This window comes from Thunnus albacares, chromosome 11 (assembly GCF_914725855.1).
Source record: "Thunnus albacares chromosome 11, fThuAlb1.1, whole genome shotgun sequence".
Lineage (NCBI taxonomy): Eukaryota > Metazoa > Chordata > Actinopteri > Scombriformes > Scombridae > Thunnus > Thunnus albacares.
The window spans coordinates 28,954,145-29,025,748 of NC_058116.1; the positions used below are offsets into that span (position 1 = coordinate 28,954,145).

The window sequence follows — 71,604 nt, forward strand, 5'->3', positions numbered from 1 at the left end:
TGTTGCCTTTCATGCTCTGGAAACACTCCCCGCTACCTTGGACTGAAGCAAACGCTAGCTTACTGGGAACACCGAATGGTGCGCACTTTGGCTAACGTTAGCTACTTTAGCTAAATTGTGGGAAGTATCGTAATCAAATTAAATTAAACTTACCAAAATCTTGTCTGTCAATAGTCTCAATGCCCAGACAACAAATATCAAAGCCTACTTCAAATCTTATTAACGGCGCAATAATTTCTGAAATGACGACCAGCACACTTATTATAGGGTCCGATTTAGTGATTGAGATGGTAATGACTCGTTGAAAAAAATTATTTAACACTTGGTATTTCTAAAGAGATGTTGATGCTTTTTGAATGGGAGTCAGTTGGAGACAGGAATTTTTTGCACTTTTAAGGTACTTCCTCATTGGCTTGAGCCTCAAGTCATGGTAGTCGCTGCTTTGACTTTTTAAAAAAACATTTACGTGATTGCACCGCCTGTATAAACCTCTCCAAACTTATATAAGGTCTTCAAGATAAGGCCCAAAGGAGCATATTCCTATTAAAATAGAATGTTGACTCTGATCCACTTTACCCCTCGTACCACCTGACTCTAGACACCCAATCTAATCAGGTCACTACAGCCGGCTTGGTGCTGCAGGACCAGGCCACTCCATCCTTACCTCAGCTGATATGCATGTGGTCAAGAGAAGGAAGTGGCTGAGATAACTGAGGCGTTTCTCAGTCAGACAGGCATGAGGTAAGGCAGCAGGAATCTCTCACAGGGCATTACCTCAGTGTGCAGGCCTACAAATGGCTATTGCGGTGACTGTCTAAAAAAAAAAAAAAAAAAAGAAAAGAAAAAAAGAAAAACAAAACACACACCCCGGAGGTGGTACCTATTTTAGGCACTGGGCCTGGATTCATCATCATGATGATTGTCTACTGTAGTGGGAGAAAACACTATGACTCATAATTCCACATTATTATCTTTGCATATATTTAAAGGCCATGCCTGCTCTTGTTTAAACACAGCAGGTGCCAATTTGTTATGTGATTTTACACATAGTTTTCCTAGAAGCTGAAATAAGTAGCAGATTTGTTTGAGGAGATGTGTTGCAGACTGAGATTTTACATTTTAAGTTCCTTTTTTTTCAGTCCCTGTCTTGTCCTCTTATATCCTCAAAAGCAATAATCTTTTTTTTCTTCATAGGCAGTAACCTGTGTGGCTTCCTGGCACGGCAACAAGGAATGTTCAGAATGCACCTGAAAAAGTCAACAATAAAAGTATTTAGTAGACGTTAAATTGCACACAATGACTAGCTAGTACAACAGATGCCTTTGTTGTGTGTACTCTCTCACTGCAGAGGTACAGCACGGATAGGGATCCTATTCCACCGTTGTAATCTGAGATAAAAGAGGGAGAGAGAAAAAAAAAGAAGAAGTGTAGGGAGGGAGGAAAAAAAAGTTTTTAGAGGGTGGGTAACTTCTGATGCTATCTTCTCTTCTGCACCATCTGAGCCATCAAAGACAATCAAAGACTGTGTGTGGCATACTCACTCACCCTGATCCTGAGCCAAGGCGCCGCAAAATTAATTTCGATCCGAGTGATATCCATAAACCCCTGGCCATGTGTCCATGCCCAGAGAGAAACCCCCCCACCCCCCACCCACTCCAAACCATTGACTTCGCTTTGCCTCTTATGCTTTTTGACTCTGTGCCCTCTTGCAGTGGCTCACTCACAAGGCGACTAAATGAATAGGAATGTTGATAAATCTATCTCTCTAATGCGCTCTGCCTGCAAAGCTATTTGAACTTGTCCCATCTGATAGCAGGAAAAAGTAAACGTTTCTCTGTCACTGTTCATCGCCCAGAGATATGAGGGATTTGTTGTTTTCGTTTTTGTTTCTTCCTCACCTCTCGTTTTTATCTCCCTTGGCAGCTGGCGCCAGGCATGTGTTTGGAAGAGTGGAGCATTGTTTTCCCTTCGCACTGTCAGGGAAGCTGTTTAAACCTGAAGTCTTTCAGCGTTACGTATGTCGGTGGTGCGTTAACAAACACAAGCACTCACGTGCACACGCGTGAGAGAGCACATACTCACACACACATGTTGAGAAAAGTGTTTTTTCTTTTTTATCTTCATGTTCTTCTTTGGAATTATGACTTTATACTCATAACATTTTTCTCAGACAATACAACTTTCCTCCCAAAATATGACCACTTGTTTCACAAAATTATGTCTTAATTCTCACAGTATTATTATTATTAGTAATAGTAGTTTTATTTCTCAAAATTAGGACTTAGCATGACAACTTTATATAACTTTTTTCTCAAAATATTACACCTTTTTATTCTCAAAATGACGTCTTAATTCTCATGCAAAACAAACTCTTCCTGATAAATTGCCAGTTTATTCTCATGTAATATAACATTCCTCTCAAAATATTACTGTGATTTCTCAAAATGACCTTTATTTTCATAACATAACAACTTTTTTCTCAAAACTTAAAGAATTTATTCTCAAAATTCTACTGCTTTACTCATGAAATCTCAGATTTTCTTTTCTTACCAGTGTCCCTACGAGTCTATTGTGCTGCTTTGATGAAACCAAAGTAGGAACACCTATTCTGTTCAATCAACAAGTGCATATCTCAACATTTGTTCCCATATGTGCTACACACACACACACACACTATGTGTATATATCTTTAAGATGCTGGCTAGACATAAGTAAGACTCACAAACACTCATACATTGCCAGATTAAAACAGAGTATCAGTTGTTTTTCTATTATTGAAACATCTGTCAACAGCTCCTTTGTTGTATTTATTCCAGACCAAAAGGACTTTCCCATGAGGTCATACAAAGACATGCACAGTCTCTCACACAGCAGGGGATTTGGTACCCTGACAACATAGTAATTTCTGTGACCACTGCTCACTGACAATACAAGGTGAAATACACCAGAGATGACAAGAAAATAATTCAAATAAAGGCCAATTCGGGGGCTACATGCGGCAACGCAGATTGTCCCATCATGTTTTCATTCACAAAAAAAAAAAAACCTTTTATAGTGGTCACTACCACCACATCCCAGCTCTCTAACCGCCAAACATCTAAACAGCTCCCATTCTTCTTCTTCAGATATGCTGTCTCTCGAAACAAAGGTTCTTCTCTTCTTTTGATGCCAGAGTTTTTCTGAGTCTTCTTCACTTTGACTCAGGCCACCATCACTCCCCCCCCCCTCCCTCCTCCTCCTCCACCACCTCCTCCACCACCTCCTCCTCCTCCTCCTCCCTGCATATTTTGGTGTTGTGTTTTTGGTATGCTCATGAAAAGGCCCGCAAAGACGGGACAATAGGGCACCTGCCAGAATAATGAGCCCTCAGAGAGAAATGCAGCTGGGGCCGAGAGTCATACAGGAACGCTGATGATGGCCCCGCTTTAAAGTGGTCAGAGATGATCCTCAGCCACACCTTATATCCCCCTGGCTGGAATTTCCCCTCTGACACACACACACACACACACACACAAAGCATGCTCACATATAAGCACACACACACACACATTCACAAAGTGCACACACCGGCCTTGCACAAGGAAGCTTAAGGCAACTATTTAGGGTTTTATAATTATTTCCCTTGTGTCATGTTTGCTTCAAAGGAGTATCAGTATTTGACTTTCTGTCTAAGTATGTGAGTCGGTTCATTCACACCCGCTGCCAATATTACTGTCAGGCTATCAGTTAGCTGACTATCACATGCACTAAGTCACTTGTATGTAGACAGAAACTATGCTCGTAGGAAACAAAAGCCAGACTGTTTACATACTGGTTCTACATTTAACTGCCATGAGCACACAGGGCATTAGTCACCAGGATTCCTTTCCCTTTTAAAGGTTGTAAAAAAAAAAAAATTCCCTCATCAGTCCTCCAAAATACCAACAGAGAGCTAAATTTAGCTGGTCATTAGGTCCAGGGGGGGGCAAAACAACAGCAAGATGTTCAAAGGCATGAATAATGTGGAGAAGGGGGTGGAGGACACGGGTGCACGGAGACTGAGGAGGGCGCTGATTATAGAACCACATGGCGAGTTCACGCCACGCATGTTAGGTGGTGCAGTTTCTTGGAGTGTTCGGTTAAGTTCACTCTGGTTTATACACGCCAAATAACTATGGGGGAACTGATGTGATTTTGATAAACAATCACTTAAGTAATTTATCAAGAAAAAAACACTTTCTGGTTGTCAAATGTCAAGATTTGCTGCTTTTTTTCTCTGTGTATATCATTTTTATTTTCATATGTCTGTGTTTGAATTGGCGTCATTCAGACCAAACAAACTCTCTGAAAATGTCACCTTGACCTCTTGGAAATTATAATTTAATTTTTCACTATTTTCTGGCGTCTTGTAGACTAAATTATTCATCAATAAATAACTCAACAGATTAGAAGATGATAAGATTTATAAATACTATGCTTGTTGTAGTTGTTGTAGCTAAACCTCATCTAAGCTAACTATCTAGACCCTGCAGTACAAGGTGTTCTAGAGATGAATTAACTCAAAGCCCACTTACTAGCTTTTTCCAGAGCTTTCAACCACATCTTGCAGTGACCCTCAGCCGAGGGCGTTACAAGATGCAGTTGAAAACCACGGAAGAAGCTAGTAGGTGAATCTTGAGTCAATTGTTTCTAATTTCTAATGAGTCAAGCTCAAAATCAAAGTCAAGGTGCTTGTTTCTTATGTTAATGCTGTCAACCAGAGGTCTTCATGGGTCCAAATAGTTCCCAGTAACAGAGACTCAGGACCTGAATCATATTCACTCTAAAAGGGTCAGGTAGGGTCAGAGTAAAATAAAAAAAATCAAATGAAGATGATTCTTCCAATTATTCCAGTTAGTGTTGCCAAGTTGTTTTTTAACAAGGTACAATTGAATTGCCGTGATCTCAGGTCAGTGTGTCAATATGTTTCACCGAGTGGATCCGAGCTGTGATCACATGGTGAACGGTGATTATCTCAAAAGTAAAATGTTTCTGAGACAACAGGGAGAGTCTGAACTGTGAAGTGCAGTGTCAGCTCTTGAATTGGTGGCTAGCGTTACTGTTCCCTTTCTGTTTGGGTCAAACTAGGTCGACTGCATTTTTGGACAAATTATTCTCAGGTTTATTCAAACCAGTTCTTGGGTCCCTTTTAGATCTGGTCTTCTTTTTTTTCTTGCTAAATAATTAATACACATTGGGTGCTGGCAGGTTTTCTATTAATCTGTTTTAAGATTATGGACCTGTGAGTTCCTTTAGTGTGAACACCTGAGAAGATGAAGTGTGTAGACATTTCAATTAAACTAAAAAAGTACAATTTTGTTTTGACTGACCTGGTGGGATGACACAGTTGTCACAAGAAGTAACACCATGTGACTTTTGTGTGCAAGCTCCGATTTAATCCAAGTACAAACAGGCCAAAATGCACTTTTTAGATTATGGGTTAGAGCAAATAGAAAAAAAACTGTTGGAGACATTGCACCCTTACTCTCCAACACCCCCACCTCCACCCCTCAGCTCTCTCACAGCTTGCGTTGCATTGCTCCACTCATGAACTGGAGGTGAACGGAGGTGATAGCCACTGTAGACAACACAAATGAGGGCTTTGTGGCCCCCTGTGTGTGCCTTCAGTACTCTGGTGGGAGTCAGGAGGTCAGGATGCTGGAAGGTGGGGTGAGGAGGTGAGGTTTAGGGGCTGACAGCGAGACGTAGTTTGAGGTGGGGGGGGGGTGAGTTGGGTGACAAGGCTTCAGTTGTTTTGCTAAACCGGGGAGGAACAACCCTGACATTATGACATTGTGGACTCACAAAAATACACACACACATCATGCGCTGTGCCGTGTTGACCCCCGCCACCTCCTTCGCTACAGCATTCAGAGGGGGAGAGAAAGTCAGAAAGAAAATAGAATTACTGATCTGGTAACAACATTTAGAGGCAGTGTTAGAGTTATTTTCTCAGTGCTGGCCATTTGTAAAACCAAAAGTCAGTGTTGGTGCTGATGTCAATCAACTTGAATGCGCCCCCAGTAATAATAAGTCAAACATGCACACTGCTTCCCAGTTCCTTTGAGTGAATTTGTACATACTGACAAGGATTCTTATGTTGAGAAGTCAGTAACAAAGCCACTGGTACAGCTTGGTAAACTGATTAGAGAAGTTGAAGTGCTGCAGGAAGTGAAATCCAACTAAAATTGATTGTTTTTTTTTCTTTACAACCACACAGAAAAAAGAGAGAGAGAGAGAGAGAGAAAAAAATCATCCATACAAAATGCAGCCATTAAGAATGATTGGATTAATGAAGTTTTTTGCTCGTTAGTACTCACAAATATGCTTTCAAGTTGCAAAGCCTTTTTACTCCTCCAGTAATCCGCCTGTGAGAGAGAGCTTGCAGGGAACACAGTCCACGTTGCTCCAAAGGTCAAAATGTCACTTTGGGTTGTAGGGAGAAGTAAACAGGGGTGGAATAAGCCTCCTGTCTTAAGGGGCCCACACCATAAATCCTTAGAATAAGAGGGCCTCTACATGATCTCCAGAGGCTGAAACAAAGGGTCAGGCTTTAATCGCGGGTAATAGAAATCCTGTTGTGTTAGCTCAGTGAACTCAGTTGTTAGCAAAGCGCTGGGATCATAGGTTGAGGAAAAAAAGGTCTTTGATGTGGTCAGATACTATTAAGAAAATGAAAAATAAATCTCTGTGGGTGGAGGTTGAAAGAAAGGGAGAGCTGATGATCGGAAAACACATCATCAATAAGTGCAGCGCATTCCTCCAGGCCACAGATCCGAACGCAAGCGATGTGAAGCAAAGGAATGCTTGGCCCCGGGCAATGAATAGTCATAAATTCATTAGTTGAACACGGACCGGGCTGATTTGAAAGAATGAATGCTATTGCGGTGATAAACCAGTTGACCCTGTCAACTTGGCAGCTGTCATGACCTCAACCTGTGGCGGTATTAGATGAGGGAGGGCAGAGGGACAATATTTGTTTAAGCTGATAACTAGGGGTTGCAGAGGTTGTGTGTGTGCGCGCGTGCGTGTGTGTGCGTGCGTGCATGCATATTTGTGTTTAGCGTCTTGTTTATAGTGCATATGTGTGTGAGCATGACTTTGTGGAAAGAGCACATGTGAAAGAGCGTGATTATGTACACAAGTCTGCACTGGAGCACGCTAAGTGACGGATCCGTAGGTACGCTCGAGTGATTATTGATACAGCGGTGAAGAGTATGGATGCACATGCGAATACACACATCTGTAATGGAATTTAGTGAGAGCGAGTGTGTGGCCCCCCGAGTGCAGCCGTGAACAGCAGCCTGCTTAATGGCCTACAGCTCTCGCTCAGTGTCATTAACATTCCAGCTGTGGAGATTTTGGCATGCGTTGGGAAGCATGACAGCTACACATCTCTCCCCGCTCCCAGCACAGACTATCATTTGTCTAAAAAAAAAAAAAAAAAAAAAGAAAAAGTGGAGGCTCCACCAAGGACATTAAGGAAAACCACAGTCGCTTCAGATGATCTCTGACGGATAATTTCTCTCCTTGTCTGCCTGCTTGTCAGTCACATGCTCGGTAATATTGATTTGTTTTCTCACTTTTTCTTCTCAGAGAGAGAGAGAGAGACGCTCTGCTGCTGCTGCTGCTGCTGCTGCTTCTGCTGACTCATCCATCCAGCTACAGGTAAAGAGTTATTCACACCGATCCCTCCCTTACATGCTATTTGCCCAGCAGGCAAACAAATCTCATTGCGCTTTCGTCGGCAGAACCTAATAGATACATTTACAGCAATTATCCGGCTGATATTTTACAGGGACACGTGATATGTTTTGATGGAGCCTTGCACAAACATTAAATCTAGCCGTTGGTAGGTGTTGGCACAGGCAGACACTCAGGCGGGCAAGCCTTGTGCTGTTGCACAAAGTGTTGACGCACTGCTCTTCATATTATGGCAACTGTAAACCTACCTTGAGAAACAGAAACATTATGAGAGGTGTTGCAGGGGGAGGGGGGGGGGAGAAGGGGGCGGCTCTGATGTAACAGACTGCGTGGCTTCACAGACACACACGCGCCACAGGAACGCTACCTTGCCTAATACGCAAACACGCACATGCTAATACGCAGTTATCTGTACTCACATACAAACAGCATTTAACAGACAGCGCTGCCAAAAAGGAATCAAGTAGGTATGTGAGGATCTGCATGCTGGCAGCCACTATGGATGCCATTGAGGCTGTTAATCATAGTTGTAATTACTGTTCTACAGCTCCAGCTTATGAGAGACGCTGAGTCCCGACAGACAACCGGAGAGAGAGACAGAGAGATGTTTTATGTTTCAACCAGTATGGACGCAGACTGAAATGTGCGTGTTTTTCTTGTAGTACCCAGCTATTTCAGCCCCACCTTTATGTTTATGGAGGTATCATCCCAAAGCACCTTTTGTCCAAAAAAAGGAAACTTCATATATAATCCCATTTTTCATCAAGAAAAAAAAGGGGGCTGCAACAACATGACGCAGAAAAGAATTTTTTACAGTTACAAAATATTTAAGAAAACATTTTATTTTACATAAACTGTACAGATGACATTTATTTGACTAAATGATTCTTAGACAGGAACTAAAAATAACTCTTATTAAATAGAAAACTGGAACAAAAATAGAATTAAAAGATGAAAAATGAAGTGTTGCGTATTGTACAAAACAGAGAATGAAAATAGAGCTAAGAAATGAAATCATACAGTATATCGTACCCTGATACAGTGGTAGGCCTTTTGCAAATGATCAAAAAACAGTATTGTACACAATAACTCAATGGCCTTGCCATCTTAGTACAATAGCTAAAAATCTTGGCCTCTTTGGTTCCATTAATTAGGTAAAATACATTTGAAACAAAATTCAATTTACTTCTATAAAAATAACTTTTCAATGGCAGTTTTTTGTTTCACTAATCCCGCAACTTTTCAGTGCAAACATCACAACAATCATTCGCTTTGGAAAGGAAGCGAAAGATTACATTTCAAGTATTGATAAAGAGTCGAGGACTGAAGAGAGAAAGAGGGAGAGAGAGAGAGAGAGAGAGAGAGAGAGAGAGAGAAAAAAAGAGAGAGAGAGAGAGAAAGAGAAAGATCGAAAGAGAATTCAGTCTAATAGAGCATGTCGAGTATGGGTATAGGTTACTATACATTGCATAGCTCATGTGGCACTTAATTAGCGATAGGACAGGACACTCAGTACCCCTTGGAAGGCATTTCTTTATACAAGTGCTATTCAGGGTGTGCATTTCAGTTTCTGCAAGTGCTGCACCGCACTGTGGCGACCCGCCGGGCCGAAACTAGAGTCTCCCGAGTCCGCAGGCCCACTTCTGCTGAGCCTTAGGGGGGGGGAAGAGGAAGAGGGGGTGGGGGGGGGGGGGGGGGGGCAGGAGGAAGCAGTTCTCTCTCTCTGTCACTCCCAGCGCACGAGTGAAGTGCACTTATGAGATCTATCTTCACCTGGTTGTCGTGGTAACGGGGCCTGCAGCACTCTTGACAGGCAGGGAGTCGAGGTCGAGGCCCGTAGTCAACAGCGAGAATGACGACAACGTTAACAGCAGCTCTGTCGGAGGACTTTCTTTTGCCACTGCAGTGCCGAGTGTATAATCCTGCAAGGCATTAAGCGCTGCCGGTCTAATTCCACCAGAGAGGAGAGTCAGACTGTGTCTGTCGGCGTACTAGGGAAGTGCTGGTGTTCTGAATTGTATAAGCTGATGAATTGTCAGTGCTTTATAAAAACAAAAGTCTGTCATGTGCTTAAAGTACTTAAGAGGGTTGGAGGAGCGGGGTTGGGAGTGTGGGGGTGAAGCCAATAATATCATCGGCTGATCCTGTCACTTTCCTTAAGCGCTTTTTATCTTCATTCAAGAGGAGATTCGGGGCCATTATTTTTGACTAGAAATGGCAAACTAGAGCAAAGTATCATTTGGTGATAATCATTTCCCTTCTCGTCCCAATCGCTGACCGGTTGTCCAGAATGGACAAAACTCGGACAGCGAGCATGTCACTCAGTCTGATAAATAAACACGCTCGCACAAACAAATGTGCAAACACACACATGCACACATGGACACAGCACTGATACTTGCGTTTGCTAGATTGTACCAGTGTGTGTGTTGCTTGCACATACAGTAGGTATAGATATATCGTATATGTGTACCGTACAATAACGTCCTGTTTGTACAAAAGGCCTTTCTGACTGTTTCAAGTTCATAGATAAAGTAAAGGTCAGCGTGGACTCAAGCACAGCCGCACTCCTCCACGATCATGTTGGGCACATCCCTCTTGACGATGTTGTACTCATCATCAAAGTAGAGCATGGACATAGTACTGAGCTTGGTGGGGATGCAGCAGGAGTTGACCGACCCCGGGCTCATCCCTCTCATGCGGTACTGGTTAACTACTGCCGTGTGGAAGGATGAAGCCGAGCCTGGCACACCTGCCATGTAGGCTGGGCAGCTGCCTTCACAGTAGTTGCCGTAATAGCCAGCCGGCGCAATGATCCAGTCGTTCCAGCCGATAAGGCGGAAGTCAATGTAAAACTGCTGCCGGCAGCACAGGCCCCCGCTGGTACCGTCGCACTCCAGCCCTCGCTTGCGAATGCGGTGCTTTCCGTCCACCTGCCGCGCACGCACCACCAGGAAGGGCCGGTGGGACGGGTCGCCTGGGTCCACCAGCACCGGCGCCACACCTGCTGTCTCGCAGCCCTCACAATGGACCTCCAGGTCCTGCCGCCGGCTCCCTTTCCCGAACACGGCCCGGATCGCCTCAGAGAGGGGGAAAGTATGCCAGCCGCTGCGTTTCAGGTCCACCCGCTTCTCCACCAGGGCCCAGCGGCCTGTGCCCCCTCCACCACCACCTCCCGGGCCTCCTTCTGCACCGCCGGCAGCCCCGGCCTCCTGGTAGTGGATCTTGACCGTCACCTTCCTGCGGAGGCCTTTCTCAGGACCAGCTGGCAGCACACGGAAGTAGAGCCACAGGTTCGCCTGGGAGACGAACAGGTTCTGGTTTCCCTCGTTGGAGATGAGGAAGTACAGACCGGACTTGGAGGATGTGTGCTCATCTGTTGGAGACACAGCAAAAACAGACGAATGGCATTACCCGATCAACGTACATATAGAAAAACATGTCATATAGCTCATTTGAATATGTAGCATGTTTCAAATATTAAAAAAAAGGTTCATTATTGATCTTGGAAATGGTAGTTTGACAAAAAGCTCTTTGCACAAGGAAAGTTTCTTGCAACTTTCAGTCACATTTCATTGTCTTCTTCAGCAGACGGACTTCGCACAGTTGTCATGGAGATGGTTCACTTATTACATGCCTGAAGTACGATATATAACATCTGATGCCAGAGATCATCCTCGAGCAGCGACGGGGGGGTTACCACCTGACCACCTGTTATCATGTGACCAAATCCCATACTCACATTCACGTGATAACAGAACCATCACCATGACAACTGAGCAAACTGCATCGGCTGTTGAAGGCAACGAGATGTAGCTAAAAGCTCATGCTAAGGTCTGATTTTTTTTTTACATACAAGGTCAAAGGGATACAAACACATACATGTAGAGAAATATAATAACAGCAGCACCAACAACAACAGATTAGATGAGAAAGAAAAGAAATAAGAAGTGCTTTCTGTTGTAACAGTGCAGTATGTTAATGTTATTTTATTTATCTATTTTTTCTCCTTTCTTAACTCCAGCAAGAACCCACTCATACTTCGAAAATATTTTGAAACATTCAGTGTTTAATTGCTGTCTTTTTGTAGCTCTAAATATATATATGCTTCCCCCATCAAAATGATGATGTTGAATCTGATTATTATCTCAAGAGAACGGGCTAAAGACTGCTTGCCTCACACACACACACACACACAGCATGTGCCCACAAACGGAAGCCTCCCAATAAGGGCGCAGCTCTCTGTCTTTAAGGAACTGTTTTCCCTTGTTTTCTCTGTGTACCCTCAATCACTGTGTCAGGTGACCTCTGTGGCTGCTCCTGATAGGCCAGCTGTGACAGGCCAGTTCTTGGATCAGGCCCCATTTGGCCTCATGTCCAGTTTTGCAGGTGACAGGGCCAAAAGAGAAAGAGAGAAAGAGGGAGGAGAACAGAGAGGAAGATGAAGGAAAAGGAGGAAGGATGCAAGTGGAAAAGGTGGGAGGGTGGTGTGGTGGACATGGCCAAGGCTCCCAGGGGGTTCATTGAGTTCGCTGTTAGTACCCCTCCACCCCCCACCCCCCCCCCCACTGAACCCCACCCCTTCCCTCCTCCTTCCAGTACGAGCACCCTGAGAGTGACAGCACAAAGCCCCCTGTGAGGCACTGGGAGACAGCCGCGCTGCAGCCCGGCATTGAAACGCGTGGCTTTCCAGCAAAAAGCATGATGAGGCAAAAATAAAAGCCATTTACATGACACTGGCCACTTTCTAAAACAGCACAATGAAGAGATCCCGGGTGTCTGAAGGTGGCGATGGGCTCTCCCTGGCAGTATTTTTTTTTTTTTTTCCTTTTTTTTTTCCTCTAAGCCTAATGATGTCTTCCAAATTACCCTGAGGTAACTTGAAAGGTTTCTATTTCAGGAGATTTGGTACAATGTGCTCAAGCAGAGCAGCGGCCTTTGAAAGCGGCTAAATTACTTTGTTTGCCGACTGATTAGTGTGTGTCAGTGTCAACAGGTGGCCACCAAAGACGGGCTCCCCCCCCCCACCCCCTCTTTAAGGCGCCTCACGCCTCTTCCTCCTGTAAAACCGCGGCTTTACATTCACACACAGACCTGTTCAGACCAGCTCTCCCCTCCGTGGCACTTCACACACACACACACACATTTACATCCATCAATGCTCACACAGCAATACATCAAATTATCAGCCTTCTCAATACTGAGGCCTGTGGGTAAAGCATCAAGTACACAATGAGTACATATGGAAATCTTAAGTGAACAACATAAAGTAATCTGCTGAACAGCGGTTTTTGCCTGCGACTGCTGTAAAAGGGCCCTCGGGGCTACAAGTAACTAACCTCACCTCATTCAGCGCCGAGTGCTCTTACTTGCCTCGACAGCTCCGAGCTTTAAAAAAAAAAAAAAAAAAAAAAAAAAAAAAAGGGGGGGATCGCAGAGAGGACTGATACACAGATAGGAAGTAGAGCTGATTGTGAATATGAGTGTTCCGCTGTGTTCGCACGGCTTGTTTACGACTCGGTTGACCGGTTACTATTCCAGATTTCCGTATTCTCCTTCAGGGTAGCCCGATCATGTGCAATGTTAAAGCCTTTTCCTGCAGAGAGCTCGGGGGATATGACTCAGGCCGGGCAGTTTAAGACATCGGTTAAATGTCACAGTAACACCAGTAAATCTATGATGGAATTGCAGGAATCATTTTCACAAGAGAAATACAGTGAAAGGCCTCACAAGTAGAGCTGCAACTAACGGTTAATTTCATCAAATCGCTCGGTTTTATCCAACCGACATTCCAGAAGATATTTAGTCTACTATCATGTAAGATAAAGAAAATTCTCACAATTGAGAAGCTGGAACTATAAGGAATATCTGGCATTTCTGATTAATCGGTCACTTCCGATTGATAGCTTTGTATGAACTTCACAGTAATGAACAGTAATCAGCACAAAAAGAAGTGATAAGGGTTTGATAACTGATGTATAAAACTATGACTAAATGTATGAAAGATTTGCAGCCACTGCACTAATCAGTGCAAACAGATTGCAAAAGTATTTGTCTATGTTTCAAAACCAGGTTTGCAAAGACCTTCAGAGTTACAAACAGTCAGTCGATACAATGATAAAAAGAACATGAATACATATTTCAGTAAAAAGTATGAGATCGTGTCATATGAGTTTGTTCAAACTCACATTTTTCTGACTTCTCGTCCATGTCGGCGTAAATTTTTTAAGTCCTAGATGATGACGATCATGTGATGTGACCTAAAGCTGTCTATTGACCTCATCTGTAAACTACAGTTTTAATAAGTAAAAAAAGTATTTTGAAGGGTGAAATAAATCTTCAACACTCTGCCCGGCTGCTACCTGGACACATTAATCATTCAGAGAGCAGAGCACTAAGCCTCGCTCCATATAGTTTATACAGTATGTGCTTTTCATGGTGCATACAAGTTTGATGCTATAGCTTCTTTAGTATTCAGAGCATATACCAACATGCCGAATGACATATTTCCACTGAGGTCCTTTTGAGTAACAAATTGTTCTTTTCATCCAGTGTTACAATTTGAAGCTGGCCCCGACACGCCTCGCCTGACCCCGGAGAGTAAAAAAAAAGTTGCTCGAAAGTATCAGCAGCTAGGGACACCTGGGTGGGCTTGTGTGGATAAAGAGCTGCTTCAGCGTGTCCTCACCTGCGCCACCAAGTCAGGGAAGAGGCCATGGAAGCAAAGACAGGCAGGCAAGCAGGCAGGCAGGCAGACAGGCAGGCAGGAAGGCAGCTCCAGAGCTCATTACTCAAAGCCACTGTCGACAAGACCACACGCTGTGGGAAGCATAAGGGTGCGGCACGGAGCGCTTCGTGGCTCTGAGATGAGCAGAGGCATGTGAGCGAGTATAGCAGCCGTAACCCTCAGGCCTGCAGTCTCAGCACTCCAGGAATTCCACATAGGGTGAAAGGAGGAGGTGAGGGAGGTGAGGGAGGGAGATGGAGAGGATGGAGGGGTTGAGGTGCTGGACTTTTTGGCCAGAGGTTAAAGCCGCTGCAGCTCTACATTCTCTGTTGTTGTTAAAGCTTTACTACAGGCGCATTTTTAATAACGTCGCATGAATCATTTATCGGATCACAAGCTATACAGAGACAGCCAGGCCCATTGAGGACTGAAACACACACTTGTGAGTGAATGTGGAAAATGTCTGGACGGGATCCAGGAGCGCCATGACTGACAGCTCCTCATGAAAGACTTGTGTCCTGAAGTAAACCTGCCAACCTGATCCTCCGGAGGAACGGGACCGGAGTTAATGACCTCCCATAATGAAGTCTTAATTCTGTGTCTTGGACCACTCGCCGCGGGTTCACTGGGTCCGAACAGCTATAGCGAGCAATCAAGAAGCGCCAATCTAAACTTCTCCATCAACCCCCTCTCTCTCTCTCTCCTCCTCCTCACCCCCTCCTCCCCTCTTTCGATGCCTGTGTTCCTCGCTCCGCTCCCGTGGATACGGGACACCGAATCCCTCAGCGGAGGACCCACGGGACCATGTCAGGGGAGATTGGCATCATCTCCCTCACCTGCCCGGGGCCGCTTGGCAGACCTCTTACCTCTGCACCGCAACCGGAGATAAGAAGCCAGCTCACAAGCACACAGTTAACCCTGTGTGGAGGGGAAGGCAAACTGACCCCAAAAACTCCACACACACACACACACACACACACACACCAGGGACATAAACACCTATCCACATCCTTTTTCTGGCTCACTGTTGGCTAAACATATGCCAACCTCAGCCCCCCAACCCGCCTTGTCCTAAACTGTGACAACAACAATTCAGGCTCCCTCATGCTTGGGGGACAAGCTCCCCTGGCTTCAGAGCTTTCTGGAGACCTTGCCTCTGAGCCATGCCCCGGCTGGCAGCATCCGATCTGGGGGTCGTGAGCCAGCTGGCCAGGAGGCAGACAGGGTCTAGGGAGCAGGGACCCAAGCCAGCTCCATGGTACAATGCCACACAAAGGCTCAAAGGTGTGAGGAAGAATAGAAGCAAAAAAAAAAAAAAAAACAGAAGTAGAAGAAGAAGAAGAAGCAAAGGAGCCCAGCGAACCTTTAGAATGACAAAAGCATTCTTTACAACACTGCAATATGGGCACACACACACACACACACACACAATATCACCCCCCCCCACCACCACCACCCCTCCAGCACCATACCCCTCCACCCACACTCCCCCCAATCCAAGCCTGCACGGACTCAAATGTCTCATGCATTATTCTGAGCAATTTCTTTTGTTTTCTCCGCTTTTTTTTTCTCTCTCTTGGTAATGTTGACATGTCGGGTTCAGCAGGAACACATAGTGCTCTTATAATAATTGCCTGGCTTTTGTTGCCTTGTCATGAGGGCGCTCAGATCATTCCCATTGGAAGGCAGAAGCTAGCAGCCCATTCGGGGCTAATTGTACCATCAGGGCCAATAGGAAAAGGCAGAATCATGTGTGCGTGTGTTTAAAACACCCTATTTCGGTGTCTTTAATTGTATGTTTTCTTTTTGTTAAACTAACAGTTTGTGTCAAAGACGTGGTTCTCACAGTGCTAACTGACAATTATTGGATTCTGTCAAGCGCAGATGATTTTAGGTGTGTGTGTGTATGTGTGTGTGGAGGGGAGGGGGTGTGTGTGTGTGTGTGAGAGAGAGAAGGAGAGAGAGAGGAAATGGTGTTCTCTTTGGACTTCTGAGAATTAGTTAGATACACATTCTTAGAGGAAGGGATAAATGGCCAATTGAGGGACTTTGTTCGTATTTAAAAGAGGGCTTTATACATTGGAGTATTGAGTGTGAGCACAGCTTTAGTGATAAATTGGATTCAGAGGTTCTTTTTGTCCCCTAGACAACACACGGGGGTAATTTAAGGACTCTTTCTTTAGTTTCATTTCTTTTTGATTTTCACTGGGAGTAAAACAGGGGGGATTTAACACCAACCCTCTGGCTTCAGGCTGGAGTGAAATGTGATGTAATAAGATGATGAAAATGATGACACTGAATCCAATGACTTTATCTTTTTTTTTTTTTTAAATAAATAAAAAACAACTGTTGTGTCTGTTCTATTTTATCCCTGCTTGTTAGTCACATCAACAGGATAAGCTTTTAAAAAAATAAAGACATTTCATACATGAGTGAGATTATCGACCGGTTACACGAAGTCAAAAGGTGGATGAGTTCATTCAGGGGTCGATTTAGATGCGTGCAATGAATTATTGATTATTACCTGATTCGGCGAAGCTGATAATCTCTGAGGTCTCTGCTTGAACCTCGTTGTTGAAGGCAGCCTGTCCGTCAAAGTTGGGGATCTCCACCCGGCCGTCCTCTCGCACTTTCCCGGCGTGCAGCCTCCTCAGCGCTGTCACCATCGCAGCCTTCGGGATGGGATGAGTGATGTTGGGTCTGTCTCTCATCTGCAGCCGGTTCAGTATGTGCCTCTTCACCGCCTCTAAGAAGTCTATGTTCACCCTCTCCGACTGATCCGGCGCCCTGAGGCCGCAAGACGCGCACGACTCCTGGGGCGAACTCTGAGTCTCTGTGCCGGTCACTGAGCTGCAGCGCACGGAGAGAACGCACGCAACTAAACAGGACAACGCCACGCTGTATAAGCTCATTTTTTCTAAATTTAAGATTACAGTCCGAACACTACGGAAGAGAAGACTGAATATATTAAACACACACACTGAGGTTAATGCTACTTTTCATTTACAAATTTGCGAGTTCCGGGAGAACATCCAATTTGGCTCCAAAAGTGAGACGCCTCAAGATATCCAAAGAAATCTTTGTATTCCCCAAACATACAATAGTGCTGCTGCAATTGTGAGGCTAATTAACTCCAGTCATTATGCATTCAGCTTGTTATCCAGCAACGCGTCTCTTCTCTGCACAAAATAAAAGTTCATCTCTCTTCTTGATTGCGAGACGCGCTCGAGGGGGTTTGATGGTTGACGCGCTTCTTCTGTCATACCACGTTCACTTCAGACGTGTAATCTACCCAAAACAAACGAGGACAAAAACACACACTGCCTCGCCCATTAGTCTAAGAAAAAAAAGCCCAATCGGTGTCCAAATGCGTTCAGTCCACTCTTTTCCATTCAAAACATGCAGAAAAAAACTCCACTTCTTCTACACAGCTGCAGTCCCAAAGGAAGAGTAAACAGCGCTCGGTTATCTCCGGGGGTCTTTTGTGTATGCGCCTGGGTACCGTGTCCGGTGCGCGCGGCTGTAGATGGCCAGCTCCGGTGCGTCCTGCAAGATGCTGCTCACTGAGACCCTTTTCTCCCTTTGCATTCACGACAACAGGGGCTCCCGCACACCCAAAGTTTTTATACAGGAGTCGAAACCACGTGGGGATTTCCACCAACTGGCGCAAGGGATTAGTGGAGTACTACATCTTCAGAACCACGACTCCACTATAGCTGATGGAACAGGGTTTTTTTTATTATGATAACACCCCGGGTACCCGCAGGTTGCATCATTTTTTTCCTCCCCTAAAGCTTGCGTTATTCGGTTTATACTGTGAAACGTCACTCGTTCAATATTGAATTTCTCACGACTTGGAAGTTTAGTGTGGATACTGAGTGCAGGTCAGACTGTTAAAGGTGGTTTATGTCGCTGTGATTCATGTTTAAAGTTAATAACTTCCAGTCAGATATTAAACATCACATTTATATTCCCATGTAAGTTATTATCTAGACTATTAAAACCCATACTGGACCCTTTCAGTGTCGTTCATTCAAAGTGTGATTTAAATTATAAAGAGAATATTTCGAATGAAGTCTATAAACATATAACATGAATTAAAAATATATAAATAGAGCGTTTAAAAAAATCTGCATGAACTCATAAAGAAAAGCTGGAACTTCAGTCAAGTTAATTCATAGTCGGTTATGATGCAGATTACAAGACAAACAGCGCCATCTACCAGCAGAAACAAGTCATTACACTCTGCAGCTGCACCCAGAGATAGATAGATAGATAGATAGATAGATAGATAGATAGATAGATAGATAGATAGATAGATAGATAGATATCCTATTATCCTAATATGTAATAAGTAAAATAGCCACACATAGAATAATTAAAAGTATGACTATAATCCTTAATTTCATTAGCATTCAATATACACTGTATAATGATAGTGCCCAGTAATATACTGTAAATTATTAATAGTGCAAGTCGATAATGCTACAGTATGCTGTAGGACAAGGTGTATTACTGTATTTAGATATTATTATTAACTATATGTACAGTGTATGGGTTGAGGTATGTTATGTAATAATCTAGAATTACTAGGTAGCATAAAGAATATAAAGGTCAAGTAGTGTTGGCCTCAGGGAGACACTAGAAGACTACAAAAACTACTAGATTACTGTGATTAAGAGAAGGGGAGTATGTAGGGGAGAAGGGGAGAATGTAGTTATAAGCAGATATTAATAGATAGTTTATTAATAGACAGTATTTGCAGGCAGTTATGTAACTTATAACTTCTCCTTTAAAGACATAATTCATATTATTACAATTGTATTTGACTGTATTGTCATTCATTATCTGTCTATACAGCAACCTCCACTTCCAGGTTCCCTGAGGAGGAGTTATAGTTGTTTATACTTTCATAAACACTTATATCTGCTAACAACTAGCGTGTTATGAAGCATTTATTAAATGTGCTTATAAATGCTAACTAGGAGGATTTAAAGTGATACCAAAATGTTTTATTACAATAAATTATGTTTATCTTTCCTAACTTTTCTTACGTCTTACCACAAAAACAAAGTCCTACCTTATAATATGTTATAATATTACACCATATCACTACCTGCTACACCTCACTAGCCTGTATTATACCTACAATACAGCAATATAAGAGTGAAAAATGAATGAATCCCAGTATAACATCAGAATAATGTGAATACTATGTACCAGTCACTTTATGTTTACTCTAAGTCCTGGCAGGAGTACTCGTGCTAGTCATCAGGACCAGGTCTGGTCAGGTCTGTCATGTGTGGGAGCGGTAATGTAGGTCAATAGGCCAGAAAATGAGGCGCAGCAGCCTCAGTGATGGATTAGAGCAGCCTGGCCTGCTACATAATAGCTGATTAGTTTACTTTCCTACAGGTAGACACAGAGAGGAAATGAGGTTTACGTTACATAATGAACACATAAAAGTAAAATCTAAACCTATAGCGAGTTAGTGTCATTCAGAAACCTTTTTAGTATTAATAACTTATTGTATTTTCCTTGTGAGCAGAAGTGTTTAAATTCACAGAACTTTATTTTAAATTCTAGTGGAGGTCCCAAAGTTTCCAAAGATACCAAATATTCAAGACTGACTTTTAGGGGAAATGTGTATAAAATGATGTGCAGCTATAAATAATAAATAAATACAATAAAATCTTGGTTTTGTCTATCTGTCAACAACTACTAGATGGAAATTTGGTGCAGACAGCCATGCTGCCCAGAGGATGAAGACACTTTTCATCCAATCACAACAGGCCAAATTTCTATTCATCCAATCCTGTACTTTGTGTCTAGTATACAGGAAGTTAAACCAAGATGATGAACACAATAAATATTACACAGTGTCTTAATACCTACAGTATTTTAGCATTGTCCTTGTGAACATGTTAACATGCTCACCTTGGCATGTAGCTCGGAGCACGGCTGACTCAGTGTAATTATTGTTCTATAGTTAATAACAGATATATGATAATGTCAGACATGCGTGGAATAAGATCAATTGACAGCTTTAAAGGGTAAGACTGCTGTTGCTTGATAGTTTTTTTCTTAAAACCCTTGAAAAGGTCGACACCTTAAATGTTTTAGGTCGTCACTCAAAGCTTTATGACTCCTCCACCCCCCGTCTCTGGCACTCAGCCTCGAGCACATTAATTCCTACTAGAGATGGAAAGCTTTAAAAATGGGTCACATATATATAGTTTCATTAAAGAAAACTTTCTTTGACTTTTGACACTGCTTTTTTAAACATAACTCAGATGGGAATAATTTGCATTCATTGGGGACTATTTTTAGTTGTGGATTAATACGCATTTGTGCACACTTCTGAGTATTTCCAGCAGCAGGACGGTGCATGTGGGACTGAGTCAAAATGAACTAGTGTGTGTATTCATTGTAATAAAGGAACATGTGTGTGGCTCATTGATATGTCTTATTCTTTACATAAGAGGAATCAAAAGATATGTTAAAACGGTTGAGTAAGAATGATATTTGATCTCCATAATTGTGAATTTATGATTAAATGAAATGCCACAAGCCTTACACTGTTCATTAAGCTTCCATAAGACCATGTGTGGTGTCGTGTTATTTATCCAACAACTGAGCCTCATTCCAGCAGCATTCACAGGTTGAACAGAAAGACAACAAACTGTTGAGCTGTGGCGCCATCGTGTGGCATGTAGGCGACATTATCGTCCTCTATTTTCAGTTTGGATATCTGAGAGTAATAATAGTGAGTCAAAACCAGCTCTAGTAGCTTGTTAAGCAAGAATTAAGAGTCAAACTGTGACAGTTTACAGGCAGTTATGAGTGATCAGGTTTATATTGCTGATCTTGATTTTTTCCTTTTTTAAGGTCGTGTGAGTGTGCGAGTGTAGTGAAATGCACTGTGCTCAATGGCTGCACATATCATATCAATGGCTGCACAGACAGAAAGCCATAGATTCATTTTTCACAAATGCACTTTTACTAATTGCTAACTGTAATAACTGAATAACTGCTCTTGCTGGTTTTTTCCATTCAAGTTGTTTGAAGCTTATGGAGATGTTGTGTAGTGGAGAGCGGCTGCAAAATGGATTTCCCCCTTTTTGATCACACCTTTCATGAGTGGTTACAACAAGTGTGAGCATACATGTGCACATTTTTTTTTTTATATGAGAATAAAATGCTATTTTAAACTCAACAAAATCCAACTCCAGAAATCCTGCGAGGATCCTTTCATGTCTATAAAACCTCCAAACACCAACAAAAAAGAGCTTTTTCAACAATATACTACTTTAATAACTGTACAAACTGTAAACTGGACAAAATAAATGTGTGAAAAACATATAAATACACACTAGAACTCCAAATAAAGGTAACAGTATCATAAAAATATATATTTCTAGATATTTTCAGTCTCACAATGTCTGCAAAAATCAGTAAACGTGAGATGTATTGAAGGTAAAGTGATAATATAACACTGATGTTTTTTACATATTTCTCACATGGAGAAAAGTTTTGTTCTTAATAGACTGTTAACAGTCAGTCAGGGTCATTTGCCACATAGAGATAGGTCGGTGTCTGGTGCACGGTTTCCCCCCCAGCACCAGCAGCAGATCAGGCAGATGTTGGGATATATCTCCATCCTCCTGGTCGAACAGTTCCTCCTCTGTGTAGCTCCACTGTTTCCTGAGAGCTTTGTTCTCAAACGTCAAACAGTTTCCGATCCGCTGTGCGTCTTTCCCCGTCGAGCTCTCTTTGCTGTTGTCCAGTTCTGAAACATCTCTTAGTGTTTTGCTACCGTAGCATTTGTCTGGGCTGAAGGTCTCCAGCTCTATAGCGCCCTCTGACCCCAGGAAAGTGAGCGGCGCTGGGTAGCACTTGTTCTTGAAGGGCTTGGGCTTCCCCTCCTGCAACCTGGGTTGGAGTCCCGGGCTGGAGCAGAGGCTGCTGGTGTTGGACTTGTAGCTGGGACCCAGCCCGGCACAGCAGTGGTGAATCCTGTCTGGGGGGTTGGAGCCCGGGAGCGTGGCCACCTGCCCCCAGCTCTGAGAGGTGAAGCTGTACCTCCACAGGCAGTTGTTCGGAGAGTTCTGACTCTCTCCTCCCCCGAAAAGAAGCATGGAGTCCCTGTAGGCCACAGCTGAGTGGCCCATCAGTCTCGAGGGACCGGACCTGTGAAAAACATCCACAGGTGGAGTTAGCAGGAAGGAACCATGTCTATTGTGTGCATGGGTGTTTTATGTTTTCATGTATGTAACCTCCAGCTGTGATAAGGTGGAAATCCGCAAGCGTCACAGACAATGGCAACAAATACTGTTTTGTATTGTATTGTATGATTCTGCATACATTAAAGGATTTGGTAGCAGTTCTCTATGTTCTTCTCTGTACCACAAGTTCAGTACAAAGTCAAAAAGTCGTGATATGTAGCACAACAAGGAAGCAAAGCTCTGTAAATGGAACCATGGCGTCTGCTGTACAAGGAACTTCTCTCCTGAGACTTACAATCTTATCGCTGTTTTTACTCTTCAGAGCTGTTTCCAAACAACTTACGGTAACCGCTCTCCTCAGAGAGGAAAGAACATGACCCCCAGTGCTGTTGTGTTGTGTGACTGAGAGTGACATTGACGTGTTTTTAATAGTTTTTGGACGACAAGAGAGAGGAGTGAGATATACCAGACTTTAACCTTTAACTGGAAATGACAGTAGCTGTCCAGATAAACATCATGTCCTCATCTGGTCTGGTCAGACTGTTGCTTTCTAAAAGCGACAGAACTAAACTGTCACATGATGTAAGGGGACATTATTTAAGCTTAAAACTAATAAGTGCAGTTAGGGATCCCAGATTAAGTTTGGGGCGAATGAAAGAGGATGCAGATGAAATCCTTCCTCACTTGGTTTTGAGTGAACTCCATGTGTGGCTGCTGGAATTCCACCTCCAGAAGTCTCTCTGCTCCCGCAGGCCTTTCAAGCCCCCGAACAGGTACATGCAACTCTGATGGGCCATTGCGGAGTGGCTGTGTCTGGGACCTGGGCCTACTGAGCCCTCCTGACAACCAGTCAGCAGGGACCAAGCCATGGTATCTGTCATGCATATAAAATACACAAGAATCTACAATAAATACACATACTGTAGCTTACACTGTGTGCTCATTTTACCAACGTTTACAGGCAAAAAAAGGTGACTGAATGTGCAACAACAGTCACAATACGCTGCAACAGACCCACAGCCACATTCACACTTACCATAGCAATTTTAAACTCACCAAAATCCAAACTCCAGAATTCCTGCGAGGATCCTTTCATGTCTACGAATCCTCCGTACACCAGCATAGAGGAGCCGATCACCACGGCGCTGTGTCCTTTTCTGTTGGTTGGCATTTGGGTCTACACGGATACACAAACACACATAAGAGCTGGCAGGCAACTAGAAACTACTCACTTCTGTTTTTCATATTAATTCACTGCCTTCACTTTTTAATGTCTCTTTATTTCTCTTGTTTAGGTTCTTTGGATCCTTCAGAATTCCAGATTTGACGTCTTTATTTTGGGAACTGTGTGTGTGTGTACAAAGGATACATCTGGACGGATCCTGCTGGGTTCAAGACAACTGGTTTCTCTTTGCATCTATCAATGTGACAATGTCTGCTTATAAAGCATCTACCAGTTTAGATACATCTGTAAAATCTTTAAAATTTTTTTTTTTTTACATTTGAAGGTTTTTCTCTTACAAACATGAGCCAGTCTGTGACATTTGTGCAGATTAACATTAAAGCAATAAAGAATGAAATGAATGTTTCTCGATTTTGTCTTTAGAGGAAAAGTTGCTGTCAATCACTGCTGATGCTAACGAGGTTGCTGAAACAGAAGATTTCCTAAAGTCTTATAAGTCTGAATACTTGAACAGCTGAGACCTGAATGGTTCTATTACATCTCCTGTGATATCACATCAACCTATTCTGATATGAAAGGAACTCCTGACCTGAGGGGAGCTTGTCTTTCCCTTACAGTGAACCCATTTCTTCTTTGCTGAAACACACACAACAAAAGACACATTAATTTAAAGGTCAGTCTGGTTCCGCAGAAACACAAGAACCAACAAGTTGTGGTATTTTTAGAGCAGGAAGCATGTCAGTATGTCAGAGCTTCAGGATATTTTTAGCAAATAAACAGTAGAAACTCTTCCCTGACAAAGAATATTTATCAGCATCAATGAAACATGAAAATTGAACAGTTGACATTAACATATAAATTAGTACTTTTTGTTCCAACATTTAAAATGTGTTATTTCAGAAAAAAAAGTAAAGTCAACATCTGGAACTATGGTAGTGAATGTTTTCACACGGGGTTGGAGGAGCGAGAGTAGAACGGACATGCGGCAACAAGCCTGAACATCGGCTGCCAACGTTGGTTACGCCACACACGGATCTGCACGGAGAAACTCACCGATGTCAAACACCCAGAGGGGACTTCTCCACATGGTGTACGCAGAATCCAGCATGCCTCCGAACACGTAGAGAAAGCCCTGCAAAGGTCAGAGCGCTTAAACGTATTCTTAACACACTGACACAGCAGAGGTATGTGATATCAGCAGAGGTAGAAGCAGCGTAAGATCATGCATGCGTTTTTATTCCATTTAAAGTAATAAAGGGGGAAAAAATGACAAGTGATCTTGATGGGTTTGTACCTCATGAGCCACCATAGAATGCTCCTCTAGTTCTTCTGGTGCAGCATCACCGGCGCAGCTCAACTCCGTCCACTCGTTACACACTAAAATATCAGTTCATGAGACTTTATTCATAAAGAACAATATGCAACATATAAAATACTGTAACAATAATGCATTGCGTGAGAGCTCTTACCCACGCTGTACCTCCAGAAGTCCTTCAGACAGCTGTTCTCTCTTCCTCCCAGGATGTAGACGTCTCCATCGTAGCTGCAGCAGGCGTGCTTGTAGCGGTCGCACGGGGACTGGCTGCTCTGGGGGAGCCGAGTCCACAGACAGGGACTACTCTGACTCATAACTGGCATCCTCTTCTCTCACTGGACCATTTTCTAAAAGAAGCAACACCAATGTGCTTAGAGAACATATCAAATATAGTAAGAAAAATACCCAGGGCCCTTTCACAACTGTACTTTGTCCTTTTCTGGGCATCAAAATGAAGACAAACTTCAAAACTACTTACTTACAAAGATACTTGAGTAAATCCCCAGACTGGACCCTTTAATCTAAAAGCTCAGTGTTTATAATGTAAGGAATAAAAGTGTGCCAGCGTTATTTTGTAGTTATTTATTTATTAATTCACTCATTTTGTTCAAGATGTGAAGACAAAAAGAAAATTAAATAAAGTCCAAACCATGTCCTCCTGCTGTGTTTAAATGGATAAAGTATTAACTGCTTATAGTAAGCAGAATTCACCGCTCTCACCGGGGAAAAGAAGGAACTTGTCACTGGCAAAAAGTCAGAACCTGCATTTGAAACAGCTGTACTGTATTTTGAAACAGTCAATAAAGTTCAGTAACTCTATATTCATGTAGAGTAATAAATATACAAATGTCAATTAGATGGTAAAGCTGCGCTTACTTCAAAAAGCCTGGCTAGAATTAACGTCAACTTTCACTCGAGGCTCAAGACAAGTGATGCGTCTTTGATGGATCATTTGTTTTCATTAAAGAATCTCTGCATGTCGGTCTCTGCGTTTGGGTCCGTTCCTGCTAAACCCTCTAACAAAAAGAAAGCCGAGAACGTTTCTTAGTGCCAACAAACTAAACCCAGTCAGCGTTTTTCCAGAGTATCACAGTGAAGTTGTGCTGCCTCGCCTGAACTATAATGCACCTCGACTGACAAAGATATTTATTAAAGTATAAAAAGGAAAAAGAGCAGCATTACTACACCAAAAACAATAACCTGAGTGTACTTTAATAGTTGTATCAGTAATATTCCAGCGGAGATGTGTGAAAAAAAACAACACACTGAACAAGCAGAACAAGTTGGTTTGATAATCAGCAGCTGGAAACACATCACACCCAATACAGCCTGCATCCTGTTGTTGATGTTAGTATAAAGTCAGAGCTGGACCACAACTCTGCCTGCTACTCACCAAGTACAACACCTCCACTTAACAGCTGTCTGCTGGAAACCCTGCATCAGCACTTTATAAACAACATACTGAGACAATGACAGTCATGAGTACAGTGCAGCACACGACAGGTGAAAAGCTAGCTGTTATCCTTCCACACCTGATGATGATGATGATGATGATACCCGATATCCTCCGCATCGCTCCATCTGCTGCAGCCATTGTCAACGATGACAAGGTTGGCATCATATGGCGTCGTGTGTGTGTGTGTGTGTGTTAGTTGTTACGGCTGGGTCGCTGACTCACAGAGCACCTGACTGCTGCTATAGGCCACGTCGTCAGGAGGGAAACACGCTGCCATAGAAAGACTGTAAAGTGCGTCTCCGGGGAGAAACTCTCTTGTCACGTAATGCGCTTGTAGAGTTGGCCACAGTCAGAGTTATTTGAAGTTTTTATAGTTGACTGGATTATCAGAACTATTTTAAAGCACGTTTTGGCTGATCCTTAGATTCTTGGACGGTGAATAATACCACATGAACTCATGATATCTTCATCTGTAAACTGCTCTACAGACTCTAAAACACTAATAAAATGAGTTTGACCTTGAGCCATAAAAACTAATTCATGAGGATTGTCTCTGCTGTCATAAAAAAAAAAAAAAAAAAAAGAAATCGCTCATTGAGAAAACTTATGAGTCACGTTGACGACCTTTCGCAATATTCATGAAGCTACATGTCAGTGGTGTGTTTGGTTATCAACACAGTAAGTTTCCACACTGCTGTATCTATGACCGAGGAGGTACATTGAGCTTTTCCACAGTGACACCAGTCATAAGTTCTCCTCTCTCGTGGCCTCTCTCTACTACATCTTATCAAAGTGTCACATGAGCAAACAGCTCTGCGGTCGTGACATTGTAAGTAACACACCTCGCTCTGCCTTGTCCAAGTACCTGTTTGTTCGCTGCGTAAAGAGAGATCTCAGCTTGTTTGTTGTTGGAGATAAAAAAAAATGTAATATTTAACTAACAGGACAATGACTGGAGGAATGTGGCCATTTAAAAAAAAACCATCAATATACTGGATTAATTCACTGGATTAAATATTAGCAAGATAAGAAATGATTAAACAGACACCAGAGGATCAAATATAAAGCACCCCAGTTTCTAAACTTTAAAAATCCATAGCTTATCTTCATAATATCAGTTTCATCTACACATCTAAAGATGCGTATCAGTCTGGGATGCTGTCAGTGACACAGGAAGGTTGGAGGAGATAACAGCAATATAACTTTCAGGCATTCATGTAATTTCTTAAACATACACTCACCGAGCGCTTTATTAGGAACACCTGATGAAATCCAATACAACAGCTCTGCCATATATTCTACTTTAAGAACGGTTTTTGTTGACATTGTCAGAAAGGTGATAATTCTACTTTATGTTTATGACTGAGGTCGTAGCGGGTGGTGGTGGTAGTGGTGTACTGGAGTGCATTAACTTGTTTCTAATATTTTGTCCACCCCATTAACATACATGAGTCGGGCTAAATATTCAATCACTGTTTCCCAAAGCTGAAGGTCACATCCTCATGTCTCAATATTCACACTTGAGAAGCTGGAATCAGAGAATTCAGACATTTTTTTCTTTAACAAAGACTCAAAATGAATCAATTAATTACCAAAACAGCTGGTGAATCATTTACAGAGAGGCACGGACTCTTGTGTTGTAGCATATTACATTATAATCTAATACTTTTTCTCGTCTTTAAATAAATTTTGAAGTGTCAGCAAAAATATGTTCTATTAAGTGTGTATGTCTGTGTAAAAGCTGGCGAACCATCAAATACATTTGACTGTACATCGATATTACTGTAACAGAGTCACAGAGTTCAAATCTGCAGTCACTGGATGAGGAAGAAGTCACACAGCGGCCACTTTTTATCCTGATATGTCGCCTCATTATGTAAACTAAGTTCTCAGCGGACCTCTATCTACCATCGTACTCGCTCCAGCTGCAACGATTAGTCGATTAATCGATCGGTTGCCAGCTATTCGATTAATCGCCAACTATTTTGATAATCAATTCATCGTTTTGAGTCATTTTTTACAGAAAAAGAGTCCAAATTCTCTGATTCCAGCATGTTAAATGTAAATATTTTCATTTTTTTAATCCTCTATGACAGTAAAGTGAATATCTTTGGGTTGTGGACAAAAGAAGACATTTGAGGACGAACAGTGATTGGACATTTTTAACAATTTTCTGAGCAGGTTGAGGTTGTATTATTATCTGCTTATTCAGTGTTGCCCAAGACTGTACCTGTTTTTGAATGATGTGAAAATGACGAAGAAAGCGTCATCAACTTTAACAAGATGTGTTATTATGTTATTAAGAGATCCTGAGCGGATTTGGTGAGTCACAGAAAACAGATGTTGCAACATCTTTCTATCAGTGATGATTCAAACATCATTTCATCAAGTAATTTGCGAGAAGTACTACACTCTCACTTCTGTAATGTTAGTCATGTTTCCTTAACGGCAAACTTTCTTACTTTAAAGTTAACTGGCTCATTTTCGTTATTTTTGCAATAGTGACTAAGTTTAGAACAGCGTGTGACTTTCTTCAAAGTCTAATAACTTACCTGCCGTTAACAGGGGCTGATTTTGAAGTCGCTAAATTACTCCATCACGTTTATAAGCATCTTTTCCGTGTGGGAAAGTCTGAGCGAAGCATCTACCAACTAACGCTAAGCTAACGTAACGTTAGCCGTTGGTACGTTACGTTACGTTAGTTGTGACTGGCATGACAACCACTTCAGGAGGAATGCGACCCGTTAATTCAGTCCACTGGGAACATCCACGACATACACTGTAAAATTTACCCCAAAAACACTGATGTCAGTAAGACCAAACTTTAAAGTCACATCTGTTAATGTCTTATTCTGACAAATCAATGCAAGCGAGTTGGATAGAGGTAAGTGTTAACGGTAAAGTTAAAGTAAAAAAAAGAGGAAACGTGATGAACTTTTCCCAGGCTTCTTTGCCGTTTGTAACGTTATTTGCTGCAAATAAGACATAAAACAGCTTATGTGTCAGTGCCGATTAAGACATTAAAAAAGCCTGTGTTTCAGTGCCGAATTGTTTTTGAGCTTTTAGGAATAAAAACTAGCCGTAAAGTATTTGCTACTTACGAGATCCTCACGGCTCCTCTTCGTCTGAATGTTGTCTCTCTGTGAACAGTCTTTTGCTGCATTCAGGGTCACCTCGTAAACTGCGACTGCTAAATTAGGGTCGTGAAAATAACTTTTTCTGTCCTGAGGTGCTTTTTTTGTTTGACATAACTGCAGGAGTGAAAAGATACAAAATATCCTTACTAAAATATAGTTTTCAAACAGAAGTACTTAACAGTGATTTTTATATATCAGAAATGTTTAGGCTACAAAATGCACTCTATTCAAAATCTGATACAGTAAGCTAACAGAATTACTTGGTTACTAGTTGTAGCTGTAGTTATAACAAAGTAATTTTAGAGGGAGCAAACTGCTAATTTGTCCACACTGGCGTTTAAGGGTACAAATGACTAAATAATGTGCACAAAATATATATATTTTTTGTACCTTTGATTCCTTCTGGGCACTGTTTCTGCTGAAAGTGCACTTAACTTACCGATAATTAGCATCTTGAACAGTTTGAAATTCCATCATTACTGTTACCACAGCTTTATCTTACCAAATATATTTATTTCATTATGATTTATTTATTTAACAAAAACAATACAAAGTAATTAAGCTAATATTACTGTAAAGGCTGTTTCATTTATAGTTTGCAAAGCTAACCTGTTGCTGAAGCTAAAGGAGGACAAATATAGCCGTATGTAACCATGTTATTCATGTAGAATACAATATTTTATATATTGCAATGATTAATACACAGTAGCTTTATCAAGACTTGTTGCTAGTTATGTCTTAAATGTATTTTACATTTAAGCCAATTAGCTACCCTGCTACTTTTGATTGCCAGCTGCTGAAGCTTTTATTCTGTAAGCTAATTAAAATGTTTAACATCTATTTTTCTAAGTGTTCAAAACCTGCTACGTAAAAGAAATTAAAACAAATAAAGAAATTAAGAAGAACATATATGTAAATTTACTTAACTATATAAATTATTCTTTATATTTAGCAGATACTCCAATCAGAATTATGTGTGGTTTTGTCAACGCAAAAGCAACTTATCATAGGGGAAATTAATTAATTATAGCTTGGTAGTTTCAATGCAGATTCAACATTACAAACACCAAATATACACAGTTATTGTAGAATATTTGTGCTAAAGGAACTGTAAACCCACTGACACAGCTGTTTCTTATTCAGGTTTGAAGTTCGGTGGAAGTGTACATGTTGAATTACATGAGGTCACCAAACTTGACAAACCAATACTGATGATAAAAGTACAACTTCTACCATCCAAACAGGTGAAACAAAATAATAAGAGGGTCAGAGAGATGTCAGGCTCTTGAGGGGGAGTCTAATTAGACACAATAAGTGAAAAACACCTGTGTGGGTGGAATATGAGTGAAGGGCTGTGATCTCTGTTCATAATGAGAGACAACTAGTGGTTCAATTTCTGACTCCCTTAAACCTCTGAAATATGTCCGCACAGTGTTTCACTGTTTGAAAAGGTAAAAGGGTAGTAAATATACAGGATGTCCAAGATATTTTTTTTATTTATTTATTTTTTCCCAAGTATTAAATGTTTTTTGTTTTTTGGGTTGGGTTTTTTGCAATCATGGTCACGTGCTAGCTTGTGAGAATTCCCAGCATGTTCAACAGTAAGTGAAGGCAGCTGTAGTATACACATCAAGAGGAGGGGCGGCTGTGAAAGGAAGGGTGTTGGTTTAGCAGGCTGAAGTGTATCTGAGGCTTCAGCACTCACTGAAGTGTGAGTTATGTCACAGACAGCTGTACAGATTTATTATCACATGACAGCATCGACTGTGGACGTGGTTTTGCTGTCAAAGTCTGGACTTTGAACAACAAATTAAATTAAATGTAATTATTTTATGATTGGGAAGCATTATGTTTCTGACCTTGTAAAAGGGACAACGTGGTCTGTAAATGTTAACATTTGACCGCATTGCGTTGGAAGACATAAATCGACGTGTGCATGGTTGTCGTAAGGGTATAAGGGTCATCGTCGTTTCAATAGTTAAAATATTCTCACAGTAAATATTTGGACAGTTACACTTTTTTTTGTTCATCAGGCTCCGTGCTTCAGAACGTTCAATTTGAAATAAATGAATTGTGTTGTGGCAGAAAGAGGTGGACGACAGAGGAATCAGACGGTCGAGACACAGGTGTCAGATGGGGAATCTCTTTTATTTGACAACGGCTCACCAACAACGTAGACAGAGAAAATCCCAACATTACAGTCTCATCCTGTTTTCCCAGACTCTTAGGCACCCTCAAATTCTAAAGAAGAATAGGACATTTATCAATTTCACTTAACTTTGGACTTTTACCAAATTTGAATAGGCGTCTCTGCACTATGTGTGTGTGTGTGTGTGGTATTCCGCCTCTTTCCCAATATTTCCAGATGTCTCCTGTTTTTGGTTCGGTGGACTGACATGTTTGGCATCGGTACAGAACACCGCGACGTGGCACTCATTCCAGTTCACAGTTACCTGACTCTCATTCCCCTACAATTGATACCACATGAAAGTACCAAGTTCCAGCTTTAATTTGAGTATGTTTACATCAGTATAGAAAGAACTGTGGCGGAGATGTAGTCCTTTTAATCTGTGTTTCCAAATTGCAAGGTTCACAAGTAATTGGACACTTGGCTATTAAATGTTTCTTGGGCAGCTGTTTGCCATTTCAACGTTAGTTTGTGCACAAAAGAGCTCACGCATGGCTCAGCGCTGATTGAGACTTGCCATTTAGATTGAGGTGGAGTTGTCTGTCAATATGAGGAGTAAAGAGGTGATCATGCGAGGCTTAAAAAAGTTATATGGATTAATGGAACAAAAATCCACCTCTGTCAGAATGATGGAAAGAGGAAATTATAGGGGAAAAAAGGAACAACTCATGACCCAAAGCATAGCACCTCATCTGTCACACATGGTGGTGCGTTTGTTATGCCTCAGGTATGTATGGCTGCCAGTTGAACTGGCACACTGGCACATGTGGCATTTAAATATATATGAGGATTATGTGCTTACATTCAGCCAAATGCATCAAAACTCATTGGATGACATTTTATCACTCAGGTGGACAACTGTCCTAGAAACCAAAGAGATTTTCAGAGTGAAGAGGTGGAATATACTCGACTGACCGAGTCAATCACCTGGTCTCAGTCCGATTGAGGTGTATTTCACTTGCTAAAGACCTGACTAAAGGCAGAAATGACAAGCAAGAGCTGAAGTCTGCAGTGAAGCCCTGGGAGAGAACCACCAGGGAAGATACCAAGCGTCTGCTGATGTCTACGGGTCCAAGACTTCAGGAAGTTATTGACTGCAAATGATTTTCCACAAAATATTGTGTATCTCTCCAATTACTTTTGAACCCCTAAACTTTGAGCACTGTGTGTTAAAAGGCCTATATCTCCCACACAGGTCTTTCTATATTGATGTAAATCTACTCAAATTAAAGCTGAGACCTGGCACTTTGATGTAATATCCTTTATTTTGAAGCACAGAGCCTGAAGAACAAAAACTGTCCCAATACTTACAGTCTGCGCTGTACATTCTTAAATTCACTTCCACATCAAATAAACATACAAAATAATATCTTATATTTTGATACTGGTACTCATATTCTTATCAAAACATTAATTATTACAATAAAATAGACAAAAAAAATGTAAGTTTTTTTTTTTTTGACAAAAATACATTATTTCAGAAGGCACATTTCTAAAACTGAATAGAGGTTTTGTAAAATATTTGAAAAGTCAAGGAAATGCAAGCTTTCAATAGACTGAAAGTAAATGAGTAGAATTGCAATCAGTTATTATACAATATGCATTTAATTTATTAAAATACAGTAAATAAGTTGAACATTGCATTCTGTAGTTGTCACATGTGCACAGTACAGTGGACCAATAAATTAGTTAAAGTGTGAATATGTATCATAAATATTCAGGGATTTTATCCCCTTTTCTTCAGTTTGGACAGATATGTAAAACCACAAACCTACACATTTCAAAATGCTAAGAATCAGCTGTGCTGAGTAAAACTGAGCGATTCATGAGTCTCAGAGACCCTTCTATTTATTTGCTATTATATATGAGGTATACAGTGAAATGAAGAACTGCAGGAGCAGAGAACACACAGCAGAAGTTTGTATCTTCTAACTCAGGGCCCAAATGCCAAAGCTGGTCCTTAAAAAACTACAACATGAGAATAGAGAATATGGATAAAAAAAAAAAAATGTTTTACAATAAACACATTACACTCTGTGACCAGTGGCTTTGATAACTCACAGCCTGTGAAACATCACTTCAGAGGTGCAAACAGTTTCTCTTATCTGACACAACTTTGAGTGGACAGCTGTTGTATTGACCATTTTTAACTTCATGTTTCATTACCTTTTGCTGTTTTTGACTGATGGGATAGATCCATGTCAAAGAGTTAGGATAATAATATTGCATCTCTTTGAAATTGGAAAATCAGTGACAAAAACTTCTAACATTTATATTCAGTTTTCCATTCATTCGTCTGTCGAGCACGAAAAACATCTGCATTTGGAAATACACATAGATAATATTCGACATCCAGTTTGAATTCTTGATATAACATGTAGAGGGCACTTTAAGAAAATAAATGCATGGATCAAGTTGTAGTAAATAATTATATAAAACTAGGGGAGACATTTGGGAACCCCCTGCTCTTGCGAAACCTTCAGTAAGTTGGCAGTAGATCAGGACCTGTAGTGCACACCTCCGGCCTGCAGAGTGCAGTGCTGTCTTCATTGGTGCTGTGGCCCTTGATGTTCATACCATAGACTGTATATAAAGATTTATTATATATATATTTATATACAGTCTATGGTTCATACTGATAGTCAAAAGTCTTTTATTTGCAGGGCTGTAACCTCACAGCTGGGTGTTGCTGTCAAAACGCTTATTCTTCCCTTCACTGTTGCCATTCTCATCAAATTCAAAGGCACTATTTTCCACTGCATAGTCCTTCTCTTTTGCACGTGCAGCGTCACCATCTTCTAGCGATGGAGACTCACTGTCTTCCTCAGATGACCCACCACCACAATGCTTTTTATAGACTTGGTAAGCTGTGGAGTAAAGATCAGAATCAGAAACACTCATCAGTCATCTCTTCATACATCTTTACAAACAGCATTAAAATCAACTGGGGTTTAGTGCATAAACCTGTTCTCTACGCAGTTTTCCTGTCATCTAGGGCTTGTTTGGTCTTGTTTTGGTCTCAGCTATTAAATTTCCCTCCACAAGGTCAATTTGTGTTTATTGAACTACATCTACAACACATACGCTACAAAAATAGCAGTCAGCTGAGTCATTTTTAATGTGCAGTCAGACTGAAATTTGTGACTAACAACAACATTTCACAAAGTATGATTTATATGGCTTCTTATCACATATTTTACTGTCATTAACCTTGATCACTGTCCTTGGACTCATTGCAGCCGAGCAGCATCCCTCCTTATACATGCAAACAACTAATATTTTATGAATGAGAAGTTGGTCAAACCCTCCCTCTCAAGGTTGGATCAATTTGCAACTGGAAGTGAACACTGTTAATCTCGCTTCCTTCCTCATGAAGGAAGGGCTAAATGTATTGACTTAAGAAAGAAGGAAACCTGATCATGTCGGAGAACACCAAGACCTAGTGAAATGGCAAGACAGCAGCCTTTTCAAGATATAACCAAGATATAACACCATATCTGATTCTCTAATTCAAAGAACTGAGCACCGACCAAAGTAATGTCCAGAAACATCCAACAAGTACTTAAAGTAGATCAAGATCCCACCATGCAGACCTAACTTTCCCCTATCTCTTGATCAGGCAGATTTTCCCTCTTGGATTGTATCTTAAGTATAATAGTACATATTTGCACAATGTTATTATCATAAATTGTGAATATAGAGGCTTGTGTGGGTTACAATCCTGACAAAGTGTTTTGGTGGAGGAAAGATTTCGTGAAGAACTGTGGAAAATGCACTTGCCCAGACTATGTCACAATATGAGAAGTAAGGATAGATTAAATAATAATAAAGGGTATTAAAGACATTATTAACAAAATAGCTTAACTTTGTAATCATACCAATAGATGTGATTACTTTTTTACTGACATAATCAAAGTGTTCTGTCAAGGTCATTCTTGTCAATGTTTAATCAGAGGAATTTAATTTTTGACTAAATAACTACGTATTGTGACAAAGTTTCCGTCTATAATTGCCTCCACGTCTACATGTTAAATGCTCACCTCCCACAGCCATGATTGCCACCACTAGCTGGAAGATACTGTAGATGAGGGGGAAGGCAAACATGACCTCCAGCTCAGCAGGGCTGAAGGACAGCTGGACGATGGTGCTGCACAACTGGGAGTTCTGGAAACCCGTCTCCAGTGCGATGGTTCGACACCTGAACGAAGCATGAAATGATGAACCACCACATAAGTAAGTAAATATTTTAGTATTTTTATTTATTGATATAGTAGTGGTTTCAAAAAGATTACACCACTACAATGCTGTAACCTTACCTGTGCCAAGGTTGGCCCACAAAGCGGGCCATGAAGAACCCCAGGCCGAAACCAATGAAGGGGTAGATAGTTCCAATAATCCAAAGGGAGGGGGCGATAGTCCAGGAGGACTGGTAGAGAATTCCTCCAACCACAGCTATGATGATAATGAGACCAAAGCCTGCAATGGACCCAACCTGTGTACAGCAGACACATTATGAAAACTCAGTCTGGGATTTTTCATTGGATAGAGGGTAATTTTTATCAGATTCACAGAATTTATTTGAAGACGATTTAGAAGTCACTGTTTGAATAAAACGTTCCTACCTTGAGGATCTTTTTAGCCACGAGGGGCCACCTGCGTTTAACGTAAATTCCCACAGTAATTGGGATAAGCAGGGACACAAGAGTGATACCTGGGGATACACAAAGTTCATATCGTCACAATTCTGTCATTATAGGAATATAATAAATCTTCATAGTGCTTTTGGAACAAAACTACAACTTGACAACACAAGAAAACAATAGATGTGGAAGCCACTAAGATAAACCACTCATAAAAGAGACAGAAATCTAAAATAGGTATTAGATAGATAGATATTTTCAGCTCTGTCGATTAGTAATCAACCATGATTTGTCTACTTACCAATACTGTCATATGGGATCTGGATGGTGTCAGCGGAAGTCCAGGTGGCGGTGTAAATGAGTAGACAGAGAGGCATCATCCCCAAGGCCAGGATAGAGGAACAGGCTGTCATACTGATACTGAAAGGGGGAGAACATGAACAGTGTGTTGGTCAAACGAGCCCGAGGTGATTGTGATAGTTGAAAACTGCAACGTATGCTGTGTCAGTCTCCTTATCAACAGATATCCTATTGGGGTTTTGCTCATGGGGGCCCAATTTAGCCCAGTCATTTGCCCATATACAGAGCAGTAACTTAGTTGGGCCCAAGTGTGTCCTCAAAATGATTCCTCACATGGCCCCCACTTGTACCCAATATTAGCAATTAGCAACCCACATATAGGTATCAGTAACTCATGTTGGGCGTACAAAGACGCAATGACTGTTCTCTAATTATCAAATGTATAAATTGGCTTTTTGTTGTGCATAAATTCAACAACATTCACATTTGTAATGACTGAAAATTCAGCTGTCACATCGCTTTTCTACTTTATGCTGAGAAGTGTAAGAAATGCTAATCTACTCTCTAGAAATGTGGTTATATGCTATGTAACTGTTGTCCTGACAAATAGAAAGTTTTCCTTTTTTAAAGTGAGATGAAAAGTCTGTTTCTTCTGCCAAACAGTTAGTTCATTAACAAGAAAACCACCCGGTGTGTTGGGTGAACAGGTTAATTAGTTAGCCCATGAGCATTTAACCATCCAACCAACACATCATTAGCTAACATTAGATTATCGAATGAGCCTGTCAGCCCAGCTGGTTTCCTACCTTAGGTCCATGTCTCCATCCAGCCAGTAGCAGATAATATTAGAGCCGGAGCCTCCAGGACAGCAGCCCATAATGATGATGACAACAGCCTGCACAGGCAGCACATTGAAGGCAAGTGATAAGGCAAAGGCTGTGAACGGCATGATGCCAAACTGGCAGAGGAAGCCGATGCTGATGCCCCAGGGTTTCTTGATGTGGCCCCAGAGCTTCGTTGCATCCACGGTGCAGCCCATGGAGAACATGACCATAGCCAGCATGACGGTGAGCACTGAGCTCAACACCAGGCCGAGTATTTCATTGAAATTACTGGGAGGAACAACGCAGTCTGTGCCTGAACAGATTGTGGCAATAGAATCGCAGGTCATAGGCACCGCAGTTGTTGCCTTGAAAGCGGACATTGTGGACAGTGTCATGTCAGAAGACTGGAAGAGAGTTTTGAGAGTTTTCCTCAGAGGCTTGTATTTCTTACAGGTAGATTCCACGAGACGACTCCAGTTTCTCCCGCTATGATATCCAAGAAGATAATGGTGAACCAACTGTCCTGCTCACTGGTCTTTATGTCTACGCTGCTACAGCCCAATGCAATTGGGCGGGAGAATCAGGTGAAAGAAAAATAAAAAATTAACCAGTCTTTCATGTTTTATGGGGTCAGTGTTCAGAAGCACATGCATATAAAAAGAGAATCATTTTGAAATCTGATTGCACCATGGCTCTACCTTTTATTGTCCCATTAAAACTTTATTGAACCGCTATGCAGCATCATCATCCTAGGAGATGCTAGCAGTTCAAGAGATTGAACACCTTTTATGCAAGGTATTCTTTGAACAACGCCTATAAAAATTACTCTCCTTGGCCTCTTTTTATTGTTTTTTTATAGACATGAAAAAGACATTAAACAGTGGATGTCATGATGACTTTTGGCATAGATTGAAAGAAACTATATATAGTAAGAAGTAAAACCAAGTTTTTACAATTGATGTAAATTAAGTTAAATCTGAAACACAAAATAAATTATTAAAGTTGACACAATAGCTGATAAAAGTCCATTTCCTTGGGAAAACCAAATAAAAGGAAGATTCCAAAGTATTCGCAACATGGTTGTAGAAAAGTATCAATCATGGAAAGATACACAAACATTTCCAAAGTGCTGAATATCCCTCAGAGTACAGGAAGGCCAGTCAGTACACAGCTGTAAATCTACAAAAACTGTCTGAGTGAGAGGACACGCTGACTGAGCTACAGGTGACACTACAACAAATGCTGCCCAGGTGCCCTGTCTACTTTTTTAATTTTATTTTATTATATCTTTGGGTGTAAATTGATTGGACAAACGAAAACATACTTAAAACAGTGTTAATGTCCTGAATTCAGACTTCAGTTCAATCAAGAATGATAATAGGGAAAAACTCCGAATGCACAGAGCTGATAAACGTTAGACCTTTCTACATCGCCACTCTGCTGTAATTTCTGCTAAAGATACATTTGCTAAATATTGACTTGAAGGGGACACTTATGCAATAAATGATTTTGTAATTGCTGTAAGTTAGATCAGTTTGTACAAATGTATTCCTACTCTGTCTTTTTGGCTTTTAACAGTCAAAAAATCTTAATCACGTAATTCACTATAGTAAAACCATAAAACATAAAGGTCCTTGGGGGTATGAATACATTTTATACGCACGTGCCACATGTGGAAACAATAAAAAAGGTTAAAGTGTGATCAAAATGTCTTCATTCAGGTTTATTATAATGTTCTACAGCTGATGTTTATTCTCTGCAGCTGTGAGGCCGAGGAGTGCACGATTCTTACAAATAACTGCAAAATTTTTGCTTGTATTCAATTGTGTAATTATTCTAAACATACTTAAATTTTTATAATGTCATAAATCCCCACTATCCAACAAAAAATTACAAAATTGGGTTGCTCTTACCTTTCCAGGGTCCTACTTACTTTAGTGTTTACCTCTGTCTGAAAGAATGATGCTTAACTATAAAGTTAAAAGACAACCAGCCGGCACCAGCTAAAGAATGTGTTAAGCCAATATGTAGCTGCAATTATGTAAGTAAATGAAGCACATTAAGAAAAAACTCTCCACTCATCGGTCACGTGTTGTAGATTTTCAGACTTAAACATGTGCAGTAAAGCGATGGGGACACAATGAACGCTATGATGTAATCTGTACAATTTAATGCAGTCCAACGTAATATCCTGCAATCAGCACACGCTTTATGATATATAAAACGTTTCTGTTGAGACGCTGCCAGCTCAATAATGACTTTTAAACTTGTAGTGAATTGTATTTTTAGGCTAGTAAGTAAGTAAAATGGGCAGTGGACCTCCGACCTGAGTTGAACAGGTGCAGAGTCATTGCAGGGGGGAAAATACACAGTGAAGCGAAATTTGAATAATCCTTTTCACAGCAGACATTTGACTCGCCAAGCACAGTTTAAATAATAACCTTTTTAACTGATCCTTGTCACTGCAGACATTTTGACTTGTCAGAGCAGGAAAGTCATGCAAAGGAGCCATCATTACTGTTCCACCTGTGCATTTCTAACCATAACTTACTATATCAAGTCAAAATGTCTCCTGTGAAAAAATTCTACAAATCTGATTCATTTAAGAACGATAAAGAAACAATTGCTTTGATTCGGGTTAGCAAGATTAATTCAGGAAGTGAAACAGTTAAGTACAAGATAGAGTTTAAGAAAGAGAAGAAAAGAGAAGCTAGTGATGCTTAATACGCCAACATATCAGTCAAATCCAAAATATGAGGAAGTCTGTGTTGCTGTCAAGTTCATTGTGAACAGAGCAGTAAAACTTTGTGTCTTTTGTGCATTAATGGGTGAAGTTTAACTTGCATTTTTTATTTGAGAAACATTTGTGTAAAGACAGTTTTTTTTTAGCCCCCAAGAGGAGGCACAACGGCACATTTTCAGTCTCCAAAAGGGGGGTGGCAGAAAAGTTTTTCCACAAAAAAAGATTTAATTACATAGTTAAAATTCTTAAGGTGTCCGTCCACTCAAAAATGTGCCTTTGCTCATTGTTTGCTTAACTTCAGTTGGATGTTTTACTTTCACAATGCAGAATGATGTATGTGCAGAGTTTGACACTAAAATGCTGTTTTCATATTCATCTGCTGAAAGTGGAAAATGTATGTATGAGCATGACTTGTGACATCATAATTAATTTGGCCACTCGTGGTCTAATGTGCAAATTACACAAATGTGATGAAGACATTTGAAGTAGGAATTGAGTTTTCAGTGAAGTAAGAGACATATCCAGCGGTTAAACTTTTTCTTATATTCATATTTTCATATTCATAGACTCTGGATTTTTGAATGAGAGAGAAAGAGAGAGCAGAGTATTTGTTATATAGTTCAAAAAATGTCTGGAGGGAAGCTTTAAAGTTACACGTATTTCTTCCCCCTCATTGAATAATCCAGAATATTTTTTTCAGATATTTCTTAAGTTAAACTACTGAACCATGAAGCGCTCTACTACATTAAAAAATCCATTGTCAGTGTGTGATCTGAAGGTTTCAAGTTTCCATATAAGTACCATACTGGAGATTTAACCTTAATCCTACTGACCGGGGTCCCTGCAGACCCCAGAGGTTTACTTTTCTCATATCTCACAGGTTCTTTATTCTATCATCATTCCAATCACTTCATATCATTGTTTTCTGTTTCTGTTTTAATAAGTGCTTTTAAAAAATACCAATGTATTGGGGTGCTGGGGGACCACAGTCAAAAGCACCCAATTCTGCCTATGCAGTTTTAATAAATGGAACTAAACATAGCACAAAAAGTAAGGAATTTCTTTGTTTGTAACAATGCTTCTTGGCAATAAATCTTATACCGTTGGAAAGTTTATTTCCCTTTTTAAATGGTGCCACATTTGTAAGGAACATGCATTTGTGGGATGAGCAGCAGAGCTGAGTATGTGGGTTGCGCCCATGAAAAATATGCAAAATCTTCTCTGCCAATGCCAAACAGCAATATGCAAATTAACTCTAACTTTCATAAAATAATTTTTTTTTTTTTTCAGATGACATTAATTACATAACTAATAATGTTTTTAGAAGAAATAAGTCAACATTTTGCTATGATGGTTGTTTCTTACAGTAGTTTATTCGTCGAGTCTACAGTCGAAAGTCCTCGTATGTTAAATATGTTGGCAGGATGAAGGTCAAGGTGAACTGCGAACGTGAAAACAGCCTTCTAGTGTCAAACTCTGCACGTACATCATTCTGCACACTGAAGCTCAAACATCCAAACTGAGGAACAATAAGCAAACATTTATGAGTAAAAGGGGACTTTGAGTTAGCGCGATGCTTCAGTTCCGAAACAAAAGTTTGAGCACGTTTTGTCTCTTACCGTAATCTTTACTGAACCTGGTTACCGCGGCAACAAGTTGCTGATCTAGCCCTTGTGTGTGTGGAGATCAGGAGGAATCATAGAACAAAGTCTCACAGCTGTTACGTCATTATGTCCATGTTATGCAAATTTTGGTGACTTTTCTAAACATTTTTACAAATTTTCCAAAATGTTCTAAATTAGTTTTTTATTCTTGAAAAAATACATTTTTAAAATTCCAAACATTTTCAAGGATCATTATGACAAAGAAGAGGAGCAAATCTTATTTGTTTCTTGTAATTATACCAACATCTCCAAATGAAAATTGGATTTATTTATTGATTTTGAAATGATACATAAGCCACATTTTTAAAGGTTTCCTGTCGTATTCACTCACCATTCACATCTCATAAACCGTAAAGGTGTGTGCAGTGTCTTAATTCTTTCTGTGTGTGTAAATCAGTGCCGTGGTATGACAGAAGGGGATAGTGAAACACTTATGGTAGCTCTTCAGAGAGATTCTTATCAGTCTTTATCTGTCGACTTTTATCTCTTCTTCTCCATCTGACTCGTCCCTCGTTCCAGCTGCAGTAAATTTTAAGTATCTTTCTGCTCCTGACGTGTGAACAAGTGTGTGAAAGGTCTGTGACATGTCATGGCTGTTATCATAGGTGATCTGATTCCAGATAACGATCAATTCTTATAGGTCCATATTTCATGGTGTTCTTGCAACATTGTGAAATAAGGAAACAAAGATAAGACGCTTTTGGTAAATTGTCCCACTGGTTAGCTCGTCTTTTATATAACAAGAGGACTTGCGGGGAAAAGAGGAAAAAAAAAAAGAGGATACAAAGATATTTCCAGCATGTGACCTTGACCCCTTCCTAACAAGCTTCTATAAAAAAAGTTTATGACTGCATGTCTGCTGATCTGTCATGTGTCGCTCTGTGGACTGGATGGTTCTCCTCATATTTGTAAATGTTCTATTACCAATATTGCAAAAACTTCAGTAATTATTATCCAGATTATTCTTAACTACGTACAACTGACTGAATTACTTACTTACTAAAAAAAAAAAAGCTTGTGTGACTTGTTCCTTTCTGGGTTTTTATTGTACAAACACTCATTTGAATTTTAAAAATCTGGACTTTACCATGAATAAAGCAGAATTTAAAAGATAAATATCAGTTACAACCGGATATCAGCCTATTACTAGTAAGTAGGAGTTGTTTTCAGTGAGTAATAGTGAAAGGACATATGAATAAACAAACAGAATAAAATTAATCTCGAGGCAAGTCAATAAAACATGGAAGGATTCAATGATGGGGAATAGTTTTATAGGCAGTTTATTTTAAAGTGCCAGATCTAAATACCAACAGAGGAAAATAGCATATAAAGAAGCTTTTACGGAATTCGATTACATTAAATGGATTTTGCTAAAAAAAATGCCAATAAGAAAAAGGTTTTAAGTTGAAAACCTTAGGATAAAACTTAAATGGTGGTTACATGGTTACAATATACAAAAATATTTATTAAAAAGTCATTACAACGAAATGTGATAATGCCAATATTCACCCAAAATACATAGTTTCAAGAACCAACCGATAAACAGACAAAGTTGGTGACTAGCAAGTGACCACAGTGAAACATTTAGCAGCTAAAGAGCCAGATATTTCCAGCAGGAGATGGTGGAGATCAAAACAGAGCTAAACAGAGTGAATGTTGGACTTAGAAACACAGCTCCAAAAGCATGCAAGCTGTGTGTGTAAATATGTAACAGATTGCCAACAGGTTTGCCATATTAGCTTAGAATGTTATAACATGTCAACATTCACAGCTTGTGGGTAAAATATCATTTATTGCAGGTTTAAAGGACCAATGTGTAAGATTTAGAGGGAACTATTGGCAGAAATTGAGTATAATATTCATAAGTATGTTTTCATTAGTCTATAATCAACTGAAAATAAAAAATTGTTGTGTTTGCGTTACCCTAGAATGAGCCCTTTATATCTACACAGGGAGCTGGTCCTCTTCCACAGAGCCCGCCATGTTTCTACAGTAGCCCAGAGCGGACAAACTGAACACTGGCTCTAGACAAGACCTTTCACAAGTTTTGCGGCCACCATAAGTTCTCCTGCACGCTTGGAAGGGGAGGCGTGATGGGAGCGGTATTCAACTGATTGCAATCTACAACCTCACCACTAGATGCCACTAAATCCTTCACACTGGTCCTTTGAAGTAAATCAAATAAATGCAAGAGGATGCTCACAGTGCAGTCGGTAAGTTGTTCAGTAGACAACTCTATTAATCTCTAGTCTAGTCTGTAGTCTTGGCCCAAATGTAAAACTTTTTTTTTTCTGTAAATTATGTTTGGAAAAGCAGGGGTCATATTATATTAAGGCTTAAACAATTATGTATGATTCACAACAACAGATCTTATTTTTAATGCAGAGAGTGTTGCATTATGGGTTGTTTGTAGCCTTATTCCTTCTAAGCTAACAGGTTTCTTCAAGTCAGAGTGTCTATTAGAGTCAATCAGCCCTAAAACAAGTGTTTAGGAAGCCCAGTTCAACCTGGAGAGACAGCAGTCTCACATTTTGGCAGCAGCATGTTGTCGTGGCAACTCCGGTTGCCAGATATCCTCCACCACAGCTGCCGGCGAGATGACACAGTAGCAACCACTGCTCTGACAGATGCCAGACGTTTTGGAGGATGTCTTTCTAAAAAAAAAAAGTCCGACCTGAGAGAGTGACTGTGACATGTAGTTGACACTTCTAGTGGTACCAGCAGCTGCCGGCGAGATGCAACCATCTGCCAAAGACCTGCGACGTGCTGATAGCTCCCGCTGTTTGTCACAGATGTCAGCCAACTGATTTGGAGGATGCTGCTCGAAAAAGATGACCCAAGTGAAGGGAAAGCCGCAGTTATCACAATTAAAAGCATACTGAGCTTTTAAAGGTGCAGTGTGTAGAATTTAATGGCAGCCAGCGGGACGGACTTTTCAGAAATGGAATAAAATACTCATATAATCACCTGACAATAAGCATTGTTGTGTTTTTGTTACCTTAGAATGAGCCCTTTATGTCTACATAGGAAGCAGGTCCTCTTCCACCATGTTGCACCGCCATCGAGTTTTTCGTGGCCACCATAGGTTCTCCTACACGCTTGGAAGGGAAGGTGAGGGGAGGGGTATTCAGTTGGTTGCAATCTACTCGCTGCCACTAAATTCTACACACCGGTACTTTAAGGGCATATTATAGTAGTCACAGGTCCAGTGTAAGCTACTGTACAACATAATATGTAAACTATCTGTGACAATAAGCTCCTGAGAAGCTTAATTATGACACAAAAAACTCTATATCACCTGTTGTCCATTAACACTCAGTGAGTCATTAAGGCAGGTTTATCAGTTACCCAGCCATCCTTAATTAGTCATCAGTAACTCTTGAACCGCCAGCAAGAGCAGAAGCAAGGCCAGAATATTTACTCACACCATGACACTGAATTCAGCCTTCTGCAAACTTTCTAATTAACTTTGTGATTATTCTTACGTTTAAAAAAACACATCCTGTCACGGCTAGCAAGCATGAAAAACCATGAAGCCTTTAAGAGAGCTTGCATAGTCGGTACACTGAAGGCCAGTGACGAGGTAAAGGGTCTAAAGTCGACTAAAAATGGACACTGAAGAAAATGTAATGGAAGCATAAGACTGAAAATAAGACTGAGTGAGCTCTCTTGAATTTGAATAAACTACTGTAGCTTCTCCCTCTTAGGTAGAGATAATAAAAACGGTCAGTCTCAGGTTAAAAAAACTTTATTTATTTTTTATTAAATACTACTACAGGTCCATCTTTTATTTATTTTTTATTGGCCTCTTAAAACTGGACAACATCATCAACATGACAACTCATCTCAGGTTGAAGAGCACTTTGAGCACAAAATTGTAGCTTCATTTCAAAATTGTTAGTTGTGTATATACATATATACACACACACATATATATATATATATATACATACATACATATAAATAAATGAATGAATACAGGCTATAAACACACCATTAGCAGGCAGCAGAGAATAACGGGGTTTAAGTCAGCTCTTAAATACAGTCAGAGTCGGGGCACATCTTAGATCCTCTGGTTCCATAAGTGTGACCCACTGTGGGTAAATGAAGAACTGCACCGATCCAACACCTTCGGGTGAACTGAAAGTTAGATCGTGACCCAGGCCTGATCACCTAGATTCAGCTCTAGTTCAACATTTCGTTACACTTTCCATCAGTCGACCTATTTTATTACCGGACCTCATCGATGCTGTTGTGGCTGAACAGACTTAAATCCCTGCAGTCAGCTTCTAAACTTTACGGAAAGATAAAAGTTAAACAATCAGTGTCCACAAACTTTTGGCCATGTAGTATAAATGTGTGCATCTGTCTGGAGTAATGCAATGCTTCACTGTAATTTTAAAGGACAACCAACCAAACAGAAAACAACAGTATGTTTTACAATTTATTAAAAAAAAGTCTCTGACGTTATTATGCAGCTGTACATGAGTAACGGTGTTCCTACAGTATCAGACACACGTTACAATGCTGAGAGTTCCTTCAAATCTTGAGAGCCGTCCTTTTCTCTGCTTTTTTAAAAAAACAGATTCCTTGTCAACAGACGGCGATATGAGTCTCAGTCCTGCTCAGTGAGGTTCAGCTGGTCTCTGATCAGCTCTGAGAGGTGTCTGTTAACATGATGCTTCCTGTTACGTGAGCAATGAAGCATCTCAGGAGGTAGATCCCCAAAAACTGGATGGAGCTGTTGCAGAAAGAAAAAAAGAGAAAAAAGAAAGAGTTGAGACAATCTGTCAAGACTGTTTTATTAAAAAACAAACAAATTAAAAAAAACAGAAAATGAGGAAATTAAAGCATTGTGTTAAGCTAGCTTCATGCTAGCCTGGCTGCAGGTCTGCGGTTGGACTCTGTCTCTTACATAAGGTAAAAGGTGAAGACATTTCCTGTGATTTCCTTTTTGGGAAAAATCAAACCTTAAATGTGCAACCAGGCACACGAGTCTCTGTGATGTCTGCAGTCTGGAGGTGGTGCAAACTACTGCATGAATTTGTTGAGACTGTATTCAGAATGTTGGTTATTTTTTGGAGATTTACATCAGTTTGTGCAGTAGCTGTATTGGATTGCTTCATAACAGTCATTATAATTTACTGTATGCGGGGAACATGTTTATTGACAAAAATTGTGGACTATCAGAAAAACTTTTTAAAACTGTTTTAATCAGTCAGACAAGTTTTATTTTTATATTATCTTCCAGGAATCTAGCAGAAAGCATTAATACAAAGCTAAAGACAGATGGGACTGCGATCCCTGACACACCATGAAAGAAAAATAAACATTAAAATAAAATAAATAAACATTATCATCATACAGTAGAATTAGCTAAAACAGCTGGGTGCTGTAGTTTTTAACTCACTATTCAGCTGCAGATTTATGCACATTTGGTGCTGCAGTGGGTTTATTTATAGCAGCCGGACAGTGTGTGTAAGATTATCTCACAAAAAACCATAGCGTGTGTGTTCATGGTAATGAAGGAACATGTCAGTGCAACAGTGTGGCTCACTGACGTGTTTTTCACAGTTTTAGGACATTGGAGCTTAACGGCACAGAGGGATAAGATATATCAGGCTTTGGATACACACACAATACTTAGTAGGATCAATTCATTGTTGATCTTTTCATGAGAGTTATTAAAAAGAAATAATATAAAACATCACCAGACGTAACAAGCAATGAGGACGTGTGATTCTCACCTGACCAGAAACGGCTGAGGGAAGCAGCTTGTGGTCTGAGTTTTAACCACATCCTGAAGATTCAATAAGTTTGTCAGCAGTGCTCCGCGTCCGCATTTATCGATCTTTGTCACCACCATCTGCACATCGAAATGATATAAAATACAACATTACAATTCTACCTTCATATACAGACAAATTCTTCTCAAGTACAGATCACAGAACTATCAGCAAATAACAACAGATTTGTCAGCAAAACATGCAAAATTAGAGCAGATCGTATTGTGAACCTCATTTTGCTCTCGTTTGTAAATCAACTAAGACTTATTCTGACATCTGCTGGCCAGTTAAGAGTACTGCAGCCTCTTCAATGGAGAATAACTAGGATATATTTGAACATTTGCTTTTAATTAAGTGTTTGAAACTTTACAACAGCATTCACAACAGCTTGTTTAATGTCCGTCTGAGGTTTGAAACTGACCATTTCATTTCATTTCTTTCAGCGGGAAGAGTTCATCTCTGTTAAAAGCTGTACTGTCACAGCCTTAATAGTGGTCAAAGTGTTTAATAACCTGAGAGCATGAATAATTGACTGCAGAGAGCGCTCAGAGAGAGTGGAGGTGCTTCATTATAACATCCCAGCGGTGACATTTCAAAGGGGACAGCAGTTTTTAAATAGCTGAGTGGGAGCATTCAGCATTAATTCACTGTGGATGTAATGACGAAGGTTTTATAAGAAGAATGAGTAAAATGTTTTTAAAAAAAGGAGGGAAAAGCTGTTAAGTGTTAATGTTTTACACCTGCACCTGATACTAAAAATACTGACGTCTCCATCACGGATTCATTCTGCTGTTTCACTTCAAGTACGTTTGTTTCCTTGTTTATAAACTCGACATTCTGATGTATATTCTCTTGTTTTTAACCCGTTTTCTGAGGTTGCAGGGCAGGTACTGTATGTTCTAACAGACTGTCACAGTATGGGATGGTTTAGCCTATAATTTGCATGCTGCAACCTGCAAAAAACAATTTGCTATTCAGCAGTTTGTAAACCACAGCTGATGTGCGGCTCACACTGAAGCACCGTTTATTTGGCCAAAATGTAAATTACAGGTTGGTGGTGCACTTTAAATTTCAATCTATGGTCCTGCTATGTGATCATAACCTGCTTGACCATAATTTGAAGTATGATAATAATCATAACTGTGACGACATAGACATGAGAAATATCAGCTGTATCTTCTCTCCTCTAGAAGTATCCTCAGTGGTCTTTCTTTAGGACATGGACAACAGTTTTATTTGCTTTTACTCATATATTCTGCTGACTTAATTCTTCATTTGGAAATCTTTTTCCCACTTAAAAGACATGATGTTACTATTTGTGAAGAAAGCGTGCGAGTGTCTCACCACGTACGGACGTCTGGTCTCCTCACACATCTCCAGAGCGATCATGTCGGTCGTCTGGAGACCAACACTGCCGTCCACCAACAGGAATGTCCTCACAAGACTGGGAGAAACAAAGATAAGAAGAACTTTAATCTCTAAAACAAATATTTTCCCTTTTCCGGCCACTTTTGGTAGAAGGGATTTACATTTATATTCAATGTTATTCTTCTACAGGCATATAACATAAATATCACAGGCCTGTACAGTAATTATACACCACTCTCTTGTATCTCTTGTGCACCATCTTGTGGCCACAATCCACAAGTACCAGAGCCAAGAAGCAACCTGGAGCACATGGCACAAACAGACAGATGACTGATCTCACAAGTATATGTTATTGTTATTAACACATCATCCTGTAACAAGAACAAACTTAAGTACCATCCTATCATATCACATGTGGCCAGCCAACACAAAAAGACTCCAAAATTAGCTTAAAGATCCTCTCCAGACATGTTTTAAGATGTATATTAAATACTTTGAATAATAAGTTGTCTGATATGGTTTTTCCACAAACACACACAGAGAAATAGAGAGCAACTTCCTAACAAACGTGATTATCTGATACATCTGAAGCCATGTCGAACTTCTAAGATCTGGATTTTTAAAAAAGAGGAACAAAATGTCTTTGGTGTAAGAGGCTACTCCAGAACATGTCTGTGTCTTACAATAACATGATTTATTCTGCATGAAATGCGAGAAAACTTCTTCTTCCTTGGAGGCTGATGAGATGTTCTTCTCAGGATAGTCCACCTGAATAAAACATCATCGCCTGCCTGGTTTGAAATAATTGATGATTTGTAATGCTGCACCTTTCCTCTGAGAATTTTACTTGATCAGAAGAATGTGAAAGTGTCAAAGTTGATGTGTTACAGCCAGATATCATCAACAATATATCTTTTCACAGGATGATCTATGAATGAATCATCTTCTTGGCTCTATGACTAAAGGCCGATAATCAGGAACAGCATGTTTTTCGTGATATCTGTTCAAGAAGAATCCTCCTCCCAACCTCTAGAGAGTAGTTGAATTCTTACTCATATGAAAGGGAGGAAACGTCTTACAAGACACCGATCACATGTTTATGAGGGATACTGATCTACAGCAGACGGTGTGAATATCTCACTTTTTCCTGGTGTAAAGGTACGGCTCCACCATGTCCACAAAGTCTTTGGGCGCTCTGTGTCCGTAACCGGGCATGTCCACGATGGTGAACGCTTTGCCCACTCTGAAGAAGTTCATCTTCTTTGTGTGACCCTGAAGAAGAGAGACGGAGAGATGTGATGCTTTTTATTAGTAATTCTGTTTACATACTGATTACTTAAGCTGATCACTGCTACACTGGTGGTTTACAGGAAGCCCCTTCACCTAAATTATGACTACTGTGTATTCCATACCATGTCTGAATGTTCTGTCATTTGTATGATCAATGTTTGCAAAGAATAAAATTCTTGGGGAAACACTAAAGTAAAGTTTTGTCAAATTAAAATATGCATGTATGCAGAAGGTAGTTTGTAAACAGGAGGTGCTGCTGACAGCATGATGACAGTCAATAATGAAAATGTCAAGTTTAAATGTTATGATCCTGTCATAATTACCCACAACCTGAGGTAACACATCCAAATGTCTTGTTTTGTCCAACCAGCAAACCAAAACCCAAAGATTTCTTGCATTTGAGAAGCTGAAACCTGCACTTTTTTGGCATTTTTGCTCATAAAAAAGACTTAAATGATTATTCGATCATCAAAATAATTTCCAGCTGTTAGACTGACTGTCGCAGCTCTAATATCGACGCATACATACGACACTCACTGGAGTTTTGGAGACTCTGACTTCGACCTCAGGCGTCAGGGAGAACAGAGCTTTGATGAGAGACGACTTCCCAACGTTGCTTCTGCCGATGAAACACACCTGTGAATACAAACCAGTACATAACAGACACTATAAACGCCTTTATTGTGTCGGATTATAATTCATGATTAATTAAACATCTTGATATTAATTCACTGTGTTGTGAATATTTTCCTTGGGGGAGGGTGGGGGGTCTTTTAAGGTTTTCAACAGATTCATTGAAAGAGCATTTTTTAAAGACACCTGCTCTGACTGTTACTGGCTGCCGTTACGCTTTTGCAGCTACAGAGTGGGCGACCGCCAAGTCCCACAGGACACAGCTCGGGCTCATCCATCTCTCAGACACGAGACAGATGGATGGGAGAGCTCTTGCTTGCCAGTAAGCTACGAATACATCATCCTCTGACGGAGCGGAGAGGGAGAGCGGTAACTAACTCGGCATGACAAAGAGACCCCGTTGTCCTATCAACACAATGTTCCATTCTGAGCCCTCTGGTGAACGCCGCTGTCTATACGCTTATAAATCTGCTCGTTTATTATCGAGTGTCATCTCGTATTTAATTATGGATGAGGCTGCGGGAGGGTAAAGAGACATTACGCTACGTTTTTCAGACTCGAGTGTCCCGTGTTTTGGGGTCGAGGAAGGGCGACGTGAACAATATCTTGATCTTCAACATCCTCACTCACTCAAACACAGCACATATAAGCAGGCTAGAGCTGCAGATAACACTTTTCATTATCGATTAATCTGCAGATTATCTTATTGATTAATAGTTTTGTCTGTAAAATGTCCACAAACAGTGAAAGTGCCTGTTTCTTAGATTTCTTAGACCTCAAGGTGACATCTTTAAATGTCTTTTTTTGTCTGATCAACAGTCTAAAATCTAAAGATATTCAGTTTAACTATCACGGCAGGAAAAGTCAGTATTCTCTGTCAGGTCAGCTGAACATGAGGCTCATTGAAAATCAGGTTCACCAACGTTTGTTTGTAGTTTGTCGACGGCTGTCTCCGCTGCCGTGAGCTAAACATTTTAATGTCATACATGTAATTCTCTTTTATCATAAGTCTTTGGTTCTGACCTTATTCTCTTTATGCTGTTGCTTACTGTCTTAACAGATCAGTTGTTTTCTATAAATTAATCTTTTTCCATTCTGATGACTCTCTGTCTCTCTTTCTTTCTTGCTCTCATATGTTGTGCTTATAAAAATGTTTTATCTGGTTGTTTGTAACAGATGTGATATTAATATCTGGCGGGAGACAACAGATGAAAATCAGCCTCAGTCTAACTCTTGCTAATTAACACATATATATGTTCATCAATGAGCAAAATCCCCGACAAATAACCTAATAAATATAATTAAATGAAATTTATGACACAGAAAAGCTTCAAATCATCACTTTTGAGAAGCTGCAACCGGCAAATTTTTAGTATTTTTGCTTAAAAAATGACTAAAAGGATTATTTTATTATCAGAATAGTTGCTGTTTAACTTTCTGTCAGTTGACTAATCGTTACAAACACATCAAAACAAACATTTCTGTTTGTTCAGCTTTTAAAGTTCAAATTTAATGACAATCATACAAATCATCTGGCAGCGTATTACTCCACACATTAGATCAGTAATATGAAGACGGACCTGTAGCTCACATTACAACAGTTAGTTTGTCATTTTATAAACAGGCTTCCAATTAGAACTGTTTATTGGTTTCCTATCTATCAAGTTAGCCTAAAAAACGTTGACAGTGTGTTTCTAGATGTGCAGAGTGGATGAAATTCAACAACAGAAATGTGACACATCCTCAAAGTTCTACCTTGAACTACAACATGTACTGTATGTTCATGAGGCATCAATTAATTAACAACAAGTGACCGAGGTCGTCCACTGACCTCTGGCTGTTTCATCGGAGGTATTTGCTCCATCCTCTCCGCAGAGACGTAGTAATCAATCTTATGAGACGATGAAGAGTAGAAGAGCTTTTCTGCTTTAATTATATCCTCCACACTAGGATGAAAGAGCTGGAACTGTGTCCTGTCCACAGACCTGAACATCGGTTTCATTCAATTAAAAAAAATAAAATCAAATGGAGGGTATTAACGAACACATATTTTATGAACCTATTCTTAGAAATCCTGTGCAGGCAAGTTTATAACTAAACACTAGAGCTCTGGAGACAAACTACAGTACCTGTCCAGGTAAGCATCCAGCTCACTGAAGGGGTAAATTAAGCTCTGGACTTTCTTCTGAGGAAGAGTTGTGGCTTTCTGGAGCGAGGCCAGTTTAGGGACGCTCTGCCGGGAAACAGAGCGAACCTGAGACCCGGGCCGAAGCCTCAGACGCAGCCGCAGACAAAACATCTTTCTCTGCAGATCTCACACCTGCCTGCGGAGCAGAAAAGGACACACAGTGTGATTATTACTCACTAGTTTCATATCTAACCAATACTGCAGCTTTCATTTGAGTTGATGCTCTGCAGCCACAGTCAGCACAGTTAAATGTTTATATTATTATCTGAATTTAATGTTTGTTTATGTTAGTTACTTTTCAGATGAAGATTTGACACAATGGATAATATAACAAGCTTTTAAAATACAACACATTGTTAAAGATGAAACCAGTGGTTTCCAACCTTTTTGGCTTTTGACGTCTTACAAAAAGCAGTGTGTAGTCGGGGTCACATTTCACATGTCTATGAGTTGTTCACAGCTCCACCAAATAGTGATTTTTCCCTCTAAACTTCTCACATGGTTTCATTTCAATAAATGTTCAAATGATCCAATATTTCAGCAAAAATCAAAGATTAGAGAAAAAGTCTAAAAACTGAAAACAGATTTGTGTATCAGAACTTTGTTTATTCTTCTTTCCTCTCCCATTAATCATCTCACAACCCCTCAGATTTATCTGCTGACCCTTTGGAGGGGCCCGACCCCTAGGTTGGGAACCACTGGACTAAACTAGCTAACTGTATATAAAGTAGTGTAAACTAGCTCCACCTCCAGCAGCTACAACAGTAACATGCTGCTCTAACACTGATGCTTCATTGTTAATAATCTAATGACGTCATATATAATAATATATCAGTCAGAGGGACCAAACCGCTACTTTTACTGCAATACTTTAACTACATCAAGCTCATAATACTTATGTACTTTTACTGCAATACTTTAACTACATCAAGCTCATAATACTTATGTACTTTTACTGCAATACTGAATCTGAATACTTCTTCCACCACAAACATGATGTCAGGGTCATGTTGATGCGAGCTAGCAAAACATTAGCATTACATCTAAAATACGCTTAAAATTGACAACCTACCTTTCGAAACAGGAGTTCATTTTATAGTTTGCCTCAACTCCAGTAATTTCGCTTATTAATATTAATAGACTGAAACATGCTTTGGCGACAAATGAGCGTTATCAACTGCTGTCAAGAAAACTATTTTCCACTTTCCTCCATGTTGCGTGCAGCGCTCAAATGAGTCCGACTGAAACAACATGAGTTTGCTTCAACAGTCCGCTTAAAAGAGTTATTTTTACAATTACGCTATAAAGTATTCGGTTACTTATTTGACTTACTTTATTTGATAAAACAACTAAAACGAAGTAACCGTAATGACGTCTGTATATCATATGTAAAAGATTTAGGATGTTAGTCAATTTTAAATGAAAAATGACTTTAACACGTCTTCATAACAGTCGAGAAATGTTTTAAAAAGCTTATTAGAAGCAGTAGTAATAGGAGTGGTCGTTGTAGTAATGTTTTTGTTTGTTCGTTTTTTAGAAAAATATAAATGTGAAATAGTATTTTCACTTCCTGCTTTCACTTTTTGGAAATATTAGTGTGATGTTCATCAGCCTTCTGTTATTACTTTGTTTTTAAATCAGGACAGAAGGAGGACTGAGTGAATCTGAGATAGCAATATTAAAGGATATGGCTGGCAATTTTCCATATTTTATTTATTGTCAACAAATTTCCTGTGTTGTGTGTGTATCTAAAGCCTGATATATCTTATTCTTCTGTGCTGTAGACCTTGGTTGTTGTCCAAAAACCATTAAAAACATGTCAATGAGCCACACGGGTGGCATGTTCCCGTGTTAACAGAACAGCGTTCCTGCACATGTGCAGCGGCGTCTGCCTTACACAGAACTACTGTCCGGAGACTGAGAACATGATCACTGTTAAATTAGTCCGTTTCCAAACAAATTAACGTGACCAAACTCTTTGTCATAAAGAAACATATCACTCAGTGCAGCAGTGTGGCTCACAGAGGAATAAGATATATCAGACTTTGCACATGACATTTGTTGACAATGAGAAAAATATAGAAATTCGTCAGCTAATCCTTTAATAAAGCTATCAAATATTAATTAAATCCTGCCTCTGCCCAGATTTAAATTTAAAACATACAGACAGTAAAGGGAAACAAAGTTATAAAATAGGGCAATAGAGTACTTTTTGGAACTTTTGAACACTTTTGGCTAACTTTGTTCCACCTCAAAATCCAGTTTGATCTGAAGCTGTCATATTATGAAAGTGTTTCTTTGTGACTTCAAACTGCAGTCAAAGACAATGAAACGAGTCTCTGCGGAGGCTAAAACGAGGGTGATTCTGTTACATCTCTAGTCCTGTGTGCTGTTCTAATATTGCACGGGTCATATGGAACGCAGCCTAATTTATGAGAAATGAATTCGCTTTTAGATACGGATGCATTCTTCTCACTGATGCATGGCTCGAGAAACGTACAGAAACATTCTTGTGTTCCTGCTCTTCGGTGGAAAACACCTCTTATTCACAGAGAAAGGTATAGTTCTAGCTGTCACATACATCCTCCATCACCGTCTCGCTGGGGATTATTGAGGATTACAATACAGACGTTTATGCGGAGCACGCCAAAGAAATGTCTTCATAAATTTGGTTATAGGAGGTGGCAGTGATAAGAACGACTCCAGGCCCCCGAACCCCCCCACCACCACCACCCCCACCCCCACCACCACCTCCCTCTGCATTCTTTCACTCTGAGTCTCCCAGGAAATGGAGTCTCATCAATAGTCATGTTCAAATGGTGGTCAGGTTTCACAGGTTCATGAACACAAAGTGGTTAGCCTCCTTCTTCACAGTTTCCTCCAAGGACTTTCCTCCACATTCCTCCTTATATGGGAAGAAATCCGCTCTAATATTAATGCGGCTGTGATTAATAGTTTGAAAAGCACTTTCTGTTTGAAAGGTAGAATATTTGGCACACTTTTGGGGTCTCATTTTAAGCAATGCACATCAAAATGAATCACTGTTATCTGCTCCCTTATAGCGTGTCGACCCTTTTCTCTCCACATGGTGGCGATGCAGACCGCTGAAAGCATCGCTCTCCACTTAGGGCTGACATGTTAAATATCTGCTTTCACCACCTTGTGCCAATCCTCCCCTCTGCTCAATTTGGATTTTATGACTTGATGTGATTCATAGTATGTTCACTGAACAAATTAATTCAGAGAAATCCAGTAACAGCCATCATATTCTCCCTGTCCTTCTTCTAGAGGAGTCCTTTATTCTCATGTGCCGTGCTGCAACGCCTCTGCCTTTTTCATTCATCACCTATTTAAGAGAATATCAATTTCATATGTGTCGAGAGCCTTATAAAAATAGAGAATTAAGTGATTGATTTATTCTCTCTGCCTCTGTCTGTTTTTCCTCTTTCTTTTATTACATGTGTGTCTTGCGCATCATGAAATGTTTGGAAGTTAATTGAATGAGCTTCAACTGAAAGGAGTAAAAGGAAGGAGTTGTTCCTCGCTCCTTTTGGATTACTTAGCAAATTAAAGACTGTTAGCTGCATTAATTCACCATTTCATTATTTCACAGGGAGATGAGAGCAGAAGAAATCACCACCAGGGACAGCTGATGGGGTGTTTAATAGATGGACGTTCTTAACCGTCGGCCATATATACGGCTTTTAGCACAATAGAACCTTTAAACCTCACAAAACCACACACCGCCTGGGTTTTTAAGAGGCACTTGCGTGGGAAACAAGACAGTGAGGGATATATAGCGGCAGAAAGGGGGCTGGATGGATGATGGAAGGAGCAGAGTGGAGGGGATAAGAGAGACCAATAGAGGGGAGGGGAATGAAGGGGAGGGAGGGAGGCCACGGGTGCTCTCATGACTCCATCACCCCATCTTTCACTGTGAGCCAGAGGATCAAATGCCAGACCAATCAATTGTCCACCAAGCTGACATCTATAGCGCAAGCCATGATGGCATTTACCTCCCCAGGGTGCATATCAATAAAATAAAAAAAATAAAAAATAAAAAAGATATGAAAAATTAATTGTCCCCAAACATCCAGCCCACCCACACCATCAAGCCAGCCTCTAACCATCATCATATCATCATTTGTTCTTTAGCTCTTCATTCACTCTCTGTCCCTGTTTTCTCTCCAATTCCAGTTTTTTTGCCTTTATCTGTTGCAGTTCTTTCATTGTGTATGATTGATGTCCAACAGGCAGGGTTTGCAGGGGTTGGAGGCACCATGAAGCAGCCACTTAGAAGCCTTGTGGTCTTTTTTTTTTTTTTCTCGACATTGTAGCAACGAGGAGGAAAAAAAGTCCAGCTGCAACTCTGAGTAGCCACCCACATATACACACCTTAATCTGACACTGAATTATCACAGAGCTTGACCTCCGTGACCTTTTTCAGACCCATTAAACCCCTTCATTTGCATGTTAACCACCGAGGCACAGCCCCAGACACCCCCACCTCGGTCTCCGATACCTCCTGCCGTGATGTGACAGTGGCTCAATGGGGCGTGCGCCGCCAGAATACCAAAGCCTCCCTCGTCCTTCGCTATTGTTTGTCCAGGAGGATGAGGTACGGAGGAGTTTATCAAGTCAAGAGGTCAAAGCATCAATAGCCTCATACAAACACAGACGGCTGTCAGAGACACTTGCTGCAAGGGCAAAAAGACGGCTAGAGATTAACGCGGGCTGTATTTGTGCTGTTTGTCCATCTGGCGAGGCTGAGAACTGTCGGGCCTAACACCTGTGGCAAACATCCTCAATCTAACAGCGGTCAGTGTGTGTCGAGGAAGCTGAGAAGTCAGCCTCTGGAAGCAAATATATCATTTAATCATGCCCCAGCTTGTTCCCTCCAGTGTTTGCACTCTCATTACTCTCTCTGTCTGTGTTAAGTAAACACAACAATCAGAGGAATGGCTCCCCTCGCTCTTTTGGAAAAAGAAGAAAGGCCCCGTTCCAAATTAGGTGTTTCACCCAGCTGTAACCCGAACATCAATAATATTCACACTCCCCAACCAGACTCGAGCTGAAACTGAAAAACTGAGCTTAGTCGTTCTCATCCTGCAACAGGAACTTAATAGGAACTGCAAAAAAAAAAAAAAAAAGTATAAATCATGAGCTTCTGTGATATGAGCTGCTCAGTGTTCTATTTAAGATCCTACCAAGCCGCCGGCTGTGTCTTCCCTTGTTCTTTTGTGTCTCTGTCTAAGCATCTCCCATGAATACAGCATAAATATTTTGGCAGGTGGTGTTTGGAGGATATTAGAGCACAAGCACCGAGCGCTCAGGGATATCGATTTTGCTTTAGCGGCCAAGAGCCATGGCTCTGCTGGCATCGATACGTCGAGGAGAGGAGGTTGAATGAGGAGGGATGACCTTGAGCCGGGAAGCAATCTTGACAAATAAGCTCCAGGACGGAAATGCAAGGGGGGAGGGGGAGGGGAGGAGGGGGGGAGGGAAGGGAGGGGGGAAACAAAACACTGAGGATGTCAGGGTGCACCAACTCAGGGGTGACACTGTGAGATCTTCAGAAAGACAATAAGGGGAACAGCACAGTCACAGCAACGTCTGTGAGGAGTTTTTCCCTCCTATTTTGCTAATACAGCAATACAGCACATGTGCAGAGCCAAACCAATATTGATGGCTCATTGAAATGTTTTTACACATGATACTTGTAAGTAGATATTGTTGGTTTGGCTCTGAACATGAGAAAAATATAGAAAATTTACAGCCTTATTCTTTTAAAATCTTCTCTTGGAATAATAAATTGTGTCTGACGTGTTTTTTTCATGGTAAAAATGTTCAGACACCTTGTTAAAAATCCATGAAATGATACCTACTGCTTCTCCCTGGCTGCAAAATTCAAAATCTATGAATATGCAAATATGTTTCACAGTTACAAAAGTTTAACTGCTGTACATTCGTGAAGTACATTTTCGGTGTTTGTGCACCGGAGGCTTCAAGCTTCCGCATCACACTTGGATAAGTTACATAGTGGCCCTCGTTTGGCTCCAAACTATATACGCCTACGTGCTTTAAACTCAGGATTCACGGTGAGTACAGATAAACTTTCCTCTTTCAGCAGATAAATATGAAAACAAAACTCTTCGCATACATCATTCTGCACAAACATCCACCTGAAGAACATAACAGGTTTTTGACTGGAGGGGGATTTTAATAGTTCATTGTGCAGCATGGCATGTCGAATAAACCAATCGGTTGATCTAATATGCTTGTCTTTGTTGGGTTAGAAACAGAGAGGGAAAAGCACATTTCTTCTTGTTGTATAAGTATCAAAGAGACAGCTGCACATTAGTCTCCCGATGACTCCTGTGCATGTTTTCTTCCATGTTGCAGCCGTCCATGGAAACTTAAAAGGTAGATTATAGGATTTTTTCAAGCATTAATAAGCTTTGAAAGAGTAATCAGTCACTGTAATGACTCCTCGTATCCATATTGTGAAGAAATTGCCACATTCAGTTCACGTTCCTGTCGGATTCATGCACATTCCTGCTATTTTTCTTTTTACAGTTAGTGCCATATTTCTACTGTTTACCTGGAGATGAAAGATAAAATGATTGCTACCATGATAACTTTCCAGACTTGTAAAATCCTTCTCCATAATACTATAAACCGCTGTGCAGTGTTTTGGCATCTGATAAGTAGTCTTTGATGAGCCTATTAATCAACGTGGACTTCCTGTATTTATCTCACAGGTTTAACTCAGGACTGTTTCTGGCCTGAGCGCTCACTAAAAGATAGAGGGAATAAAATCACAGTCCTGAGGGTATTATGAGGCATCTGCAGTGTGAATTAGCCAATTCCAAACTTTATGATCTTTTTTTTAGTACAAAATTCCTTTCTGTCAACAGTGTTTCCTTACTGGATACCGTACATGCTGGTTGTTGCATGTCGGTTTGTTGCAGGAGGAAAACACCAACGATAACCCTGCACGCAACTGTCAAGACAGAGATACTCACTTGCTTTGTCAAACTCATACAGTATTAGATTCAGCTGAACGGCAGAATGCTGAATGTTTACACAGAACAAGCTCTTTGGATTTTGTCCTCCACCTCATAGTCACGCTAGGGACGGATGTCCTCATTCCCAGTATAGACAAGAGCAATGAACATACTCTATAGGTGGCTGTGGTTCATGAGGTAGAGCGGGTCATCCATTGATTGCATCTCCGTCTCCACCTGTATGGATGTCAAAGTGTCCTTGGGCGAGACAATTAACCCCACATTGCTCCTTCTCTTTAGCTCATGGCCTTGCATGTGTGTGAATGGGTCACATTGCTATAGAAATGCAGTCCATTTATATAGCATGTGGATATTGTATTTACATTCACTGGAAAAGTCTGAACAAATCCTTTATCCTTTTCTTTTTTTCCGATAACTGCTGTCTTATAGTTGACCCCGTGTTTAGATTCCTGGCGCATTTTTGCTAATCTCCTTATTTCACTGTTTGTTGATGCTACAGTCTTTTACAGGTCCAGGGGAAATGGAGTCTAACTGATGTTTACATGCTCCAACAATAAATAACACCTGACACAACAAGCACAAACTCGATCTTTCTCTTACTGGGGTCATATGAAAATACATCAGAGTCCAATTAAAAACCACAGGATACCATTCCTTCAGAAGCAACGTAGCCGTATCCTCTCTGCTGCTGTAAAGGAGATAGAGAACTGCTTGCTGAGAAATATGGCGTTGCCTCTAAGATGATAGGCCTAAATCCACAAAACCATCCGTCCATGTGGAAATGAAGTGTGAAAGCGCAGTGGTACTCCTACACGCCAACCCTCTGCTGGTTATCAGCGCAGTGCTGTATTGTGCAACTATGTGAGGTAGCCTTCAGATTTATTAGGTCATGTTTCAGGATTTAGACTGCTCCCCACCTCAACAAGACGATTAGCTCTGCCAGCACCTCACTTTCTCTGCTCTCTATCGCTTCTTCTCTATCTACTTTGTCCGTAACAAACACACACACACACACACACGTACACACACACACTCACAATCCTCAATCCTCTACCCGCCTCTTTGTGTCTCTGTCTGTCTCTCTTTCATTCCACAGAGATGATTTATTTTGTTTCTCCCCTCTCCTCCTCCAGTCCTCGGCCGCCCTCGGGGTCAGCGCCAAGCTCCATCACTCTGTCTGGATTCTTAATCCCCACACTGGAGACGCCCGTGCCAATACAGGAGAATAACAGATTAAAAAACACAGCCGAAGCCCCGAGTATCTCCCCTTTTCTTTCTCTGCTTCTCCCTCTGTCTCTGCCTCTCTCCCCCCCCCCCCCCCCCCGTCTTCACAACAGATAAGTGGAAAAATAAACTTGGAAAGCTAAGCCAGAGTTGAGAGGCGAGTCATCGACCCAAGGATGACAGAGAAGCTTCCAGCACGGTGGTTAATGAAGGTGATGCAGCAAAGCAAGGAACTCTGCGGAGGCACTGAGTTATAACACTGGAGCCTTGGGAGGTGACACGACTGCAGGCGGGAAGGTTTCCACTTCGCCGCAATTGTCTAAGGAAGATACATGTTTGACCCCCAGACAAAAATATAAGTAGGAGAACTTAAAAATAATGAAACCTGAGACTCCATTTTCACATAACCAAAAATAATGGCTGTTTCACCTATAAAAGGTCACTGTTCGCTTTACTGTACCTCCAAAGTGAACGGAGGGAGGATGAGGTATTACGGTTAAAATCCCGGGACGTTATTAATAAAGAATCTAAAAATAAGAACAATGATGGAGAAAAATCTGTAGACTCAAGGTCATATTCACAAAGAAATCCCAGAACAGGATGCCTGACCGCTGATCCAAGACCAGTTTTTACTGTGAACTCATGCTGGTATTTGCATGGCTACACAACCCAATCAATGACCTTAAACAAGAATCTTTAACAAAGCTGCCGCGGCCCCTTTCATTCAAGATGCAAGACTCCTGTCCCTGTTGTGTGAGAGATGGGAAGAAGGAGGGGAGGGGTGGGGCAGCTACAAGGAGATAATGGCTGTGTCAGTTTCACACTGCTTCCCTCATAAAAGCTGAGCCAGGAGGAAGCTGCCTGAGAGGGATGTGGAATGCACGTGCATGTGTTTGTGCATGTGAGTCAGCCAATGGGAGCGAGTGCATGTGTCTGCATTTGGTTTAGCCCCATGTAGTTTCTTAAACATTTGTTAGTCGCACCTGACACTGAGAATTGAGGCTTGACGTCCTATTTTTTTGCTCAACCACAAAAAAAATATATGTATAATATATGATCATCATCATTGTAACATTACACAAACAAAATCAAATCATATGTTGTAAGAAAACCACAAGTCTTTAATCTAAAACAGGCCTATAAACCTTTTTATTTAGGAAGCCTTTTTCATCTTTACTCAATTTTTCTTTATGTTATGTTTATAACGCTGTAGCACTTTGAGATTCATTGCAAATGAAAAGTGCAGTTCAAATTAAATGCATTTATTTATTTTATGATAGCATTTTAACATTAGTGAGTTGTGGGAAAAAAGAGAAAGGAATGCTAACATTATGCTAATATTAAACGTTAGCCGGCTAATGTGCCATTAAATTCGCTTGTTGTCATCGAAGTTTCAGGCTGTTAACTTCTCATACTAAACTGGAAAAAATATATATATATTTTTAATTTTTAAGTTATTAAAAAGTTTAAGCTATTTTTTGGCCACTTGGGGGCAGCAGAAACAAGTTGTGAACATAACACTGTCATGTCATCAGCTTTTAAGTTGACATGTTGAATTTAGCAAACAGTTTCACATCCAGCAGTTACGGAGCAACATTATCATTCATTTGGAGTCGTGTTTCTGTCCACCTTGTGAATGTCAGTCCAATATTTACTCTTTTGTTCTCTACCAACTCTACCAAATATCTGGCTCTTCAGCTGCTCAATGCTCCACTAGTTAGCTAGTTGCTAACTGTCTGTTTGCTGTTTGCCGCTGCTAAAAAAATTAGGCCTAGATTATAGCCGCTTGAATGTATTTATTTTGATGGCAGTGTAGGGAAAATTAACTAAAGTCAAACACTGACACTGAGAACACAAGAGAGGTTTATATTTTCAGTTTCAAAGGTTATATTATATTACAATCTGTGACATACAGTATATAGTCCTGGACTAACATAAACATTAGCAACCAGCTAACATCACCTACACTTCAGGTCAACCCCGTTAGCCATGCATTTAGATAATTTAGCATAGTGTGTCTTTAAGACCTAACATTATGCTAAAACAACATTACATCAACACTAGCTACTTAAAAACTACATTTTAAAACTAGCAACCAGCTAACATCACCTGCACTTAACGTCAACTTCGTAGCTAAATACTCCTGTATTTAGCTAATTTAGCATAGTGTGTCTTAATACACAACAACAACAACATCACATCAACACTAGCTACTGCATTTTTTTTTAAAACCATTTAAAATGACTTTATTGCATCTGTTTAAGCTATTCTTGTATCTTAAGTGCCTTCCTAAAAGATACAGACAAGTCATACTATGGCAAGTACACTGTTACAGTTGAACATCCTTTACAGGCCAGAGTTAACATTTAGCTAGTAGTTGTATTTGGTCACCCAGCCTTCAAAAAAACTGCTAACTTGTGTAAAAAATGATTTGCCTCTGCTTCGATGTTTTTAGTATCGTCCCAGTCGGCTTTTCCACCTTAATGATAGCACCTGTCTGACCCAAACTCACTTATCTGTGAATTTCCAGCTTGAAAAGTTTGAAAAAGTATGTCGCTTTAAAAAAGCTGTGCGTGTCTCTCTGTCTGTGTGCGTGCTCGTGCTTACAGGCTCATTGTTCACTCCTCCACACCTCTGTGACTCTTTGAGAGGACAGTAGGGTGCAGGGTGGGGTGGTGGTGGTGGTGGTGGTAGAGGGGATGCAGTGTCATCCAAATCACCATCACCCTTCCTCCTCCTCCTCTTCCTTCTTTTACCACTCCCTCTGTCCCCGCTGGCCCTAAAGAAAGTCCTAAGGCCCTGACAACGGGACATCCCTCTCCCATGGCTTTTACCGCGGCCAGTATACACGCTGTTGGCTCATTGTGACTCACTGGACTCTGACAGCACAGCCTGCACTCACAATGTGTTTATTGGACACGGCTGCATGTGGCGTTTCACCCACCCACCCCCACACACACACACACCAAACACCACACACACACACACACACATACGAATCCCCCGGGCCCCTAAGATCCGTCTGTGTGGTGCCATCGGCAGGTGGGGCCCCGGCTGGAGGGTGAGGTCATTTATATGTGGACGATGGGGAGATAGGAAGCACAGGGGGGAGGATACAGGCCAAACAGAGCGGCTAAAGATATTGTCTGTGTGGACACCGAGTAAAAGAAAGCGAGGAGAGTCTATGTTAGGACGAGAGGTGTGTTAAGAGAAAGTGTGAGGACGTAAACAGAGGTCCAGCTGGGGTTGAGTAGTAAAATATTTTCCCAACTTTTCAGTAACTAAACTCATCATTCCAGACTGTATTTAAACTTTAAATTACAAGAGGTGGTTCTTTAATAGACATAAATCATCCACATGAAAGCAAATCATCAAAGTAACACTATTATTCATAGTATCATTAAATTAGCAAAATCTCCAATGCTTCAGAATTTCCTATTATGCCTTAATGGTAAGAAGGGGAGAGATATCTGTGAGGTTAAATACATAAAAGTCCACTACACATAAAATCACAGTTATATGAAGGCAGACGAGCCAAGACAGAATAATTACCTGTAGCTCTAAAAGTCTATTTGATGAGCTTGCAAGGTCTTGTTAATGGATTTTTAATATTTCTTTTGTCATCCTGGTTGTTGTTGGCATCCATCCACCATCCAACAAAACTGCACGCTGACCTGATGAAATCTCAAAGGTGTGTTCAGATGTTATTTATTTGAATTTGACTGCTGGAGTGTTTTGTGATGGTGTGTATTCACCTCAAACAGCCAAAGTACTGCGTGTTCATACTTGAGCTTTAGACTAGCTACCTAGACTTGTATTGTGTGTATGTTTGTGACTAATCAGCCTCTGTCATAAGTCATAAAGCCTCTGAATAAGCAAGCATATTCCCCTCAGTTTAAGACATTTTTAATTCATACAAACACAGGTCTCTGCCTTAATTTGCACCAGCATGGGCAAGTTCGACTCCATTGACGTCTTTCCACGGACTTTGGTCTGAGCACACTTTAACAATAAACACAATTTATTTTGATCAGATTTTTATTTTTCAATTCTGGAGGGTAGATCAAATATAGCAAATACTAAGCCCCTGCATACATCTGTAATACTGAACATGGATTATTAATAACATAAGCATGCTCCTCCAGTCCTTAAAGAGATATGCACACCATACAGAATTTAAATGACTGACCAGCACATGCAACACTATAATCACCTCAATTACATCAGTATTTATGTATTTTACTGCTATGCAAAGTACAGCTGAGGGTGAAGAGTGTCGTCACTTTTGGTATTTCGTCATTTTTTTTTACCTAACGATGGCTCTAGATGAAAAGTTATTTTGCAATTATTATCATTAAAATCAGTGCAGTTCATCCTGAGGAGAATATTTGTACCAAATTTCACGGCAGTCCGTCTGTCGAAACAAAAAAATGTCACCTACTGGTGGATGAAAAGTCAGAAAATACAAACTTCCAAGGTAATAGTTGCTGAGATCTTTGAATTTGGACCAAACTGACAGACTGTCATCTGTAGAGTGGTGTGGCAAAAAAAAAAAAAAAAAGAGGACAATAGAGACAGACAGACTGACAGGAGGGTAAATATAAACCTCGGTGAAGGACGTAACCTCACAAACCCAAACAACAAACAACCCACAAAGACTTTCTTTTACAAGTGGTCTCACCCTTATATATCTTTTTGTATGGACGTGTATTTTTGTGTGTGTGCGCCGCCGTCCTCGGAGCGTGGAGATTGCCGCCTACGAGTCTTTCTCTTTGAAATGACAACATGCTGGCCGCTGTCTTGTTAGGGGCGGCGATTGATTGAGCGCGTCTGGCAGGCCTGAGCCCCCTGCTCGGTTCATTTGTTATACATTTATAGTTCATAATCCATCTGCTCTCACCTCTTCACGTTCCATGTAATTTTTCATTCTCCTTTTGTATCAGGGGGGTCATTTTTCTATACGGCTGTGATAGATAGTTTAGTGTCGGCTGTCTATAATTGGCCCAGATAGTGGGAAGACTCACATGTGTTTATCATTAGAGCCTCTGTCTATGTGTAGATCTCCTCATCATCGCTCATAATGGGTGTCTGAACTTTAATTATGGCACTAAACTGATTCATTAAGCCATTCTTGAACCTGTTTGAAGGTTGCGCAATAGTATTTTCATTATGCATTTAATAAGGTCTGCTCAGGCCACAGTTTTTCCTTATTTTTATGTCAGAGTAAGATGCATCCTTCCCGCGTTTCGCCAGCAGGTGACAGTAGAGGACCGTGCATGAACGAGCCGCGGCTGAGTCATTCAGAGTTTACCATCTGTTGCTCTGCAAGGGTTCCCGGGAGATGCCAGACACGGGAGGTAGACCTAATGCTTGTTACTCAGGCTCATCCCAGTTTTTTTTTTTTTTTATTATTTCTTTATTATTTATCTCCACAGTTCTCAGCCCTATTTTTCCTGGTCACTTTTTAAATTACAGTTTTGTATGACAGAGCCAGAGGCAGGCTGAGGTTTACTTTCCAACCTTTGGGTTAAGTGAAAATGGGCTGGAAAAAAAAAAAACGCTCTTTACTGCATGTAATTGATTTTAATGATAGCTTAGCATGATTTAGATATAAAAAACTCATATCAACAGCTTTTGAGCCGCACATAAGCCAATGCTAAACCATCCCGCCTGTCACCTAGTTACTTTTAAGAAGCTACTGTAGCTAAAGCAGCAAAGATGAAACATACTTATTGCAGGAGCACAAACTACAGGATGAGGTTAAACAATGCTGTTAATGGATTTCAAATGCAGCAGCTACGCGACTTTTTCGACCTTGTGGTTTTTTCTGCCAAAAAATGGTTGTAAGTATCTGGGATTAATGTTGACCTATTTCCTGAAGAGGGATTTCTTCAGATTTACCAGCACAGCTACTTTACCTATATGTGATCAAATCCAAAGGAAAGTAAGTATTTAAAAAAAAATCCCTACAAAAAAACAACAATCCTTGGATATTGCAAATAATTTAAAAGCTGTGTTTTGGTACAAGGTTGTATGGATGAATTCACAATGCAGTAGTCAGCTTTTGTTAGTTTAATCCACAGTTTTTACTATTAAAAAAGCACAAATATCTGTGTATCCACTGCTATTATGCTATAAAACTAACCTGAAGGAAGCAGAAAATGTTAAAGCAAGGAAATTAATTAAGACTGTTCTGCTATAAGAAAACTGTGTATTGAATTCTGACTTTTGAAATGTCATTATGCTTCTACGTATACACATCAACTGTTAAAAATACTAAAAATGTTGTATTTTTCATACCTCACCTCTATACAACACAAAGTCAGAATCTATGAAAAGATTCTCCAGGCTTTGTTGATTATGAAGATCAGGGTTGTATCTCTCCCAGGAGATAACATACTGTACATTTCTCCCAGGTGTATTACAGAAAGGTTAGACTTGAACTAATTTTTCTTGTCATGTCACATGTTAGATGTAGTAGTTTTGTATACAGGCAAACCTCCAGCTTGTCTGTATGCTACAGTGGAGAGTATTACAAGCAGATACTTTGATAATGATCAGACAAAGATGCTCCAAAAATAACAGCGTAATAGTGAGAGCTCTTTTCAGTGTCAAGCAAGAACTCATCCACCAACCCCTCAGTGGGTGTTGTAATCTGTATGGATGAATGACCTCTCTCTATCTCTCTCTTTCTTTCTCTCTCTCTCTCTCTCTCTCTCTCTCTCTGTGTGTGAGTGTGTGTGACAGAAAGCGACAGAGGAAAAAGAATCCTCAGAAGCAAAAAAGCGAGGGAGGTGTATAATGAGAAAGAAGGAGCTGGTGGAAAAGGTCTGATCTCTCTTGCCGTGCCAGTGAGTGCACACTTTGGTGCTGCTGAGGCCCCGGTGGCTCGTTCCCCTTTCTTTGTCCTCATTGCTCCGGGGGACAGCGGTGCTGCGGGAGGTGATGAGGATCTTTTTTTTTGGTCATGTACACGACCAGCCATGTTGGAATAAATCTGCCCTGTGTAGCTGTAACCATTATCTCCTGAGCACTGTACTGGCATACTGAGCTACAGCTCAGACCCGAGGGAGACTGTGCTGTGCAGACAGGAAGAAGGGACTGAGAGGTAGAGAAAGGGTAAACTGATGGATGACAGAAAAGTGTGTGCTCATAATTTTTCAAGTCTATCATAAAACAACAGTCAGGAGCCCAAATGAACACTGAGATAGCTTTTCTTCTTGCTGAATCATGCTCATATTTATACTGGTCATTAGAAGATCCCTTCATAATGCATTTACGAGGTAAGTGATGCACTCTGTCTGTGCAAAAATGTAGTTAAAAGTTTATCTGAAGCTAATATGAAGCTTCAGCGTCCAAGTAGATATCTGTCAACGTCACAGTCCCTCTTTTTGTTACTATACTTCCACTGCGGCTCAACAGGAAAACACTGTCAGAGGAAACACAAAGAGTGTTTTGTGGTGTAGTTACATGTTGCAATCATGTAATGAGATCCCCCAAATCTGCAAGATTTGATACTGTAGTGAGACCAAAACTTATACTCCCTGACCATATCTGGCAACCCAACCTATAGTTGGAGGCGCTGCGCATTAGTTCTGAGTAGAGGGATAAACTGTTGTTAGTCAAGAAATAGTTCCAACACCTAACTGCCTAAAAAACCAGACATTTTCCAGTATACATTTCTTTATGGGTTAATAAAACGGATAAATAGAGTGGATGGGACAGCTTTAAAGGTGTTGGTAAATCTTTGCCGTGCTAGCAGTATGGCTCTAGGGATGGCAACGTCAGTCTGTGTACCACCGCTTTGGTTCAGACCGAAATATCTCATAACTATTAGATGAACTGCAATGATGACATTCATGTTGCCCGAGGGATGAATCCTACTGACTTCGGCGATATCCTTACTTTTACACATTATAAGAGTTGACAGCTTTGGTTTTTAAGTAAGATGTCTCAGATGAGATTAAATTAGATTCAACTTTATTGTCTTTGCATGCAGTAGGTACCAGTAAAAACAAAATGCAGTTCAGCATCTAAACCAGACAGTGAAAATAGTAGCGAGGGCCTATAAGTGGATTTAATGAGGATAGAATAAACAGTATGTAAACGAGAAGTGTCCATTAAAATTATATATCTGGATAGAACATAAAAGTTATTCTCGTCCATGGAAATAGTAGTTCGACAAGCAAATCTCCAATTACTAGCTCTTTTTTGGAGCTTTCCATCACATCTCATGGTCTCCCTCAGTGAATGGACTATGCCCACTTGACACGGAGATGGCTTAGTCATCATGACATGACCTAAGTATGGAATTTCGGTGGAAACAAATGGTCATATATAGGAGCGGATCATGATGCCCGTCCCTGGTAGAGGATGCTTCTTTTGCATCAGATGTGAACGGCCTCCTTGACCTTTTTTTTTTTTTTTTTCCAGGCCATCCACTGACTCAAGGTCAATGACAATGACCCTCAATATATCAGGTCACTACAAACATATGCGCTGCTCTGAATCAGTGTTTACAGGTAACCATAGCAACTATACTTGTGCTTCATGCTACATTACATGTTATTCTTATTATACCTTTCAACAACCTACCAAGAACATCTCTGGCTGGAAGAGCATTTCTTCTGGCTGCGCTGCATTCTCGTCTTCTGAGGGCGGACTGATGATGGAGAAATTACTATCTCTGCATCTGCAATGAATATCTAAAAAAGAAGTCCTAGCTATTTCATTCCAACACTAAACCTGATATTTTTCTGTTAGTGTAGCTCCATAACATTACGTCAGCTATCATGCTTGAAAAAGAAAAAAAATACACCATCAAAATATGCCTGGAAATGAAAAAAGTACTGTACATTGCTGTTTTTCTTTACTAGTGATTAATGTATTGGGGATGGATATGCTGTAATGGATGATTTTTGCACTTAGCAGCTCTCACATGTTAATGTGTATAACTGTCTAAATTTTAGAGCTGAGTGTGGATGAATACAACATCAGTGCATCAGTAGGCAAGCTAACACCAACCATAATGTTCTTTGTCCATAAAGACCTCAGTTATGGGATTGAAATGGATTTTCCCTCCAGCTTTATTGAACAGAAAAGTGCTGCTTTCTTGTGCCCTGTCACTACTCTGTGGCGGACATATCCCAGGCGCACCCACAAAGCTAGTTTATTTGTTCTGCACTCATAAATAGACCAGCTTCATCTTCACCCACGACAGGGTGTAATTCCCTATGTTATTTCATTATGGCACATTTTTGCCCTCTTAGTAATACTTAATAGGTTTAGCAGATTGACAAGTGGGGAGGCCAAAAAAAAAAAAAAAAAAAAGCGTGAAGGAAAAAGACAGATAGAAAAGGAGCCAAAGGTGGAGGGACCAACTGACAGAGACAGATGTGTAGAGAGTGAAAGAGAGAGGCTGGGGTTGGAGAAATGAAAGAGTGATTGGTTAAATGAAAGGGACTGTGCAGCGGTTCGCTCCAAGTTCTGCGGTTGCGGGTGTCTGTCCAGGCTTAGCAGCCTGCGGATGAGAATGGGCCACAACCACTAAGATGTGCTGCTAGCTTTGGCTGGCTCACTCTGCCCCTTTTGGCTCGGTGTTACCCTTCTCCTCTATAAAAGGAGAGTGCTGGCTAGCTTCAGTTTGGCCACACTCCTTATAGCCCAGAACAACCTCTGGCTCTTGGGACGGCTTACTCATCCCCATTTGGCACCATACATCTCACAAAAAGCCTCCATCCCCCAACCCTCACAATCCCAACAAGCTCCGGTGGAAAAATTGACACCGGCAACACTTTCTCATGCTTAAAAATCTCACTGCTCTAAAGCATTGAACCTATATAAATCCGTTTGTAATTTTTTCTTTTTCCTCCTCAGTTCTCCATTGAAAAGCTACAGCCTGAGGCTCATTATGACATTTGTGTGGAAATTATGGTCATAAGAGATAAAACTGAATTAGAACAG

At 40.6% G+C, this 71,604-nt stretch overlaps 4 protein-coding genes and 1 long non-coding RNA gene across 8 annotated transcripts; 1 reads left to right on the forward strand and 4 right to left on the reverse strand.

Annotated features, from left to right (window-relative positions):
* Positions 1–8,868: 8,868 nt before the first annotated feature.
* inhbb (inhibin subunit beta B) lies at positions 8,869–18,384 on the reverse strand. The gene is made up of 2 exons (XM_044365355.1): positions 16,974–18,384; positions 8,869–11,098 (listed from the first exon to the last, which is right to left on the reverse strand). Exons 1-2 carry the CDS (start codon positions 17,359–17,361, stop codon positions 10,275–10,277), a joined length of 1,212 nt encoding a protein of 403 aa, XP_044221290.1. The 5' UTR covers positions 17,362–18,384; the 3' UTR covers positions 8,869–10,274.
* A 3,068-nt stretch (positions 18,385–21,452) lies between these two features.
* On the reverse strand, positions 21,453–29,952 carry si:dkey-3d4.3 (ras guanine nucleotide exchange factor F). 4 transcript variants are annotated; one of them, XM_044365354.1, is made up of 9 exons: positions 26,730–26,925; positions 26,566–26,617; positions 25,327–25,519; positions 25,152–25,234; positions 24,911–24,989; positions 24,447–24,493; positions 23,731–23,851; positions 23,359–23,548; positions 21,453–22,639 (listed from the first exon to the last, which is right to left on the reverse strand). In XM_044365354.1, exons 3-9 carry the CDS (start codon positions 25,493–25,495, stop codon positions 22,000–22,002), a joined length of 1,329 nt encoding a protein of 442 aa, XP_044221289.1. In that variant the 5' UTR covers positions 25,496–25,519; positions 26,566–26,617; positions 26,730–26,925; the 3' UTR covers positions 21,453–21,999. The 4 variants fall into 4 exon arrangements, with proteins under 4 accessions (XP_044221289.1, XP_044221285.1, XP_044221286.1 ...); XM_044365350.1 differs by lacking the exons at positions 26,566–26,617; positions 26,730–26,925 and adding an exon at positions 29,730–29,952; XM_044365351.1 differs by lacking the exons at positions 26,566–26,617; positions 26,730–26,925 and adding an exon at positions 29,181–29,302.
* Positions 29,953–33,539: 3,587 nt separating this feature from the next.
* Positions 33,540–38,177, reverse strand: slc10a2 (solute carrier family 10 member 2). Its single transcript, XM_044365356.1, has 6 exons — positions 37,700–38,177; positions 36,895–37,013; positions 36,576–36,664; positions 36,270–36,445; positions 35,994–36,151; positions 33,540–34,820 (listed from the first exon to the last, which is right to left on the reverse strand). The coding sequence occupies exons 1-6, from the start codon at positions 38,110–38,112 to the stop codon at positions 34,627–34,629; spliced, it is 1,149 nt and encodes a 382-aa protein (XP_044221291.1). The 5' UTR covers positions 38,113–38,177; the 3' UTR covers positions 33,540–34,626.
* LOC122991892 lies at positions 36,101–39,097 on the forward strand. The gene is made up of 2 exons (XR_006405933.1): positions 36,101–36,186; positions 38,171–39,097. It is a non-coding gene; the product is annotated as an uncharacterized LOC122991892 (long non-coding RNA).
* Positions 39,098–46,554: 7,457 nt separating this feature from the next.
* gtpbp8 (GTP binding protein 8 (putative)) lies at positions 46,555–54,641 on the reverse strand. The gene is made up of 8 exons (XM_044365357.1): positions 54,462–54,641; positions 53,331–53,525; positions 53,033–53,186; positions 51,106–51,204; positions 50,420–50,550; positions 49,255–49,354; positions 47,872–47,990; positions 46,555–46,865 (listed from the first exon to the last, which is right to left on the reverse strand). Exons 2-8 carry the CDS (start codon positions 53,498–53,500, stop codon positions 46,775–46,777), a joined length of 864 nt encoding a protein of 287 aa, XP_044221292.1. The 5' UTR covers positions 53,501–53,525; positions 54,462–54,641; the 3' UTR covers positions 46,555–46,774.
* Positions 54,642–71,604: the final 16,963 nt, after the last annotated feature.

Bases quoted from the DNA above. Each gene is read 5' to 3' on its own strand.
- inhbb (XM_044365355.1), bottom strand. From the start codon at position 17,361: ATGAGCTTATACAGCGTGGCGTTGTCCTGTTTAGTTGCGTGCGTTCTC. The intron at 11,099-16,973 runs GTAATAATCAAT...TGTCTCCAACAG, and splicing joins TATCAGCTTCGCCGAATCAG to ATGAGCACACATCCTCCAAG.
- si:dkey-3d4.3 (XM_044365350.1), bottom strand. From the start codon at position 25,495: ATGCCAGTTATGAGTCAGAGTAGTCCCTGTCTGTGGACTCGGCTCCCC. The intron at 24,990-25,151 runs GTACAAACCCAT...TGACCTTTGCAG, and splicing joins ATTCTATGGTGGCTCATGAG to GGCTTTCTCTACGTGTTCGG. The intron at 23,852-24,446 runs GTCAGGAGTTCC...GTATCCGTGTAG, and splicing joins GAAAGACAAGCTCCCCTCAG to ACCCAAATGCCAACCAACAG.
- slc10a2 (XM_044365356.1), bottom strand. From the start codon at position 38,112: ATGACACTGTCCACAATGTCCGCTTTCAAGGCAACAACTGCGGTGCCT. The intron at 36,665-36,894 runs GTAAGTAGACAA...GTGTATCCCCAG, and splicing joins GATCCCATATGACAGTATTG to GTATCACTCTTGTGTCCCTG. The intron at 34,821-35,993 runs GTGAGCATTTAA...TTTACTCCACAG, and splicing joins GGCAATCATGGCTGTGGGAG to CTTACCAAGTCTATAAAAAG.
- gtpbp8 (XM_044365357.1), bottom strand. From the start codon at position 53,500: ATGTTTTGTCTGCGGCTGCGTCTGAGGCTTCGGCCCGGGTCTCAGGTT. The intron at 50,551-51,105 runs GTGAGTGTCGTA...TCTCTTCTTCAG, and splicing joins TCAGAGTCTCCAAAACTCCA to GGTCACACAAAGAAGATGAA. The intron at 46,866-47,871 runs GTGAGAATCACA...TTTCTGCAACAG, and splicing joins CCTCAGCCGTTTCTGGTCAG to CTCCATCCAGTTTTTGGGGA.